This window comes from Enhydra lutris, unplaced genomic scaffold, assembly GCF_002288905.1.
Source record: "Enhydra lutris kenyoni isolate GAN:26980312 unplaced genomic scaffold, ASM228890v2 scaffoldscaffold9, whole genome shotgun sequence".
NCBI lineage: Eukaryota > Metazoa > Chordata > Mammalia > Carnivora > Mustelidae > Enhydra > Enhydra lutris.
Window position 1 is genome coordinate 38,112,187 of NW_019154093.1, and position 72,089 is coordinate 38,184,275.

General features: G+C 37.9%; 1 protein-coding gene across 1 annotated transcript; it reads left to right on the plus strand.

Annotated features, from left to right (window-relative positions):
- The first annotated feature begins 30,179 nt into the window (after positions 1-30,179).
- LOC111143199 (cystathionine gamma-lyase) lies at positions 30,180-53,621 on the plus strand. The gene is made up of 13 exons (XM_022496746.1): positions 30,180-30,238; positions 30,598-30,771; positions 33,728-33,809; positions 35,780-35,875; positions 37,656-37,765; positions 39,857-39,988; positions 43,447-43,504; positions 43,964-44,041; positions 45,655-45,807; positions 47,318-47,439; positions 48,813-48,865; positions 52,227-52,365; positions 53,028-53,621. The coding sequence occupies exons 2-13, from the start codon at positions 30,604-30,606 to the stop codon at positions 53,052-53,054; spliced, it is 1,218 nt and encodes a 405-aa protein (XP_022352454.1). The 5' UTR covers positions 30,180-30,238; positions 30,598-30,603; the 3' UTR covers positions 53,055-53,621.
- The last annotated feature ends 18,468 nt before the right edge of the window (positions 53,622-72,089 follow it).

The window sequence follows — 72,089 nt, forward strand, 5'->3', positions numbered from 1 at the left end:
TCAAACTTTCCGTATTGGCAGAAGACATGATACTCTACATAGAAAACTCAAAAGACTCCACCCAAAAACTGCTAGAACTGATACAGGCATTAAGTAAAGTCTCAGGATACAAACTCAATGTACAGAAAACTGCTGCATTTCTATACACCAATAATGAAGCAGCAGAAAGAGAAATCAAGGAACCAATCAATCCCATTTACAATTGCATCGAAAACCACAAGACAGCTAGGAATAAACCCAACCAAAGAGGGAAAAGACCTCTACTCTAAAAACTATAATACACGGGGCGCCTGGGTGGCTCAGTGGGTTGAGCTGCTGCCTTCGGCTCAGGTCATGATCTCAGGGTCCTGGGATCGAGCCCCGCATCGAGCTCTCTGCTCAGCAGGGAGCCTGCTTCCCTCTCTCTCTCTCTCTCTGCCTGCCTCTCTGTCTACTTGTGATCTCTCTCTGTCAAATAAATAAATAAAATCTTTAAAAAAAAAAAACTATAATACACTGAGGAAAGAAATTGAAGATGACACAAAGAAACAGAAAGACAGGGGCGCCTGGGTGGCTCAGTGGGTTAAAGCCTCTGCCTTCGGCTCAGGTCATGATCCCAGGGTCATGGAATTGAGCCCTGCATCAGGCTCTCTGCTCAGCAGGGAGCCTGCTTCTTCCTCTCTCTCTGCCTGCCTCTCTGCCTATTTGTGATCTCTGTCTGTCAAATAGATAAATAAACAAAATCTTAAAAAAAAAAAAAAAAAGAAACAGAAAGACATTCCATCTCATGGATGGGAAGAACATATATTTTTAAAATGTCTATACCACCCAAAGCCATCTACACATTTAATGCAATGCCTATCAAAATACCAACAGCATTTTTCACAGAGCTAGAACAAACGATCCTAAAATCTGTATGGAACCACAAAGGGCCCCTAATAGCCAAAACAACACTGAGAAAGAATAGCAAAGCTGAAGGCTTCACAATTCCAGACCTCAAGTTGTATTACCAAGCTGCAGTGATCAAAACAGTATGGTACTGGCACTAAAACAGACACATAGATCAATGGAACAGAATCCAAAACCCAGAAATGGACCCACAACTATATGGTCAACTAATCTTCAACAAAGCAGGAAAGAATAACCAATGAAAAAAGACAGTCTCTTCGACAAATGGTGTTGGGAAAACTGGACAGCAATATGCAAAAGAATCAAACTGGACCACCCTCTTCCTCCATATACAAAAAAAAATTCAAAGTGGATGAAAGACCTAACTGTGAGACCTGAAACCAACAAAATCCTACATTGGTAACAACCTCTTTGACATCAGCTGGCAACTTCTTTCTAGATGTCTCCTGAGGCAAGGAAAACAAAAGTAAAAATGGACTACTGACTTCATCAAAATAAATAGCTTTTGCACAGCAAAGGAAACAATCAACAAAACTAAAAGGCAACCTATGGACTGGGAGAATATATTTGCAAATGACGTTTCTGATAAAGGGTTGGTATTCAAAATATATAAAGAACATATAAAACTCTACACCCAAAACCCAAATAAACCAGTTAAAAAATGGGCAGAAGACACGAATAGACATTTTCTCAAAGAAGACATCCAGATGGCTAATGGACACATGAAAAGATGCTCAATATCACTCATCATCAGGAAGATACAAGTCAAAACTACAGTGAGATATCACCTCACACCAATCAGAATGGCTAAAATTAACAACACGGGAAAAAAACAACAGTATTGGCGAGGATGTGGGGAAAAAGGAACACTCTTGCACTTTCGGTAGGAATGCAAACTGGTGGAGCTGCTCTGGAAACTGCATTGAGTTTCCTCAGACAGTTAAAAATAGAACTACCCTAGGATCCAGCAACTGAACCACTAGGTATTTACCCAAAGGATACAAAAACACTGATTCAAAGGAGTACATGCACCCTGATGTTTACAGCAGCATTACCAACAATAGCCAAATTATGAAATGATCCCAAATGCCCATCAACTGAGGAATGGATAAAGAAGAGGTAGGATGTACACATATATACATGTAATGGAACATTTATATTCATATCCATAATGGAACATTACTCAGCCATGAAAAAGAATGAAATCTTGCCATTTACAAGGATGTGGACAGAGCTAGAGAGTATTATGCTAAGCAAAATGCATCAGAGAAAGACAAATGCCATATAATTTCAATTGCATGTGGAATGTAAGAAACAAAACAAATGAGCAAGCAGAAAAATAAAGAGAGAGAAAGAGGCAAACCAATAAACATATTCTTTTTTTTTTTTTTAAAGATTTTATTTATTTATTTGACAGAGAGATCACAAGCAGGCAGAGAGGCAGGCAGAGAGAGAGGAAGAAGCAGGCTCCCCTAGAGAGCAGAGAGCCCGATGCGGGGCTCGATCCCAGGACTCTGAGATCATGACCTGAGCCGAAGGCAGCGGCTTAACCCACTGAGCCACCCAGGCGCCCCCCAATAAACATATTCTTAACTATAGAGAACAAACTGTTACTAGAAGGGAGGTGGATGGGGGGATGGGTTAAATAGGTGATAGGCAATAAGGAGGGCACTTGTGATGAACTCCAGATGTTGTATGAAAGTGCTGATTCACTATATTGTATATCTGAAACTAATATTACACTCTATATTAACTAACTGGATTTAAATAAAAACTTAAAAAAATACATATTGATTATTTGCTGTGATATTTAACATTCAAAGTCTTTTCAACATAAAATAGCTGCATACATTTATTTAATAAAACCCAGTAAAAAAAATTAATAATGATTGGTCTTTGGGGTTCCCAGTAATAAATCCTATCTTATTTTCTTAGAGTACAAATTATATTCTTATGTAATATATACCTTTTTCTTAAACCATATCACCAAATAACTGTATAGGTCTCAAATGCAGCAAAGGCTAACAATCTTTGTTTTCTACATTAAGGCAGAAATTTTCTATCACTTATTTTTCTTTTTTTTTAGGCTTTTTTTTTTTTTTTTTAGAAAAGTTTTAGGTGCACCACAAAATTAAGAGGAAGATACAGAGACTTCCCGTATACCTTCTGTCTCACACACGTACAGCCTCCCCCATTTTCAACATCCTCCACCAGAGTGGTACATTTATTACAATTAATGAAGCTGCATTGATACATCATACTCACCCCAAATCCATAGTTTACATTAGGGCTCATTCTTAGTATTGTACATTTTATGGGTTTAGACAAACCTATGACATTCAACCATCATTATAGTATCATACAATTTGTTTTCATTGCCTTAAAAATCCTCTCTGCTCTACTTTACTTATAATAATCTATTTTTCTTACTAAAATACATACTGTTCATTTTTCACTTGTACTAACAAACCTCATTGCCTACATACGTTATTAACAACACATTCTTTGGTCAAAAGTATAGTCATTTGAGTGAAATATATTGCTATTAACTCATACTGCCTCTAATTTATTGTGCCTTATGGATTATATTGTGAGCAGTCCAAAGGAGGAATTGTTTCTATTACCTTAGAGATTGAGAAATTATAAGACCAACACTCATAATAGCCATTCATCAATTACATGTAACAAAACAGACATCATTCTATACCTTTTAGCTTCATCTTCCCAGTGAATCTCTGATAGTACTTCTCAAATCATCTGTGGTAAAAGGTCATCTTTCTTTTATTTGTAATCTGTTGCACACTGATACTTTTGTAAAATACAACAAAAACAAATACCTAGAAAAATGAAAATCTGATGTGTCATATGAAATTTTATTAGAGCCAAAAGACATAAAATTACTGTCAATTTTTTATAGAAGTTTCCACTGCTCACTCTTAACTTCTGACCTGTAACAAATAGTTCACTGATTGGCACCAATATGCAGGCCACACTTTTTGAGTAGCACTATTCTATATAAAATAGGGGTTATTATATCCACTTTTCTTTTTAAAACAAGCTGAGGCTTAGATAAGTAAAATAATGTTCTTAAATTCACTCAGATGATCAATAGCACAGACCAAATTTATACCCAGGATTGATTCCAAATTCTGAAGCTTTAAATAAGTATGATACACGGTTTCACTGACAGTTCTAAAATTCTGTTGTCCAATATAATATGCGCTAGCTACATATAATTATATTGTATATGTTTTATGTTATAATTATATAAAATTAACTTTACTTCCTATGTTTCTTCAGTTGCACTAGTGACATTCCAAGTACTGAAAAGCAATGTATGGCTAGAGGCTACTATATTGAACAGTACAGATAAAAGGAAGTTGTACCCTCACAGAAAGATTTACTAGACTGTACTGCTCTAGAATATCAGTAATTTCTCTCAGAGATTTTTAAAATTCCTTTTGTAAGTTAGCATTAGACACTGTGGGGTTGCCTGCTGTTACACAATGACCCTTCTCTTCAAAAAATTGCCTTTGCATCCCCAATTCACAAAACAAGGTAGTTTTTATCCTCCAAGATTCTGTCTCATCGCTCTGTCATGACTGATCGAACTAGATAAGGATACCTCATAAAAGCCAAGGCAGATACATGCGTCTGTTATCCTTAGGAGAGGGTGCACACGTATCTTAAAATGACTGACTTTGATGAAAAAAGAATATTCATAATCTACTAATTCCAATTATTTCCCAGGAGAAAAGAAAATAATAATTAAGGCTTATAAACAGGAATTTCATCTAGAGTTCCTCAGAATACCAGTCCCAGATCAAACAACTATAGTTCAGGATTAAGGCTGAGTTCTACTGATACGGTGGCTTGCAGTACACCCTGTGGATCAGGGGAAGGAAGGGATGTTACCAAGGAAGAGAAAATCGTCCCGAATTTTCTACCTGTAGCTACAGCCAACAATGGATGTGTACCAAACATTTTAGGCGCTTTACATGTGTTGTTTCATTCCAACAATCCTTTGAATTTACACCAATTTTACGAACAAGGGAATCAAGGTAGCTGAGGTTTACAGATCATGAAGGCATAGTTGAAAGCCTCAGTGGTTGTTGAAACTTTATAAAATCAGAAAAGTACTATGCAAAGCCATATAATGCTGAGTTGGAAAAAATCAATATGAACTCATAAACTTATAAAGAAATATAATTCTCCACCTCTGTGCTAAAAGTGATCAAGCGCCAATAGTAGCAGCAGCATTTTTGCCTACCACCCAAAGTCGTGTGCAATCCTAGCAGCCCAGATTTTTGTCCCTAAAGTTATTCTAGGAAAAAAAACAGTAAGATTCTGTAGAGAATATTTTAAAAATGTTTTAAAATCTATTTTTATTTGTCTATTATTATTATTAGAAATAAAGGACTTCAGCCTAATAATCAAGTATTAGGTATGAGTTCCCTTGAGCTAACAATGAAATTCCATATCCTGACCAAGAATCAATTCATCAACAACCCAAATCATATGACCTCAACTGGTAGGTTTTTGAGGGAAAGGAGTTTGTCAGTGCTGGGAGGAAGGAGGAATGTGGTAAAGTTATTGCAAACTTAGATAATATTTGGTAAACAAAGACAACACCTTATGGAATAAATTCCAGCTTTGACTCAGTGGATAGCAAACTGCCACCCCTAATTCTGATGCTAATGATCAACTGAGGGTAAGTGTCATTTTTAAAGCCACTGAATATGCCCTTCAAAGGTTCCTCTTCAGGGGATCTTTCTCCATCCCGGAGAAATAGCAACCCTATTAGTTCAAAACAATTCTTCATTCACACTGTCGTCACAGCAGTATTTTTATTCTACTGCTTTTTGGCATATTTACTATTTCCTAAAGTAGCTTCTAGACATATTGAGCTGCCTGACTAGGCTGTCCAAAGTTTCTTCTGAAGTACCAATTATTTTCTTGATAGCCTTTTGGCCATAGAATTGCATAGGTTTTGAGTGGTCTACCTCAATCCAATGCTTTATTTTTATTGCATAATATTGAAGATCGTAAGGGTTGTAGTGGCATATATGATACATAAGTTTATAGTATCAGCCCAAATATCTTGAATTAATTATCACCCCCAAATTACTCTTATCATCCCAGGTTTAGCATTTTCATCCTCATAAACATTTACATGATCTTAGCACCAGACCAGTTGTTTGGAATAAAAGGTGATATGAAAGTTATAAAAAAAATGATTTCTGCCAATAAGATGCTTAAAATCACTGAAGGAGAGATAATATATACACTAAAAAGGCAATTAACAAGATTGTTTAAGGTACCCAAATATGACAGCTAAACAATTTGTATGGTACCTTTGTGATAGTATGGAAGGGACATTAAACCTATAATTGGACAACTTAGGTTGTTTTTTTTTTAAAGATTTTATTTATTTATTTGACAGAGAGAGTGAGAGAACATAAGCAGGAGGAGCAGAGGGAGAGGGAGAAGCAAGGTCCCCACTGAGCAGGGAGCCCAAGGCAGGGCTCCATCTCAGGACCCCAGGATCAAGACCTGAGCCAAAGGCAGACACTTAACTACTGAGCCACCCTGGTGTCCCAAGGACAACTTCGGTTTAAACCTAGACTCTATCACTTGCTTTGTTACCTTTAAAGCAAGAATAGTAATACCCATCTTACAGAATTGTACAAGAATTAAATGAATAATATATATCGAAGTGCCTGACAAGTAGCAGACAACTGAATGAATGTTAATTTCTTTCTTTGCTCAAACAGTGCATAAAGATTCAAATATCTAAGCATTTGTTTCTAAGGGTTATAAACTAATTTTGCTGGATCATTATTTTGTAGTAATTAAGGTTATATTTTCAAAACCATGACTCCTAATAACTGAAGAAGGATCAACACTGATGTCACTGCAAAGTCAGAGTTGGGTTTTGATCACTCAGAATTCAAGGTTGTATCTTCTTAACTCTGTCCCATCCTTCTTTTTATTTTTTTCCCACCCTTCTTTTTAAAATAACACCTTTATTGAGATATAATTTAAATACCATACAGTTCATACATCTGAAGTGTACAATTCAATGTTTTTAGTATATTTACAGAAATGTGCTACCATTACCAAAATCAATTTTAGAATATTTCATCACCCCAAAAAGAAACCCTGTACCCATTAGCAATCACTCCTCTTTATATTCTAATCCCCTGATGAATTAGGCTAGATAACTGCAAAGGACCTCTGGAAGTCTTACTGTTCCTTCAGTTTAGTCCAAAGATCTGACACTTTTTTGAAAGTGTGGCCCTTTATTTCTAGCGTGCTTTGGAATGAGATGGAAACAGGTCAAAGGTCTTGTGTCAACTACTGATGACTGACTAAAGTGCTGGAGAAAATGAGGAAGTAAAAGGGAAGTATTGGTCTGTAGCTCTGCTTCCAGAGTGAAGAGAGGCCACCTTCTGTTGGGCAATCATGCAATATATACCTCGAAAGGAATGAGGTGAACAGCTATTCCAGTGACCAATGAAAATGACTCACATGTGATTTTCAATATGTGTAATTCCCTACTAACTTCTAGTACAAATAAGTAGGAGATAAACACTAAGGGATGAGTATAACACACAGCCTCTAGACTCTAACCAGGTCCTTCTGATTTTCTAAATATTCTTCGGTCTCCTGGTTTACACTTACATATTTTTTATGCCAAAGTTCTTATATTAGTTATATATTGTTGTGTAATCAACTGTCCCTGAACTTAGGGGTTTAAACTAAGTGGGTCAGGAATTGGGGAGCAGTTTAGCCAAGACATTCTGGATCAAGGTTTTTCATGTCATAGTAGTCAAGATATTGGCTGGGGCTGCAATCATCTGAAGGCTTGACCGGACTGGAGGATCTCTTTCCAAGATTCTGGAAAATTAGTGTTAGTTATTGGTTGTGGACCTAAGTTCCTTACCATGTGGACTTCTACCTGGAATTCCAAAGTATTCTCATAATGTGGTAGCTGGTTTCTGCCACAGTGGCAGATCCAAGAGGAAGAGCAAGTAGGAAGACTTAATACTCTTCTGACTTAGTTTCTGAAGTTATAACACATCATTCTATTCATTAGAGGAGAGTTATTAAATCTAGCCCACACTCAAGGACATGAGAATTAGGTGCTAACTCTTGAGGACAAGAGTATAAAATTTGTAGACATATTTTAAGTCATTGCTCCTGTGCTCCTTCCTCCCATTCGTTCTCTTCTGGTGTTTTCATCTAAGGTAGAAAAAAGATGGAAATATCAACTTTCCACCTATATATCAGGTTAGAATGTTTTTCTTTTTCAGCCTTTTTATTTTTCTATAATTTTTATAGATAAATCTGGTATTTATAGCAACCTTATCTGCATTAGCCAAATAATGCAAACAGCTCAAGAGCCCATTCACTGATGAACGGATAAAGATGATGTGGTATATATATTTACAGGTAGTAGGTAATCAGGTTTGGGTAAACATTAGAATTTAGAATGAGAAAACCCAAGCTTGAGTCTAGGCATGTCTATTTACATATTGGTTGTATAAATCCAAGCAAGTTTTTTAAATGCTCAGAATCTTAGTTATTGCATCTATATAATGGGATCATGATAATACCAACCTCAAAAGATAAGTGTTGGGATTGGGGCGCCTGGGTGGCTCAGTGGGTTAAAGCCTCTGCCTTCGGCTCAGGTCATGATCCCAGGGTCCTGGGATCGAGCCCCACATTGGGCTCCCTGCTCAGCGGCGAGTGCGCTTACCCCCTCTCACTCTGCCTGCCTCTCTGCCAACTTGTCATTTCTCTCTGTCAAATAAATAAATAAAATCTTAAAAAATAAGATAAGTGTTAGGATTATATAACATTGTGTAAGAGAATATTTTTAGAAATCGAAAATACTATACAAATGGATAGGCTTTAAAAACTATTATTATTGTTGTCAGTATTTTTAAAAACTATCTCTATTTCAGTAGAATACCAGCACCATCTTTTTTCCAGGTTGATAACACACATTTTTTTTTAAATGAATTAACTACTCATTTCTACCAATTAATTTAGCAAGAACAATATGTTCTGCAATGGGCTAAATTATTCCATTGAAAAATATGAAATTCCCCATTGTGTTTTCATGCTAGCAAGTTTCAAGAAAGATAAACTTATCCTTTTTTTTTCCCATTGAGGTTCATGGGTCAGAGATAGCAAGGATGAACAATTGAACTATTATTTATTTATTTATTTATTTACCTATTAGAGAGAGAGATGGAGACAGAGACAGAGACAGAGAGAGAGACTACTAAGGGGAGGGGAGGAGTGAGAAAGAAAGAGAATCCCAAGCAGACTCCATGCAGAGCTCTGAGCCTGTTGTGGAGCTCAGTGTGGGGCTCAATTCCAAGACTCTGAGATCACCACTTGAGCCAAAGCCAGGAGTCAGTCACCAAACCAACTGCACCACCCAGGCATCCTAATTATTTTAAATGAACTTGCCTTCTAACTGCAGTCCACCTTTACTGTGACTTTTTCTTTAGACTAGAAATTGATATATCTTGACAATGCAGTATTATTCAGTACTAAAGGGAAATGAGTTACGAAGCCATAAAAAGACATGACAGAAACTTAAAATGCATATTATTAGGTGAAAGAAATCAATCAGGAAAGACTACATACTGTATGAGTCCAACTATATAACATTCTGGAAAGGCAAAAGCTATGGAGATAGTAATAATATCAGTGGTTGACAGGGCGAGGGATGGATGAATATGTAAAGCACAGAGAATCTTTAGGGAAATAAAACTACTCTATGAAACTATAATGAATACATCATTATACATTTGTCCAAACCAGGAGTGTGTACAACACCAAGCATGAACCCTAATGTAAACTATGAGCTTTGGTTGATTATGATGTGTCAATGCAGGTTCTCAAATATAAAAATGGAACGTTCTGGTGAGATTGTTGATAATGGATGAGGCTATGCAGGAGTGAGGGTGGGGGTACATGAAATCTTTGTATCTTCCACTCAGTTTTGCTATAAACCTAAAACTTCTCTAAAAAACAAAGTCTATTAAAATATGTATACATATGTGGACATAATTTTATCCATAAAATATTTTTTCAGGTATGTACATTAACTCACCTAATCATTCCAAAAAACTGTATGATGTCTATACTGGAATCACGTCCATTTTTTTTTCTTTATAATTTTTTTTTAATTTCTTTTCAGTATACCAGAATTCATTGTTTATGCACCACACCCAGTGCTCCATGCAATACGTGTCCTCTGTAATACCCACCACCAGGCTCACCCAACCTCCGACCCCCTGCCCCTTCAAAACCCTCAGATTGTTTTTCAGAGTCCATAGTCTCTCATGGTTCATCTCCTCCCTTCAAATTCCCCCAACTCCCTTCTCCTCTCCATCTCCCCATGTCCTCCGTGTTTTTTCTTATGGAATCATGTCCATTTCGTAGATAAAGAAACTAAGAACAAAGAGGATAAGTAACTAAAGTTAACAGTCAGCTTAGTGGTACATCTCATGTTTGAACCTATAAATTTGACTCTAAACTGAAGCTCCTAACCATTATTTTATAATGATGGTTTATGGCTTTTTTTTGGCTTTTTATTTTTCTTCAGGCCTCTATGATTGTATCATATACACACATACATATAAAGATTTGTTGGTCAATTTTATAAGTATGGGATTATATTACATATAATTATTTTCATCTTGCTTTTCTCATTCAACAATACCTTAAAGAAATTTTCAGTCAATTGTTGCAGCTCTGATTCATTCTTTTTTGTTGTGGTCATAGTATTCCATTCTCTGGATATATCATCACCTAATTCATCATACTCCATAAACATCCTTATACATTTATCTTTATGTGCTGGTTGTTTTATTTATATGGGTTAGATTCCCAGGTATAGAACTATGGATTCAAGGGCTATATATGTATTTACATGTTTTCAGTGGATGTGGTCAAATGGTTTTCCAAAAAGGCTGTCATTATATCATCAGTAATGTGAGGGGTGCCCTTTCCCACACTTCAGGAAGATAAATAGTATAGTGGGAAGCAGGGTTCATACTGCGGGTAACTGCTGGAGTGTGAATCTTTGCTCTGCTATTTACTACCTGGGTAAGCAATGTCAACTTCTTTCAGTTCTCTGTGCCTAGATTGTCTTTTCATAAGGATAATACTAGTACCTTCATCAAAGGGTTGTACTGAGGATTACATAAGCCATTTCATATGAATCATATAGAGTAGCGTGTAAAGAATAAGTAGTCGATATTCTCAGAAGTTATCTCTTGTTATTTTTTGGCAGCTTGATAAGTGTAAAATGATATTCGTTGTCACAGTAACTCTAAATTTCCTGACCATTAGTGAATTTGCATATCTTTTCATATACTTATTCATCTTCTGGATTTGCTTTTCTGACTTGTAAATCATTATCTTATCTTTTTCCAGATTTTTTTAGAGAGAAGGATTTTTTTTTTTTGCCTTAAAAAAATAAATTTGTAAGAACTCTTTGTAGATTACATACAGATCATTAAGCCTCTGTCAGCAGTATTTCCAAACCCTTTTTTACCTCTTGGGGTAATTTTGTTATACCAACATCTTTTATTTTTAAAATCAAATGCGTTTTTTGTTTCTGAGTTTCAAGGCTAGGGGTGGAGAGCTCTCCAACTCCAACTCCAAGCCTGTCCTTGCAGTGTCCTAGATTACACTCCAGCAAAATTTACTAACTGATCCCTCGTTTTTACCGCGGCTCTAATTTTGTACTCTCACTTTTGTTCACTGCTCTTTTATTCTTATTCTCATACCGTATTGGTACAATCATGCAAGCAGTTAACTGAATGAACAACTTTATTCTCATCCCTGCACTTTTTTTATTTTTTAAGAGATTTTATTTCTTTATTTTGGAGAGAATGAGAGAGAGCACAAGCAGGGGAAGGGACAGAGGGAGCAAAGGGAGAGAATTTCAAGCAGACTCGGTGCTAAGGGAGCAGAGCCCGGTGCAGGGCTTGATCTCATGACCCTGAGATCATGACTTCATTGAAATCAAGAGTCAGCCACTGAACCAACGGAGCCACCCAGGCTCCCCTCGTCTCTGTACCTTTAAACCTGTTCTCTTTTGTCAAAAGATTTTCGTGCCACTCAGCTCCACCTCCATGATGTCTCAGTCAGATACAGTAAGACCAGATTATTTTGCCACTTTCATTCAAATATTAATAAATATTAAAGCTTCAACCATTCATCTAATATAAAACCTTCTGCTTATCCCAAGCCTATGCCTGACTCGGGCTTGGAACTGAGAAGGTAGGGAGCGGCACGGTCAGTCTTTATTATCATTCCTCTGGATCCTGCAGTTGTTTCCCTTTCACTTCCTACTTCCTGTTTCTCTTGGGTGGCAGAATAAAAGCATCAGAATCTTCAGGGATACAGAAGGGCTTATGTAACTCGTGCCATCTTTAGTTCTCTCTTGGCCGTCAAATATACTCAGTCTTGGTAGTTGTCCAAAGGCTAACTCTCTTGCAGGGATCTTTAATGACCACCCCCGACACACACATCACTAAATATTATCCCCTTATAGGTCCCTGATGTAACACTGCTCTGACTGTCACTTGTAACTTCCTAGCTGGCAGATTCTGGTGGTACACTCTGCATGTAGACTCTCATCCCTCCAGATAGGTTTCTTGGGTGGATTTCTTATTATATATAGCTCCTTTTTGTGAGGACCACATCATGCTCTGAGAAACAGTAACCTTTGCCAAGCTATTGCAGAACTGCAGCTCGCCTCAACTGAACTCTTCCCCTTTCTTTGCCCTGCCATTAAGCCCGATATCAGCCAACTATTCTCTTTTACATTTTTTTCAGGTATAAAGAGGTAATCTTTATATACCTTAAATTCCAGGAGATCCATGTTAAATCAGGAGTCCTCTGAAACCCAGGTTTTTTACTCACATACGGGGGATGGAGAAAATACCTTCCCCTTAGGGAGGAGAGGGATGATAAATACACAGCATTTTGGAATTTGTTTACCTGCATCCCGATCAATTTCTTCACCTCCTCTTGCAAGAAGACAGGTGGACAATGGGTTGTAAAACCTGTTCAATGATCTCTTATGCTGTCCTACCTAAATAGGTTTAGAACCTATTGTTTTAAATCTTTCAGACACAGAAGTAGTCAAATTTAACCCTCTGTTCCATTTACGGAAGATTTATGGTGTGTTCTGGTATCTAATAAATGAGTGTTTCCTTATTATCCTTTTTCATAATTTTCTTGGCTCTTTTCAGGCATTCATTCCTCTAAAGGTATTTCAGTCACCACCCCTCACCCTCAATCCACTACTGGGATTCTAACTGGAATTGTATTAAAACACTATGTTAATTTTATGACAATATGTTTATGTTATCGTATCTCCCCATCTAAGAATGTGGCATTTTCCCCCAATAATTTGTTTTCTTTCTGTTCTTCTCTTATTACATCTACTCCTACGCATTTTCTATTTTATGGTTATTGCTCCTATTGTGAATAGAATATCTTTTTCTACATCCTCTGTAGGTACTTATGTAGGTAATGTAGGTAATAAGGTATTGATTTTTGTGTATTTTCTTCTATTTGGCCATCTTGTTAAATTACCTTATTAATTCCAGAAGATTGTTTTTCTTTTTAGCCCGTCTTAGGTGTTTTTAGGAATACTATTAAATCGCTAGCTTTTTTCTACTGATGTCTATGTTAGTTATCTAATTTTTGTTTATTTCCTTATCTTGATTTCATGAAAACTACCAAAACAAACTTTTTTAAAAGATTTTATTTATTTATTTGACAGACAGAGATCGCAAGTAGGCAAAGAGGCAGGCAGAGAAAGAGGAGAAAGCAGGCTCCCCGCTGAGCAGAGAGCCCGATGTGGGGCTTGATTCCAGGACCCTGAGATCATGACCTGAGCTGAAGGCAGAGGCTTAAACCACTGAGCCACCCAGGTGCCCCACCAAAACAAATTTTAATAAAATGATTTTAAGGCTTTTAACCATGTAGGATAATAAGATAGATTTTAATAGGACAATCTTAAGATCATTTGAGATAATAATTGAATTTAGTTTTGGATATAATTTTTATTACATTTAAGTAGTTTCCTTGTATTAAAATTTTACTTTGAGGTTTTATTAAAAATAATGACTGAATTTTATTAAATGCATTTTTATTACAAGTTGTTATAATCATACAAATTTCTCCCTCTAATTTTTTTTTCTCCCTCTAATTTGTTGTTTTAATGGATTAGGTTGCTAGATTTCCTAATCTTAAACCACACTCATCCCTTGGTTATTTATATCTTTCTTTAGATATGTTGCTGGAGCTTATTTTCAATTAAGTGACATTGTTTTATAGCTTTATTTCTCCTTCCTTCCTTGTATTTTTCCCTCTCTCCCTTCTTTCTTTCCTTCTTTTTATATTATCATTGTCCTATGAACCAAAGAAACTTCCACCATTTGCTATGACTTCATCAGTTTAAATCCTTGCTACTCAAAGGGTGGGCTATGGACCAGTGGTATTATTATCACCGGAAGCTTGTTGGAAATTTATAGTAGCAGGCATAACATTGTATCTACTTTATTAGTAACCACATTTGACACTAACTAGATCCTCAGGGGTTTCCTATGAACATTAACATTGAAATTCTCTGAGCTGTTGGGGCACCTGGGTGGCTCACTTGGTTGAATGTGCAGTTCTTGATGGCAGCTCAGGTCATGAACTCAGGGTCCTGGGATCAAGCCCCACATTGAGCCCACCAGCTCCCTCCACTCCCAGTGGGAAGTCTGCTTAAGGTTTTCTCTCTCCCTTTGCCCCTTCCCCCTCAAATAAATAAATAAATCTTTAAAAAATTTTTAAAGATGAAATTCTCTGAGCTGCATGTAATAACTTTCCAATGGTTGAAAATTCCTCACTTTTCTCATCTCTGTTCTTTGGCCTATTCAAATTTTCCCTCTTTCTTAGGTCAATTTTGGTAATGCTTACTTTGCTAGGATATTATCCACTTCTGACTTCTCAAATATGTTGCCATAGTTACACTTAGTATCCTCTTATGATAATTTTAACCTCTCTTACATTTATGGTTAAAACTCTATCACTTAAGGTGACGTCTAGTTCCTCTAGCAGTTCTCTTTCACTGAGTATTTATCATTTTTGACCAGATTGATCTCACTCTCTTTAGTTCCCAGGCCTTGGGTGGATGCCATAGGGTGCTACACAGATTCCCCCCAGAGGACACACTCATTCTCCCAGCTGCCTTGAATACTGATGACTGATGACACACTACTGAGTCTCTCTCTAGGAATTGCCCTTAGCTGAAGAGAGCCACCTCACCCAACAATGTACCCCCTCCCTGGAGATAACCTATATCCAGTGACTGGTGCATGGGGGGCAAGTCCATTCCCTTTGCATCAAGGCAGAAAAATGCTGAGAGGCCATTCAGGCGCAGAGCACCCCATAGTTACTGCTGGAGTCTCTGTTGCAAAGGCATGGCTGTTCATCTTTTCCTTCTGACTAATTCTCTTTACTTCACCCATCACAATAGTTGTTCCCAAGAACTCTCCCTAATAAATCCCCTACACACAAATCTTAGAGTTGCAAAGACTGTTTCTAGGGGAACCTGACATACCACTCAGGGTCCCTTGAATGAATTGTATTTTTCTTTGTCAGCTTTGAGTTTTAAGTTTGGTTGTAATGGTAGCCTGAGATACTGCAAGTGGGTGAAGGCAATTCTATTTTTCTCTGCATGGACTGGTGGTAATCTGCCAGTCCCTAGTGACGCATTGCCACCTCTGTGTTTCCTTATCTCCCCATACTCTCCCAGCCACAGGATTGGAAGGTGAGGAGGACCAGACAGAGCCACTGGGGGACTGATGTTGACTCCTGTCTTGCTTCTAGCTTCCTATAGGCCCTGTGTCACCATTTGGCAAAAAAGGATGGAAATTAGGAGTAGAGGTCAAGAAACCTTATTCAGAGGATCAGATTTCCAGCATCCTACTCTTTTCATTTTTTACTTTTATTTTATTTTAAAGTAAACTCTACCAATGTGGGGCTTGAACTCACAACCCCAAGATCAAGATCTGCATGCTCTACTGATTGGGCCAGCCAGGTGCCCCTACTCTTCAAATTTTTTAAATCCTTTCAACAAAAGTAATCAAAAATTTTCAGATGTCAGATATTTCAACTAAATTATATATTTTAATTTTATTATCAAATTTTCTTATAGAAGTTCACTGAAATTCAAAAGAGAAGGGCAAAAGATGCATAGCAAGAGAGGAAGTTGAGATAAGCATTTGAGGAGGTAATTTTTAAAAATGTTTATTTTGTGTTTGTGTGTGTGTGTTTACATTTAAATTTTAGTTAAGTTAACATACCATGCAATATTGGTTTCTGGAGTATAAATTAGTGACTTGTCACTTACCTACAACACCCAGTGCTCATAACAAGTGCCCTCTTTAATACCCAACACCCATCTAGCCCATCCCCCTCCACCTCCCTTCCACCAACCCTGAGTTTGTTCTCTATCATTAAGAATTTCTTATGGCTTCTTTCCCTCTTTTCTTTTTCCCCTTCCCATATGTTCATCTGTTTTCTTTCTTAAATTCCACCTATGAGCAAGATCATATGGAATTTGTCTTTCTCTGACTTACTTATTTCACTTAGCATAATACATAATATACTTAGCATAATACACATAATCATAGCAAATGGCAAGATTTCATTCTTTTGATGGCCGAATAATATTCCATTACATATATGCATACATATGTGTATATGTGTGTGTGTGTGTGTGTGTGTGTGTGTGTGTGTGTGTGTGTGTGTACATACCAAATCTTCTTCATTCATTCAGTTATCAGTCAATAGACATTTGGGCTCTCTCCATGGTTTGGCTATTGTTGATAATGCTGTTATAAACATTAGGGTGCTTATACTCCTTCAAATCTGTACTTTTGTATCCTTTAGGAAAATACTTTGTAGTGCAACTGCTAGATTCCAAGGCAGTTCTATTTTTAACTTTTGGAGGAAACTCCAAACTGTTCTCCACAGTGGCTGTTTGCATTCCCACCAACAGTGAAATAGGGTTCCCCTTTCTCTGCATCTTCACCGACACCTGTTGTTTCTTGTGTTGTTAATTTTGAGAAGCTAATTAAAAAAAAAAAAGCATGTACTTGTTATTGTAGCTTTTGTTTTGTCATTGTTTTAGCTGCTGTCCTAGCATGTTAATTCTTACAATATCTTGACACAGATTTCTAACACATCTCACACAGAACAAAGCATAGGGCCTACATATAGTAGGTACTTGATAAATATTTTTGTTTTGATTTGGTTTTAAAAATCAGAGGGAATCAACACATGATATTTCTTTACAGCACTTTGAGTGGGCTTGTTAGCCTTTTTCTACCTCTTTGGGAGTGCATTTTCTGGCAAAAATATTATGCATGATTGTAAGAGATAACATTTGTTGAGCATTTACTATGTGCCAGTTACTGTTCTAAAAACTTTGCTTGTATTAATTCATTTAATATTCACAGCAACTAGATGTAGAAGCAGAGTATTACATGCCACATATTTCAGTTGTTAAAAATGCATACATTTTACAATTTTAAAGAGGTTTTAGTTTTTTTTATACTTTCCACTAAATGCCAACAAAAATAATCCCTATACTTGGCCTTTAAAATAGCAAGACATCCTAGTGAACAACCATGAGTAAAAGGAATTTATAGAGATAAAGAGAGAATTGTTCTTTTAGAGGCTGCAGAGTTAACAGAATACCGACAATGAAGCTAGTTTAAGCTGCCTATTCTAATAAGGCAGCAAGTTGAGAACATTCTGAAGAATACCTGTCTTTGCCTAATATAAAGATGCAATTGTGAATTTATATTTAAAACCTACCTGTTCATTTTTCTGGTACTTTAAAAATATCCTATTAAGGGGTGCCTGGGTGGCTCAGTTGGTTAATCAGCTGATTCTTGATCTCAGCTCAGGTTATGATCTCAAGGTCATGAAATCAAGCCCTGCTTCAGACTCAGCACTGGGCATGGCCCTGCTTAAGATTCTCTTTCTTTCCCTCTCCTTCTGTCCCTCCTCCTTCATTCACAGGCACCCATACACTCTCTCTCAAATAAATAAATAAATAAATAAATAAAAATATCCTTTTGATATTAAAAGGAAAATATGTTATATAATATACCTGCACTTCAAAGATTGTTACTTTATCATGTGAAATGTATCCTATATTCTCTAAAGAGTGTTGGTTATTGAATTGCTTATTTCACTTGTGAACTGGTTGTTTCCAGTAATAGTGTTCAGATGAACATCTCTGATCTCTAATAGAATGAACACTGATCCTCTTGGTTTTTTAGACAGAAGAGTTTGGAATTTATACGTTTCCTTTTGTGCATAAAGGTAAAGGAAATCTATGGCTTTGACAGGTCCTTTATTTTAAATTGATGTGTTAGAATCTTTGTTACAGCATCTATTGTGTCGAGATAAGTAATAATAGTGCTTGTGTTTTTATAACTGGAGCTATTCAGTAATATTCCTAACCTCACAGAACCATCAAGGAGTAGAACTAGAATTTTAATTAAAGCATGTTAATTCTAGATCTCAGTAACTCAACCACTATTTTATACATCCAGTCTCCTTAAGAGCAAGATTCTTACTATTCCCCCACAAACAGCCATACAGTGAGTGTAATTATTATGACCTGAAAATCTCTCTACATCCTACGAGGATCTCCAAAACTTAGCTACTCTGACGAAAAGGGTTGCTGCCTTTGTTCTCCTCTAGGAATTTGATGGATTCCTGTCTCACACTTAGGTCTTTCATCCATTTTGAATTTGTCTTTGTGTATGGTGTAAGAGAATGGTCCAGCTTAAGTCTTTTGCATGTGGCTGGTCAATTTTCCCACCACCATTTATTGAAGAAGTTGTCCTTTTTCCATTAAATATGCTTTCTTTCTTTGTTGAAGATTAGTTGACCAGAGAGTTGAGGATTCATTCCTGGGTTCTCTATTCTATTCCACTGACCTATGTTTCTATTTTTGTGCCAGTACCATGCTATCTTGATGATCACAGCTTTGTAATTAGCTTGAAGTCAGGCATTGTGATGCCGCCAGCAATGGCTTTCTTTTTCAACATTCCTCTGAATATTTGGGGTCTTTTCTGGCTGGATACAAATTTTAGGATTATTAGTTCCAGGTCTGTGAAAAATGTCAATGGTATTTTGATAGGGATTGCATTGAATGTGTAGATTCCTCTGGGTAGCTTAGATATTTTAACAATGTTTATTCTTCTAATCCATGAGCATGGGATGTTTTTCCTTCTCTTTGTGTCTTCCTTGATTTCTTTCATAGGTGTTCTGTAATTTTTAGAGTACAGATTCTATACTTCTTTGGTTAAGTATATTCCTAGCTATCATGGTTTTTGGTGCAATTGTAAAATGAGATTGATTCCTTAATTCCTCTTTCTTTAGTCTCATTGTTAATGTATAGAAATGCAACTGACTGCTTTGCATTGATTTTGTATCCTGCCACATTGCAGAATTGCTGTATGAGTTCTAGCAAAAGTCCTAGCAATTTTGGGGTGAAGTCTTTGGGTTTTCCACATAAAGTATCATGTCATCTAAAAAGAGTTTGTGAGAGTTTGACTTGTTCTTTGCCAATTTGAATGCCTTTTATTTCTTTTTATTGTCTGATTGCTGAGGCTAGGACTTGTAGTATGATGGTGAACAACAATCGTGTTCCTGACTTTAAGGAAAAAGCCCTCAGTTCTTCCCCACTGAGAATATTTGCTGTAGGCTTTTTGTAGATGGCTTCTATGGTATTGCGATATGTTTCCTCTATCCTTATACCTTGAAGAGTTTTTTTAAAAATGATGTTTTATTTTGTCAAGTGCATTTTCTGTACCGGTTGAGAGATCATATGATTCTTGTTCTTTCTTTATTAATGTTATGTATCATGTTTATTGTTTTGTGAATGTTGAACCACCCTTGCAGCCCAGGAACAAATCCTACTTGGTCGTGGTGAAGAATCCTTTTAATGTACTGTTGGATCTTATTGGCTAGTGTCTTGATGAGAATTTTGGTATCCACGTTCATTAGGGATATTGCTCTGTAATTCTCCTTTTTGATGGGGTCTTTGATTTTGGAATCAAGGTAATGCTGGCCTCATAGAACAAATTTGGAAGTTTCCCTTCCATTTCTATTTTTTGAAACAGCTTCAGTAGAGTAGGTATTATTTCCTCTTTAACTATTTGGTAGAATTCCCCTGAGAAGCCATCCAGTCCTGGACTCCTATTTTTTAGGAGGTTTTTGATTACTGCTTCAATTTCTTTGTTGGTTATGGGTTTGTTCAGATTTTGATTTCTTCCTGTTTCAGTTTTGTAGTTTATAAGTTTCTAGGAACACATCCATTTCTTCTAAATTGTCCAATTTGTTGGCATATAGTCATTCATAATGTGTTCTCAAAATTGTTTGTATTTCCTTGGTGTTGGTTGTGATCTCTCCTCTTCCATTCATGATTTTATTAATTGGGTCTTCTCTTTTCTTTTTGACAAGTCTGGCTAAGGGTTTATTGATCTTATCAATTCTTTCAAAGAACCAGCTCCTAGTTTCATTGAACTGTTCTACTGTTCTTTTGGTTTGTATTTCATTGATTTCTGCTCTAATCTTTATTATTTCTCTTCTCTTGCTTGGTTTAGGCTCTATTTGCTGTTCTTTCTTCAGCTTCTTTAGATGTTAGCTTGTGTATTTGAGATTTTTCTAATTTGGGGGGACAGGCTTGTATTGCAATGTACTTCCCTCTTAGGACTGCCTTTGCTATAGTTCAAAGGTTTTGAACAGTTGTGTTTTCATTTTCATTAGTTTCCTTGAATTTTTAAAAAATATTTTATTTATTTATTTTGACAGAGAGAGACACAGTGAGAGAGGGAACAGAAGCAGGGGGAGTGGGAGCTTCCCACCTAGCAGGGAGCCTGAAGAGGGGTTCAATCCCAAGACCCTGGGATCATGACCTGAGCCAAAGGCTGACACTAAACAACTGAGCCACTCAGGTGCTCTCCCATGAATTTTTTAAATTCCTCTTTAATTTCCAGGTTGATCCATTCATTCTTTAGTAGATGTTCTTTAACCTCCAAGTGTTTGAGTTCCTTCTAAATTTCCTCTTATGATTGAGTTCGGTTCAGCCTTGTGGTCTGAAAATATGCAGGGAGTAATCTCTGTCTCTTGGTATCAGTTGAGACCTGATTTATGACCCAGTATGTGATCCATTTTGGAGAAAGTTCCATGTGCAGTCGAGAAGAATGTGTATTCTGTTGCTTTAGGATGGAATGCTCTGTATATATATATGTGAAGCCACTGGGGTCCAATGTGTCAATCAAAGCCCTGTTTCCTTGTTGATCTTCTGCTTAGATGATCTGTCCATTGCTGTGAGTGGGGTGTTGAAGTCCCCTACTATTGTTGTATTTTTTATCTATGTATTTCTTTAATTTGGTTATTAATTGGTGGATATAATTGACTGCTCTTAAATTGGGGGTATAAATATTTATAATTGTTAGATCTTCTAGTTGGGTAGACCCTTTAAGTATGATTTAGTGTCCCTCTTCATCTCTTACTATAGTCTTTGGCTTAAAATCTAATTTGTATGATATGAGGATTGCTACCCCAACTTTCTTTTGAAGTCCATTAACATGATAAATCATCCTTCACCTCCTCACTTTCAGTCTGGAGGTGTCTTTAGGTCTAAAGTGAGACTCTGGTAGTTAGCATATTGATGGGTCTTGCTTTTTTATCCAATCTGGTACCCTGTGTCTTTTCATTGGAGCATTTAGCCCATTTACATTCAGAGCAACTCCTGAAAGATATGAATAAGTGATATTGTATTACCTATAAAGTCCATGTTTCTGTAGATTGTCTCTGTTTCTTTCTGGTTTATGTTACTCTTGGGCTCTCTTTGCTTACAAGATCCTCCTCAGTATTTCTTGCAGGGCTGGATTGGTGCTCACATATTCTTTCAGTTTCTGTCTGTCCTGGAAGTTCTTTATCTCTCCTTCCATTCTGAATGACAGCCTTGCTGGATAAAGTATTCTTGGCTGCATGTTTTTTTCATTTAGTACCCTGACTATATCATGCCAGCCCTTTCTGGCCTACACAGTCTCTATGGATAAGTCTGATGTAAGTTTAAGGTTCCTACCTCTGTAGGTTAGGAACCTCTTGTCTCAAGCTGCTTTCAGGATTTTCTTTTTGTCTCTGAAATTTCCAAGCTTCACTATTATATGTTGGGGTGTTGATCTATTTTTATTGATTTTGGGTCACCCTGTTACTGCCCTTTACAGAGCTCCTGCCCTGAGAGTTGTTGCTACAGTCATGCATGCACCTGCTCGCCCCTCCCAGGGGAAGGCAGAGGGGCTTGTGTTCCTGTCTTTTGTGTGGTCCCCACATGGAGAGCTGCCACCTGATGGAGCTGTGGTTTGTAATTATGGAAAACAGAGCTGAGAGCCCCCTCCCAGGCTCATGGGCTGTAACCACTTTCCCTGTTCCAATGCTTGGGAATTCTACCAGTTCAGGCACCCCCGATATGTCTGTGACTCTAGGGATCCAGGCACCACACTGCCCCACTTAGAATGTTGCCCCTTTTCACCACGTGAGCACCTTTCAGGCAGGGATGTCTTCCTGGAGCAGATTTCTAAGGGTTCTGATTTTGCCCCCCCAGGACTGTTTCACTGTCCAGTAGCTGGCTTAAGGAGTCTCCCTCCCCAGTACCATTTATCTTCCAATATCTTCTCACAGATTCACTTCTCTGCACCTCCTCTCTTGCAGAAAGTGATCGCTTTTCTACTTGTAAAGTTTCAGATAGTCTTTTCTTACATCTCAGGTTGAATTCATGGGTGTTCATAATGATTTGATAGTTACCTAGCTAAATTCAACAGACCAGCTCAAACAAGGTCCCCTACTCTTTCACCATCTTGTTTTCCTCACCCATATTCATTTCTTTATATGGCCATATTTGTACTTTAGAAAAATCACTCCAACAGACAGTAAAGGGTCTATAGATATATCTAAAGATTTCTTATAATTGGCTGTCTATAGTTCATTTGGGAAAAAATTTGCTTTATAACGAAGTTAGTTTCATTTAAAACAAGTAAACAACACAGTAAGTAGTGTGGCAATACTGGTGTGCTTCCACTATTTACTTTTTTAGACTTTTTGTGGACAAATATTGAGTGTTGCTATTCCCTTGATTGCTTAGTACTTATTTAGTTATTTAACAAGTATTTATTAAGCATTTTCTGTATGCCAGAAACAGAGGTAAGTACTGGTGATACTAGGATAAGATACTGCTCCCTTCCTTCCAGGAACATATAATTTAGCAAAAGACATTTAAACAAGCAATTTCAAGGTACCTGGGTAGCTCAGTCAGTTAAACATCTGCCTTTGGCTCAGGTCATGATCCCAGGATCCTGGAATAGAGCCCTGCACTGGGCTTTCTGCTCAGCAGGGAGCCTACTACTTGTCTCCCTCTGCCTGTCGCTCTGCCCACTTGTGCTCTCTCTCTCTCTCTCTGTCAAACAAATAAATAAACAAATAAATAAAATCTGAAAAATTATATATAAGCAATTTCAATTAAAAACAATAAGAACTATTATGGAACCCATTTCTGTGAGAAGGAAATTAACTCAGGATAGTAACTTCAGATAGATTTTGCCAGAAGAGGACAAGCTAGACCTGAGACATATATATGAATTCACTCATCTGGTGAGGAAGGGGGGGGAAATTCCCCGGATAACAATATGTATAAAGACCCATAATCATGAAAGGAACACTGACACATTCAAGGAACTAGATGTAGTTGGTATGGCTGGAGAGGGGTAGGGATGTGTTGGTTTGCAACCCTGTTGAAAGTTTCCCTGGTGTAATCTGAAACTAGCCCTTATACTCAGAGGACAGGGAGAGACCAGAAGAAAGAGGCAGAGCACCATAAGTGGGTAGTAGCAGTTTTAATAAGCAAAGGGAAGCTACATATGAGGCTTGTCTTGGGTGGCAGCAAGATGATTAGATCCCTGCACACACCCACCAAATCTTAGAAGTTTATAGAAGCCTTAACTGGGCTTAGTCACATATACTGTGTAGGTGTTCTCAATACCACATCACTACCTCAAGGCTATATCCTTGGAGCAACCTCTGGGAGTGGGAAAGACAGGTGGAACCCACATTCCAAGCACAGGGCAGGGGGTAAGGAACCTCCAAGTGCTGCGGTCCAACTCACAGCCCAACCAGCAGTCATATCTTTTTAATTACATTCAATGACGTATCTTGATGGGCAAGATAACCAAGGATTTGGGATGTCAGATAAAGGACTTTAAAATTTTTGTAGACAGGGCATATCATGGTCAGTTTTGCACCTTAACTTTGAACATTCTTTCTGGTAGAATGCAGGCCTTATGGATAGTCCAGATGACAGGTAACTTGAGGTAACAAGGCAACTTGAGACAAGACAAAGCACTATGATTACATATAACTGGTAATGAATAGCTGTTTGTTGAATGAATAAATTAGTGAAGAATGAATATAGCTTAATGTTGGTAGTTGGCCACACACACATATATATACAGCTCTACAGACAAAGTCCTTTCTTTTTTCTTTTTTTTTTTAATTAACACATAATGCATTGTTTGCCCCAGGGGTCCAGTTCTGTGAATTATCAGGCTTACACATTTCACAGCACTCACCATAGCACATACCCTCTCAAAGTCCTTTCTTGAGAGGAGGGACTTGAGTGCTGACATGATCAAAACTACACTTTAGACGAACGATTCTGCTTTTAATGTGTAAGGTCAGCTGAAAAGGGAACAGACTGAAGTACACAGCATCACCTGATCAAGGAAGCTACAATGGGCACAAAGAACTGAAAATATATTTAAAAGATACATTGATTATGAAAAGATTAAGAGAATTTGGGTTGTTGCTAGAGAAGGATGAAGAGGTTCAGGAATTTTTTTTTTTTTTTTTTTTTTTTAAATAGGAGAAACTTGAGCATGGTTGCATCCTAGGGAAAGGAATTGGTTGGGAGGATATATTAAAAATTTAGAACAAGGTAGAGAATAGGATCTGGAATTTTAGAGTCTTCATTCACCACCTCTGTGACTGGAGCAAGTTACATCAACTCTTTGAACTTCATTTTATTCACTTATAAAATCAAGGTAATCCCTATCTTCTGGGATTGTTCTAAGCATTAGAAACTACAGTTGATCCTTAAATGACACAGGTTTGAACTACATGGGATTACATATATGCGGCTTTTGCATCCTACAGTAATATAAATGCATTTTCTCTTCCTTATGATTTTCTTGATAACAGCTTCTTTTCTCTAGCTTACTTTATTGTAGGAATCAAATATGCAGTATATATAACATACAAAATATGTATTCATCAACTGTTTATGTTCTCAGTAAGGCTTTGGGTCAACAGTAGGCCATTAGTATTTCAGTTTGGGGGGAGTCAAAAGTTATATGCAGATTTTTAACAGCACATTTTTGATAGCATGGGGTGTGGCTATCAGCACTTCTAACTCCTGCATTATTCAAAGGTCAGCTCTAATTATGTAGAACACTTGAATAAGTAGCCATTCAACAAAAGGTAATTGTTATAACTATTACTATTGTTAAGAGTGTGAGTTTCATATAAGACAAAAGACAATAAAGGAGCAGTAAAAATTAGGGAGCAGAGGGGAAAATTAAGTGAGTTCACACCTATTTTTCTGTGAAGTTGCCAAGAAGAGAAAGAGGAAGAGAGTCCTGGGGTTGGGGTTTGAAAGAGTGGGGAACTCTCACAATAGCTTTAGTGGCCAGTCAGAAAAGAAATTGACCAGTTGTGGACATCCACGGAAATTTGTGATTGGTTTAAAGGATTAGAAGAGAGAATCTTAAAGTACGGACATTCCTTTTGCATAAAAAAAAAAAATAGTAGAAGAGATGGAATTTCTCTACCAATTTCTTGACTTATTTCTCTTATTATTTTATATCTTTTCTTAAATATTTTAAACCAGTGCAGAGAAGCTGATTTCAAATTGTTAACAGAACACCGTTAAAGCAGAAATGGGGAAAGGACCATAGGAAGAGAACATATTAAGAGGTTTATGCAGGAAAGAGTTTTCCTTTAGAAATATTTCATACTTGGATTTCTTACTGTATGATTTCTCTGTTCATTTATCATACTAATAGTGGGTATTAGGAATCTAAAGATGGCTGAATATATGGTATTTTCCAAACATTTTTGGCCACAGAACCATTTCTTTTGTATAAATATTCCTTGGGCCACAGTTTGGGGGAAGTTTGGTCTAGTATGTGTTATATATCTGTGTTTCATTTTCCTAGATACCATAATCTTCAAGATAATAAGTCATTTTCTCCCAAAGTTCTCCATATGTCCCCATTCTCCTTGTTGGAAAGACTAAATTCAGTATGGTCCTTCAGTTCTTCTATCCATGGTTCCCAAATGGAGTTGGTGGAAATACATGGGGGTATGCCACTGGCCACCAGGAAGGTTAACAGCTCTACAGTAAGCCAAATAGTCCTAAAACATGGAGAATTACTTCCTTTAAAATGTTTTCTCTATGTCAAGAGCTTTTCAATTTTTATATTACCAGTTGAAAAAGGCTTCTGCATGTCTGGATAGTACAAGTCACCTTATCTTATATCTCATATCTTATCTCTGTGGTAGTTTATGAACTGTGCAAAAAACACCTCACGACCTTTCTCCATTGGACTACCTGGACTAAGTACAGTATACCTCTGCAAAGATACTGAAATAGCAAACATATAAAACAAAGTAGCTTTCTGGCCTCAGTGCTATTCATTCAGTCTACTTGCCCCATACCCTATCTCTGGCCTGTCATGAGCTTCTAAAGACTTATTTTTTTGAGAACTGTCAAGTATTACTATTTTCCTCATTTTGCAGAGAAGGACACTGAGACTTACAGAGTTAAGTTAATTGACTGCTCAAGGTCACAGAGATAGCAGGTGCTAGGGTTGAGTTTCAAACCCAAGCATTCTGACTCCAAAACTCAGCTGCTTTACTGTTATTCAAAACTTCCCGAGTCAGTACCTCATTACATTTTCCAGTCATATTTGGCTCCTTTTATATCGTTGTGGAATGCATTCTAATGATTTCTGTTTTTTTTCCCCCTCGTCCCAAGTGCCTGAAACTCTTCTATTCTCAGACTAAGATACTTACTATATATGTTAGCATGAGCAAGTCACTTCTATTTTCTGCATCCCATCACTAAAACAAAGCAATTGTGCTAGAAACTCGTTCTCCAACATCTCTTTTGATATTAAATTTAGTAATTCCATCAACAGTGCTAAGACTTTTATTCTCAAGATATGTCACTTTCAATTATGTCATATCAAAACCAGATTGTTTCTTTTTGTTGTTATTTTTACAACTTGTTTCCACTGGCAGGTGAAAGTGTGTGGCATAAGTGTGGGGCAGGATGCCTGGGTGGCTCGGTGGGTTAAGCAGCTGCCTTTGGCTCAGGTCATTATCCTAGGGTCCTGGGATCAAGTCCTGCATCAGGCTCCTTGCTTGGCCGAGAGCCTGCTTCTCCCTCTGCCTGCTGCTCCCCTTGCTTGTGCTCTTTCTCTGAAAATAAATAAAATCTTTAAATTATTTTTTTTCAACAAGTGATATCTGGAGAGCTTTGGCCCACTGCAGTGATCTACAAACCCATAAACTAAGGACTTACACACCACTCCTTAGAACTTTTCCCTGGGCCCCAAATTCCCTTCTAATAATTTCATTGGCAAAAACCTAAGGAAGAGCAAAACTTTTTTCCTTTGAGGTAAAACAAAACGGATCTAATAATTTCCTACATGTATACTGACAATAATAACATAGTATGTGGACATCCCTCGCAGGTCCTTACTGTGCTGTTTTTGCTATGCCGTCAAAACATCATTATCCACAGCCTGCCTTTAATGAGAGTAGTTTAAGTCTTTGTATACATATGCAAGAAGTACAGTGACATTTTCATAGTTTTTAAAGAGTTTATATTATAAAACTAATAATGAACTTCTTGTTGTATAAGAGGATTAAGGAGTAAAGAAATATAAAAAATAAGAAGTCTTCCATTTCCTCTAAAACACATGCCTTGCTGAATCCCAGTCTCGAGGGGAATTAATAGTTTTTCTGTAGGTATTATGATGCCATATTGTTGTTTACAAGCTAATTTACATGAAAAATAAGCACACATCTCAAATTGTACAGCATTTACTATAAAGCGGCTATCTTTTTTTTTTTTTTTTTAGAAAGTCTTTTGCTAAATAACTTGCTAACTGCAATTTCTAAATTAGGAGTTTTGTTATTATTATTGTTGAAAAGGTAAAATATCCCCATGGTATAAAACTTGAACACAAAAGTAAATAAATATAAAAAAAGTTACCTTTCCACTACAGATTCAAGGTCTCTACTGCCAGAATGATTTCTATACCCATTAAATCATGTATCTGTCTAAAAATAATGCAACATGGTATACTCCTTTGAAAAAAGGTGAAGCATTAACATATACTTTGCTTTGCACCTTGGTTTACTGTCTCAGAAATTAGAGATCATGACATACCAGCTCATATTATTTTCTTCCTACTTCTCTGCCATACTGTAGCCATCACAGAACTATACCATAACTGACTGACCAGTTTCCTATGGATGGACAGTTAAGGCGTTTTCCATTCTTTTGGAAATTCTTTTCCATTCTTTCATTTTCCATCTCTCTCTGCTTGTCCCTTGCCCTGCTTGTGCTCTCTCTGTCAAATAAGAAAAAGTCTTAAAAAACAAAATAAAACAAAACCAACTAAACAACAACAAAAAAGAACATACTGGCTCATCTTCGCACAAATGTAGGAATACATGGGAAAGATAAACTATAAGCAAAATTGCTGAGTCATAGGAATCCTCAACATGTAATACTAAGCTGCCATCTAATAAAGTCTCAATTTATAAGAGTAGAAAAGGGTATAATTTAGAGGATTTATATTGGTGCTATCTTTTAAAGAATCCTTTATTGCAGCAACACTAAATAAAATATCCATATTTATACAACTCAGGTTTTGCTCACAAATATTAGGAGGTACTGTTTTAGACCCTCCCAGTCCCTAAACATGTCACATAAAAACATACATATGTACAGTTACATATACCTCGAGATGAATTGCAGTTGACATGTTATATTTTAAACAGAAAAAATTTAAATATATATTAATATCTATCAGTGTTTGGGAGTCTATCCATTTCTTCCCCCAGGCATACAAATTTTGCTAGGCCTCTAAAAGCTCACAGGCCCCTTGTTAGGCATGGCTTTTCTAGTGCTTAATGGCTAAGTGTCCCTGAAGCCAATTTGAAAAGCAAAAGCCACAGTCCTTAAATTTTAAGAACTGATCATTCTGTATTCTCCTCTTTCTTAACTGGTTCAATAGTTTCAGATCTTTAGCTTATACTTTGCAAGAACAGAAATATTCCTAAATTCGCTAGTCCTAGAAAATAGGCACAATAGTAAGTAGGTCAAATCTGTATTGTTTAGGGAACAAGGAGATTTTTGTTGTTTGTTTTAAAGAAGTGATCCTTGAAAGTAGGTCTCTGGGTGCAGGTGAGAGGTAAATCGATACACGGACTGCTTCCCTTTTCCTACAAAAATGTTGCTGCCAATTGTGCAACAATGAAGGCATTTTGTGTAAGGACTTGAGGCTCCAATAAGGGTTTTTTTTGTTTTTTGTTTTGTTTTGTTTTGGTTTTTGCCATACAATCTTTTTCATCACGGAGAGCTTCTCTGGGTACTTCGAAAGATAATGATGCTTGAAAAAGCTCAAATTTGAACGGCTCTTAAGCTGCCAGGGTTCTGATTAGAGATCTTCACTACAGTCGCTTCGCCATTAAGAAAAATACGACCCTCACTCAGGTTTCCATTACCGCAAGCGCTGGGTCATTCCAGATTTCAGTTTACCTTAAAAGGCAGGCCGCCGCAGTTAATGAGAATCCAAGCTGCAGGTTTGGCAGATTGTGCCACGGGCTTCCTACAAATCGCCACTTGGTTGCTTGCGTCGGTCGGCACCGCCCTCAGGACAAAGGGGGTTGGGGGCAGGGGTCAGGGACACTGGCTACAGTAAGAGGAGGCTATTTGTGTGGCCTGTTTACAAGGTTACTCGGTTTCAACACCAAGCCCGCCTTTCTCCGTGTCTCAGGCGAACCTCCGGCCTGAGGTCACCCAGACGCCGGGGTGGCCCACCGGAGCGAGCACGGCAGCCTCCCCCCCCACGGCCGGGACTCAGGAATTTCGCCTGCGGGGACCCACGCCACATGGACACCCAGACTCCCGCTTCACTCCACTGTCGCCACCGGGAAGGGCGGTCCCAGCGACGCTCCAGGCAACGCCTCCGCTTCCGGCCAATGAGGAACGGGGGCCGCGTCGGGGCCTTCGCTCATTGGGTCTCGCTGGTTCAGCCTGCGGCGAACGCAAACCAGCCGGCCGGCTACTAAAGTCGGAGCCACTGAGTCCGGGAGTACGGCTTTTGTCCGCGCTGCCGGCGGGGTGGCGTGTCTTTAGCGCCCGTACTCTTGGTTCTTGTGTCCCTTTCAGGCCCTGTCGCAACAGTTTCTAGTTTTCTCTTCCTCGCTCTTTTCTCTTTCCATCCTTCGCAGCTCAGCATGCAGGAAAAAGACGCCTCCCCGTATGGTTTCCAGCCTCGCTTCCCACATTTCGCCACGCAGGCTATCCATGTGGGCCAGGAACCGGAGCAATGGACCTCCCAGGCTGTAGTGCCCCCCATCTCACTGTCCACCACGTTCAAGCAAGAGGCTCCCGGCCAGCACTCGGTGAGCTGGGGCAGGCTGGGAAAGTGGGGGGTGGGGCCGGTTTGGGCGGGTAAAGAGAGATGGCTTATACAATAAAAGGCATGCAAGTAATTTGTAAGGTGGTTTATACATCAGGAAGGCACCCCAAACGGTTGTTTACTACACCCGTAATATTCCTTGTACTAAATCTTCGTATTCTCTGGTCCAGTGATCACATTTCTTTTGATAAGCAGAACTGGAAGGAACAGTTTGTCCAACTTGCCATATAGATTTGGAACTGAAATTCATGTAATTTTGGCAAATTTGCGGTTCAAAACTGAGGGTCCTATCTTTGTTGAATTACCTTTAGCAGCAAAAATTATAAAGACATGTAGGGAGTCCAAAAAAAAAAAAAAAAAACTCTCAGGATCTGATACCTCACCTAGAATCAAGATCATGCCCAGTGGCTGTACTGTTGTTATTAATAGTGATTTACTTGCTGTGGGCTAGATACAGACTTAACATGCATTATGTCAGATGGTATGTGTACTCTCTGGGATTCCAACCTGCTCTAGAACCCTCCTCTTAGGCATTAGACTACACTCTGCTATACTCCAATAATACTAGTAATAGTCTAACCCATTGCATCATTTAAGCAGTGTGGCTTGGTGGTTAAGAGCACAAATCACCTAGTCAGAGGGGCTAGGTTTGAATTCTGACACCACCTCCTCTGATCTGGGTGACCTTGAGCAAGTTGCTTAACCTATCCAAGCCTTAGGTTAATCCTGAGTAAATGGGGTTAATCAGTACCTACTACATAAATTGTTGATGTATATGTTAAGCTTTATGGTACATTGTCATTGCTCAGTAGTTCCGGTATTTCACAGTGTTCCCATTTACACCTTTTCCCATTTGATCCTCACAGCAACCAGGTCAGAGGGCAGGACTGGTGTTACACACTTTTTATACAAAAGGAACTGACCTTGAGTTGTAGATAAATGACTTCTAAGGTTTCGATAGAACAGTTTTTGTTAATCCCTTTTGGCAACACACTGATGGGATCTTGGAGTACTTAAAAGTTGCTAGCTTTCAAGGAAATCAGTTCAAGGAACTTTGTAGGTCCAAAGCTTTGATTATACTTCAAAAACCTCTTTAGTTTGTTGTTACATAAGTCAAGGAAGATTCTTTTAAATGTAGCCCTTTGTTTTGTGAGGTACAGCTCTAAAGGGCTGGTTTAGGAATTCTAAGGGCTTCTAAGTTACTGCATTTTGGAATCAAAATGTGTACACAGCCTGTTTTCCAAGCTTGCAGGCTGTTGCTGGTATAGGGTTTTGTGAACGTGTGACTGTCCAAGCTTTAGCTTTTGGTACAAAAGTTAACCATTTAACCAGACATTAGTAATTAAATATTTTCAGAGGAAAAAAAAACAAAACATTTTCAGAGAGCCAACAGGGGTGGTAAAATCTAAGTACCAGACACCCCTTAGTACCTTTAAAAACTCAGTGAAGAGCATTAAAGAGAATCTGAGGAGCTGAAGAGAAGCATCTGTTACTCCTATTCCATTTGGAAAGCCATTGAATGGGCAAGGGGTGGGAATTTGCCACTGAAATATGCCTCTCCCCGACCCCAGAGTTAAATCTCTGCAGTGAATAATTACGGAAACATGGGTGCCTTTCAGTGGCCGTAGCCACATGAATCCAAGCAGATTTTTTCTCTCTGGGGAGTACAGGTCACATCAAGGAGGTAATGGTGATGGAGGGATGAGGATATCCTGGAACCCTATAAAATATGTCTACTAAGTTTGTCAAAAACAAGGAAACAAAGAAACCCAACTTTAAATATACATATCTGAGTTAAATATATATATAAATATATATAAATAATGTATAATACATATTAATAATATAATAATAAATAATATATAATATATATTATTTGTTTATATATATACATACACACATATATATATGTGTGTGTGTATATATAAAATACTAGGAGCTCCCAAATCAGAACCAATGTGTAAAAAGTGGTTGTTGTGTTTTGTTATGCGCTATATGAGGCATGGGGAGAAATCTATAGCATTTTTAGTCAATGTTTAAATCCTAGGTTTGACTACTGGTTCCGATGTTCCCTATAACATTTTGCTTCACTTTCCTGACCATGAGTATTAAATAAAATGACTGACTGAATACTCCTAGTATGGTAAATGTAAAGAGAGTGAAGTTTAAAAAATTGTGTATAGCCACTTTGCCAAGAATTACTGTCTATGTTTTGTTGCTTTTGTAGAGCCAAGATCTAAACTTCGAGCATTTGTAGGATCTGTTCATAGTTTCCTGTAGGGTGTTAAACAGGACTTGTATCATTTATTTCTTAGGAAATGAAATACAGGTTAGAAGTAAGTTTACTCTGTAGGCTCTAGTGATTCCCTTTTTGTGATGTCCCCCTGGCTAAATGGGTAAAGGTGAGTCTAACATAATAATAATCCTAATAATAAAAACAACGATTTCTCTAGTAGTTAGCATGTGCCAGGCTCAAATGAGTAGAGAATTCATTATACATTGTATAATTTTATCATCATAACAATTTTATAAATTGGTTTTTTTGTATTTTATTCCATTTTATAGGTACTGAGATTGACTTTAGGAAAGGTTAAGTAACTTACCTATTTGGCATACAGCTCATAGGGGGCGCCTAATAGAATTCTAAAACAGGCTGGTGGACTTCAGTGTAAAGAGAGAATGCACTAGCAGGGGGAAGGGGCAGAGGGAGAGTAGGCACCGAACTGAGCAAAGAGCCTGATGCGGACTTGATCCCAGGACCCTGGGATCTGAGCTGAAGGCAGACATGTTAAGCTCCTATTTAATGGCAAGACATGTCATAAGTAAATAGTAGAAAATCATTATCATAGGATGAACCTCTAGTTGTTGAGGTGTCTATGTTAGGACTCTGAAAAATAAGCTTAAATCTCTTAGGATAAACTCTAACTTCTTTTCTTCAGGGTTTTGAATATAGCCGTTCTGGAAACCCCACCAGGAACTGCTTGGAAAAAGCAGTGGCAGCACTGGATGGGGCCAAGTACAGTAAGTGATTTCCATTCCAGTCTGTGAAGTCGAGAACCCATTCTTACATGTACAGACAAAATCAGAGAGGGACAGAATTTAGAATTGGAAAGGAATAAGAATTAGCTAGTTCAAAACTTTTATTTTACCAAGACTTTGAAATTTTTGTCCAAGGTCCCATAGATGATATAATATGCAAATATGTAATTCTTAGGTAAAAATAAATATGAATAGAGGGAAAATGACCAAATTTGCCATTTAGTATTCATGTAAATCCACTCTTCATCTGAAGGTGTCAGTATAAATAGATAAATATTAACAGTTTTATAACACTACTGAGAATATAAGCTTTCTGATACTCTGGTTCATTTACCTGATAATGCTTGAGAACACTACCCGGTGTTCTCAAAGAACATTTACCCGGTGTCCTTCTTAGAGATTAGGGATTAACCCCTTGAATCTTTTTTCATGAAGGGAGTGGATTACTGTTAAATCATCCTCATATTTTTTATATGAATGATACTGAATGAGGATAGAATAGTGAAGAGAAAATGTGTCTTAGGAATTTTCTCATAGCGAGAATGCTGGGGTTAGAAATGTTCATGTGGATTTTGGGGGATTTGGGGAGTTTGGTCTTTTGTTTTAGATGAGGGGAGTTCTTTTTGAACACTAAACTTCTGTAATTTAGTACTGTAGAGAGATCATCATTCCCTGCAGAAGGTGTAAAGGCTGAGTATTCATATGGCAGACATTTTTTTTCAAGTGGGCTCCAGAAAACACAATTGTTTTTAACTGGGTTTAAAGTTTAGACTTCTAGAGGCACCTGGGTGGCTCAGTTGGTTAAGCGACTACCTTTTGCTCAGGTCATGATCCTAGAGTCCCAAGATTGAGTCCCACATTGTGCTCCCTGCTCAGTGGGGAGTCTGCTTCTCCCTCTGACCCTACCCCCCTCACACTCATTCTTTCTCAAATAAATAGATAAAATCTTTTTAAAAATTAAATTAAGTTTAGCCTTCTATATAAATTTACCATTAGACTACAGATGTGCTGAGTAGAGAACTGTAATTCTGACCTCAACTTTTCTGAGAAGATTTTATAAGAATTACATTTTTCAAGTTAATTGAATTATCCCTTCTACCAGTCACAGGTGATTTTTATCATTAAGGTGATGCATTGATATTTTGTCAGGATATTTTCTTTTATAGTGTTTAATGTACACAATGCCAGATGGTTCTTTTTAAATTGTTTTCATTATTTTTATTCTGTAAGAGATTTTGAGATCATACTTGTTTAAAGGAGATTCCACACTTAAAAATTTTTAAAAACAAAATTTAAAATTTGCCAGATGCATCCCAGGTCAGATTTTGAGTTTTATTAAAATATTTGCTCAATTGGCTATCCATATAGTTAATGAGTGAATCATACCATAGCTCTGTTCCTCAGGTTTGAAATTTTGTTTAAAGTTTGTTGTTTTTAAACTGTAATTGAATTGGCAGTTGGCCTTTAATCTCAGAATTTTGTAAAGAATTATTTCTTTGGAGCACCTGGGTGGCTTAGTTGGTTAAGCGGCTGCCTTCAGTTCAGGTCATGATCCCAGAGTCCTGGGATCGAGCCCCACATCGGGCTCCCTGCTCAGCGGAGAGCCTGTTTCTTCCTCTGCCTCCGCCTGCTGCTCTGCCTACTTGTGCTTCATCTCTCTAGTGAATAAATAAAATCTTTAAAAAAAAACAAAATTTCTTTGAAGCGTTTCAGAGAAATGTTATCACCAAAGCAGAATTACATGGTTTTTCTCTTAAAGATATTTTAGTTTTGAAATAGAAAGGGGGAGTTGTCCACTGTATTTTCATCAGGGGACTTCTCATGATTCAGTAGTGATGGCTGTCCTTATGTCCAGAGAGAACAACATAAAGTAACACAAGGAAGTTCTGTTGGTGTTTTTCAACCCAGAGGTTTGACTTTTTTGGCTTACTCTAACTTGGCTTTTATTTTAGGCTTGGCCTTTGCTTCAGGGTTAGCTGCCACTGTGACTATTACCCATCTCTTAAAAGCAGGAGACCAAATTATTTGTATGGATGATGTGTATGGAGGTAGGTGACCTCTCTCATGCATGTTTGTGTCAGCTGATATTTTAAAGACAGTAAAGTGGGTCCTGAATTATATTAACAATGTTGCCAGGATTATTGATTATTTATTATCTTTTAAACGTGTGATGGACACCTCCGTGTTGGCCCAGACTTGATAAAGGAAGAGCATAAACATTTAGCGTCTATGTTCTAGAATTGGCCTGTAAGAGAGATTGTTTACTAATAATTTTATTTAAACTGCTGGAGTGAGGGTGTTGGACCTGATCAACTTTCAAATATATCCTACTCCAGAGAAGATAGTATCTAAAGAGAGAGTATTCTAGTGTTACTTAAAATTTTTGCCTGCAGTGAAAAGGAACTATAACCCAGGTCACTCTCAAAGAGATTACCTCTACCCATCCCTCTATCTTCCCAACACATTTATACGCTTTGGATTTTAGTGAACCTTTGAAAAATCTGTTGAAAGTATGGACCCCTTTCCCCCAAAAGTAGAAAAGTGTGCTTAAGACTACACCCAGTGTTTATCATTTTAATTATAGGGTCAAGGGGTAAGGGGTCTCACCCCTTGAAGTCCATCATGGATCCAAATTTAAGAACTTCCATTCTAAACAGTTTAAATGCAAGTTATTTAAAGTGGTGAGGGGGAAGGTAAAGAAGATGGGTTGCCCTTACCTTTAAGCAATACTGATTTTTATGATCAATAACAAAAAAATTTGTTAATATACGTACGTATATATATATAACAAATGCTTTCAAATAATTAAAACGTGATTTCTAGAATATTATCATTTTATCTATCTTCTATTAACAAAGAGTTAAATCTGTAAGTTCCTTGAAATAAGAGACTCCTAGTAGTCATTTTAACCTCTTAGACATTTGCAGAGTGCTTTGTATTTATCGTTGTTTCCCTATGATAGTTGAATCATAGATTGTTGAATAGAAGTAACATACCTTTAGTTACTTTTATAGTGCATTATGAAAACCTCATGACACACACAGATACAAAATCTTGAAAATTGCTGTTGATTTTTTATAATTCTTTACATTCTTTCTCAATCATATTATCTAGGGTCAGTCTACAGCATCAAAAGTTCAGTATATATCTTTGATCATGGAGTATTTTTCCTTTTCCTTTTCTTTTTTGGTTAGCTATCAATAAGAACAATTTTTCCCTTAAATTTGCCTGTGTAAAAATCAAATCCAGAACAGTGTTTATAAGAGAAATTAGTTCTAAGTTGAATGATTTCTCTTTTCACCATAAAACTGTAGTTGTTTGATTTACATTGCCTCATTTAACTATTAAAGCTTTAGAACCACATAACAAAAAGATTGAGAGATTACAAAGAATAATAACCAGTTTTTCTATTGCCAAAATATAATCAGACTAAAAATTTATTTTTAATATTTTATTGACATCAGTTCATTTATTTTAAATTTGAGTGCTAGGAAGAAATTGTTAATATAAATTACCATTGGGGAACATGCCACTTAATGTGTGAAGAGCAGAAATTGTAGGTTTTCAGAAACGTTTCTGCTTCATGTCATTTAGTGTGGATATCAGGTATATTTTATTGGACTCTTTAACTTCCAGTTTAAACTCCGAGCCTTATATTCTTTACTATACAAGATAGCCAAATGATTTAACCAAGGTAGAATTTCTGTTAGTTGTACTTTTATTGGTGATTGACACTTCCTTATGTTTTTAAAGTATTTATACCAGTAAGGAATGAACATTTCTCAGTACCATGTCCTTCCTATTTTGTCTGTTTTTTTTCTGCCTCAGGTACAAACAGGTACTTCAGGCAGGTGGCAACTGAATTTGGATTAAAGATTTCTTTTGTTGATTGCTCCAAAACCAAATTGCTAGAGGCAGCCATTACACCAGAAACCAAGGTAACTCAGTTTTCAGTTTTGTCTGTTTTGTGTGTGCTGGGTTTTTTGTTGTTGTTGTTGTTGCTTGTTTTTTTTGTTGTTGTTGTTTTTTAATCATTCTGTTCACTGGAGAACATAACTTAAATGTGAATAATACATTTTATTAGAAGCCATTGGAAACCATCAACAGGATTAAGATCGGTCTGGCTTCTCCAGAATATTCCTGCAGAATGGTTGGGTCCATGAATTCCAGAGCAGGATCCAAGTTCTAATTCTGTGTCAGTTGGTGTATGTTCACGGGCAAATTATTTAACCAAAGTCTCACTTTCTTCTGCAAGATGGGGATAATTGCACTTGCTTTATAGAAAGGTGGTTGTGTAAATTACATGAGATAAGGCGTATGAAATGCTTAGTACAGTACCCAACTCATAATAACTGGAAAAAAAATGGTTTTCAAAAGCATATGATTCTGTACTGCATTACCACGCTGGTGTTGGTTACAGAAATCATCCCAGAGATTGGGTTGCAGAAAAGGAAGCTTGCCAAGACCCCAGACTCTAAGCATACTGGTTTTTTAAGAATTCTAAGCCATACTTCAACAAAATAATAGTTACAAGTAGAGAATGGGCCACAAGCAATCTTTAGCCTCCGTCCTGGGAAGCTTGCATGCCACCGGAAGGTGTTTTGTGTCTGAGTGAATGGCATATGTGATATTCTTTCTTGGGGCCTCATTGAAATTCTGCATGGGTAAAAGAAGGACCAGTGTCTTTTATAAGTCAGCCTTCTCCAACTTTTTACTAATGATTAAAAGGTTTGAATTGTATTCAAGATGATGTTGTAGTGAATGCTAAGAAATGAAAACCTTTGCTCACACAAATAATTACTTTGAAGATTAACACAGGGTGAGCTTTGAGTGATTAAGGTTTGTTTTCAAAGGAACTTGTTTTTTATCTTGCTTAGGAGAAAAGATACTTATTAAAATAGCTGGTCTGAGTCTAAGGGAGGAAAGCAAATTGTGAGTATGTTAATTCTTGTCAACAGAACTTTATGTAGTGGCTCTTTACTGACTTGAATTAATACATTATTTTCCCCCTGAAATATCTGCCTCATCATATGAAGTAGATTTTTTAAGTCCCTGTAAAATCAACTTTATATTTATTATTTCTATTTTAATTATTTTATTATGAATATGAATAATAGATTCTTACCCAGAAATAATTTTTTATAGATAATTTTAAATTATCTATAAATTTTATAGATAATTTTAAAATAATTCATTTCTTGTAGAATATGCATTAATTACCTTATCTTTTCTACAGCAGACTCTAGAGTAGGAAGAATATTCAACTAGATATCTTGCTCATTTGTATAGTAATAAAGAAGCATTAACCCTTTAAAAAAGAAAGCTGTAGGTAATGTCATTCAATACAGTGGCATCCTGTTTAACAAACAGAATTCTGTTCTTTTCTTTGATCTTTTCAGTCACTGTCAAGCATCTACTATGTGCCTGAGTTGTGCTAGGTTTTGGGATATGATACTGTCTCTTTCTTAAATGAGCTGTGACTAGGTTTTCTGTTGTGTGTACCTTCTCTCCTGCCCACTTTAAAACCATGCTTTTCAAGTTCTGGGTACTTATTTTATAGTTTCTAATGCATCTGGCATTTTTAAGTTAATACTGAGGATATGTTTGGCATTGAAGGGATAGTTCTCTTTAATGAAAATTCTAGGCTGTTCTGTGTTATTTACCTTTGAGAAAATTCCTAGACAATGAATTATGTCTTTGAAATCCATCCTCGTTTTAATGGAATGTAATTACAATAATTAACTTGAGCACTTTTCTTCTTACACATAACATTATCTCATTTGGTCTTTATAACAACTCTATGAAATATTATCAACCCTGTTGTACAGATATAAAATTTGAGGAACATGGAGGGTATGTTATTTAACTATGATCTCTCAGAAATTAACGGGGGCTAGGATTCAGATTCAGCCTTTACAACTTCATCACCCACACTCTTCCAGTATAGTCTGCCAGATGGTTACAATATATGAAGCGTATATTGGTGCGGTATATTTTTATATACTATTGTTATCTATTGAATTTTTTAGCTTGTTTGGATTGAAACCCCCACAAACCCTAGCTTGAAGATGATTGACATTGAAGCCTGTGCACATACTGTCCATAAACATGGTGACATCATTTTGGTCGTGGATAACACTTTTATGTCAGCCTATTTCCAGGTAAATGAAAATACTTTCTTTTGGGCATGAATAATAGAATACAGATACCCATAACTCGGAAAGGAAAGACTTGTTTACATAAAATCATTTTGAAACTCACGGAATCAAACCATAGTTATTGATTAGACAAAGAATTAAAATTGGGCCTTTTCTACCATTAACTAATATTGCTTCAACCAACCCTAGGTTCATATCTGGTATGGGACTTTGTGTGTTTTAAATGTTGTCTTAATTAAAGCTTTTAAGTTCTCTCAGGATATGGAAACTCTCTAAAGAGCTGGCCTTATTATGTGATTTTTATCTGTCAGTGCTTTATAGATAGTTGGGACTTTAATGTTTATGTGCTGTTATTAATCAGTTATGTTATTTTTTTATATATATGATGTGACTGAAAAACATACATACTTAATGCATATATTATGTTTATTTTAAAATATATTGATATATAATATTAAATTATTAAAATAGATAACGAAATCTTAGGCTATATAATTTAATATATATATTTGAATGTATTACATGATGTATGTAATGTACATGTTATATAATTAAACCTTGCTAACCTTCCAGAGAAAAGGAAAATAAAAGCTATCCTGCATGACATCTCAGTGTATGTCACACGTATTATTTCTCCACTTTCCTCCTCTCTAGTTTCACTTCCCTCAGTGCCCAGCTCTCTCTATCTTTACCTTGTTTGTATTAGGAATTTCTACTCCCTGTTTCACATTGTAGCTATAAGTACCAAGTCCTTTATACTGCTCCTTTTAAACTATCTCTTTTCCTACCTACCCCACCCCACATCTCTTCCCACCTCAAACCCTCCCATTCATCCTCCATTCCTTTTCTTTTTTCTCTTTTTTCCAGATGCTTCTTTCCATTTTGTTCTTTTTGGTAGACCATCTGAGGATCTGTCTATAATTGATTAGTTGTCTGCCCTTTCCCCACATGTTCTCTCTCTCTTTCCTCCAAGGAGCCCTGTTTCCTCTCCTTGTTAGGAGCTTACCTTCTCCTCCCGGTATCCTTCCTGCTTCTACCTTTTGATCGTTCTTATCACACTTCCTGTACTTTACCTTTATTCTGCAGAATTCCTGAAAGCCCAGCTCATCTTCTGCTACTCTTAAATTAGGCAGATGTTTATAGCTCAGTTGTTTATATTCCCCCCTCCTTTGTTTTGGGTCCCTGCAGTTGGCACAGGCTGCTACCTTAGTTTGTATAAATCTGTTCTTCACCTTCTTCCATTTTATTGAGAAGGCACTACCGCCTTTATTTTGTTTTCCTCAGATACATTTCCTGGCTATGTTGCATTCAGACAGCTTCATGGGCCACCTACCTTTGGCTCATGATATATCTCTGGGTGCTTCTTGTATCTGCTGAAGCAGTCTGTTTCCAAGTGAAAATCTCCTGGCATCATCTATTTTTTCCAGCTGATTTTCTCTCTTAGATTAGTTATCCCAACTCCTTATCCCATATACCACTTACATTAAAGACCAGTTAACACAGATTAGGGCTAGTCTAGCTGAGTCACAGTGAGTCCTGTATATTCCCAAAGAGATTGCATGAATTGTTTTAGCCCGGGCCTGTCCAGATTACTCATCAGGCCCGGCCCTCCCTCCTCCCCGTCCCACCCGGTTACTGTCACTAAAATAGGTCCAATTTTTCTACCTTTCTGAAGCCCACATCACATTTCCGCATGCCAGGGACTGCAGTTTGCTTCCTTTCAATCTGGATTCATTCCAGTTGAGTTAATCAGAATCATGTTGTCCCAAAGTGGCCACACGTGTTAGTTCCATACAGTAGATCTTCTGAAAAGGTCCTCTAATTATTTTACCATCATAAAAACTGGATACGTTCTCTTTCTTCCCTGCCTTTTATCTTCTGGGTCTTCTATAAATGTCACAAAAGGCAGAATGGACATAGTATCATGAAATTTCAGAGTTTGAGAGTGGAACCTCTGTATTTCCATAATTTAGATGTGAGTGCTAGTTCTACCAGCTTTTTAATCTGAATGATGTTTTTGTTTTTCTTTCCTTCCTTCCTTCCTTCCTTTCTTTTTTCTTTCCTCTTTTTTTTTTTTTTTTTAGAGAGGGCAAGCTGGGGGAGGGGTTACAGAGGGAGAGAGAGAATCTTAAGCAGACTCCGTGCCTAGTGCAGGGCCCAACATGGGGCTCGATATCACCATCCTGAGATCATGACCTGAGCCGAATCAAGAGTCAGATTCTTAACCAACCACTGTTTTGTTTTTCTTCCTCCCTTTACTTCATCTGTACAATGAGAATCTTAAAGTACTGATTTTCTTGAGTTAGATAAAATATTCTGTATAGTGCTTCACTGGGATATATATAAAGTATTTAACATGGTTCTCAGCACGTAATTATATCAACAGATGTTAGTTGTTCGTTTTCATTTTTTGTTTTCTTTTGACCACAGAGTTTACAGAATGTTAGCATTGGAAGAGACCATTCTCTAGTTTGACTCCATCACTTTGGAGATGCGCAGACACTTGTGTAGAGAGTGCTATGAGTAATACCTGATTTAAAACATCCTATTTTTGAAACACCCCAAATGGAAAGTCCTATAGTCCCTTATCTTAACACCTTCCAAAGACTAAATGACTGGTGAGGTTAAAACACACGCACGCACACACGCACACACACTTTCTTTTAAAGAAAATATAAATAACCTCCCGGCTGGCTGTCAGTAGAGCTTGTGACTCTTGATATGATTTCAAGCCCCGTGATGGGCGTAGAGCTTGCTTTAAAAAAAAAAAAAAAAGAAGAAGAAAATATAAATAGAAAGATGTTGATAATATATTTTTTGGTGAATAAGTTGATTATAGCTCTAATTCTCACTATAAACAAAAACATTTTAAGACTAAAGGATTGATTTGCAGGAAAATTGGGTGAGAGAAAATAGTCCAAAAAAATTTCTAAGTCACTTTACACTTGGCAAAACTAGTATAATAAGAGTAATTAAGAGTCTAGATCATGGCACATCTAATGAATAATCACAACATACATTATCAGGTTTTAATGATCAAAAATCCAAGCGTGTTATATACTCACTTGACATAATAATTGCTAAGTGTTTATGTCTGCTACTTGATGTGTTTACCGAGTCATAAAACGCCAGCAACTGCATTATAAAATTTAGTAATATCCTTAGGACCAGCCAGCAACTGCTCTAATGAAAAAAGCTCAGGAGACCTGTTGACCTGAGTTTACCTGCTATTTCCAGAAAATTTGTGCTATTGGACTGAATACTGGGTCCAGTGCTTTCTATTTTTATTTGGTAGGTAAGGGAAGGGGAAACATACCAGTTGAGATCCTGGAAAATTTTAAGATGCATGTATTTTTGAAAAGTTAGAATAAGAATGAAATTTACAATAGCAAATAGACATGTAATAAAGCATATTTTCAAGTGATTTACCATTTAAAATGAAAATCTTTTGTTCCTTTCAGCGGCCTTTGGCTCTGGGAGCTGATATTTGTATGTATTCAGCAACAAAATACATGAATGGTAAGACATACATAATCTATACTTTGAGTATTCCTTTCCATGGATAGATGAAAATACCACAGAGCTTGATATTTTGATCCTTTTTCTTCTATTAACATTTTCTCTGTGACTCATGTAGAAAGCAAAATATTTATACTTTGGTTAAATATGGGATTTCATTTATATCAGGCAAAACTATGCTCATGACTTATGATCAGAGGATTAAAATTTACTAAAAAAAGTTCAAGAGTTTTATTCTACTGACAGCTTAAAAAGAAACATTTAATTTTTATATGATTTTTATTTCATTGTTAGTTATAGCTTTTGGTACTATCAAATTAAATACTGTTTATTTAAACTTATTTTATAGGACTTTTTCCCAGAGAGTTTTTTTCAAGTGAAAGTTACACTTTAGAAATTTTTAGAATGAAGAATAAACATACATTGTTTTTAACTTTAAATGTTTTTGCTTTGTTTTAGGCCACAGTGATGTTGTCATGGGCTTAGTGTCTCTTAATTCTGAGACCCTCCATAATAGGCTCCGTTTCTTACAAAATTGTAAGTATTAAAAAGTCCAGAATTCCCCTTAACCTATCAGAGGGCCTACATTTGATATTTGTAGTTCTACTAGATGTCATGAAGTGATAACATTCTACTAAATTAGGAAGAAATGAGAAATGGAGGAGAAAGATTCTGGTTTTTATTTTATTTTATTTTTTTATTTCTTATTTATTTTTTTAAGATTTTATTTTTTCATTTGAGAGACTGTGAGAGAGAGAATGAGAGCTGAGAAGGTCAGAGGGAGAAGCAGACTCCCCATGGAGCTGGGAGCCCAATGCGGGACTCGATTCCAGGACTCTGAGATCATGACCTGAGCCGAAGGCAGTCGCCCAACCAATTGAGCCACCCAGGCGCCCAAGAATTTTTTTTTTTTTAAGATTTTATTTATTTGAGAGAGAGAGAGAGTGAGAGAATGAGAGGGGAGAAGGTCAGAGGGAGAAGCAGACGCCCCATGGAGCTGGGAGCCTGATGTGGGACTCGATTCCGGGACTCCAGGATCATGACCTGAGCTGAGGCAGTTGCTTAACCAACTATGCCACCCAGGCAGCCTAAGATTCTGGTTTTTAAAGGAAAGTAGAAAAATTAGGATATAAAAATATAGTTAGAACATAACAGGGCTTTGCAACATGACTCAAGGGATGAGTGTTGTTAATTTTCAAATCCATGTTAATTTTGACCATAATTGGATAAAGCCCATGTGATTTTTTTTAGTTTTTGGACTTACTAGATTTTTTTTCTTTAGATAAAACATTTGGAATGATGGCTTTCTTATGCTCTACCTTTTATATCTGGAATGGTGGTTAACTTTAAATAGCACTTAATATTAATATTAATATTATTAATATTAACATTTTTCAACAGATGTCTAAACACCATTTCCTGTTTAGATGGTTTAGTTATCTCAAGTATGGGCAAGGATTTATTTGAAGATACTTAGTTTAACCATTATGATTTGACAGATAAGATATAAACGTAATTAGGAATAAAGTAAATAAGTATTAAATAAATAAAGGAAATAAGCATTAAAATTTAAAAAAAAAAGAAGAAGATGGCACTGAGGAGGAAAACCAAAACTTACTATTTGATAAATTCCTTTCATTTATAAAACATTAAGGTGAGGTATACATCATGGAGGCAAAGTAATTCCTAGGCTGCTTTAGACAGAAGCTAAATAGAATGTTGTAGAATGTTGGTAGAACTTTTAGTAACAGTAGGAGCTGAATGCCTTTTTTTTCTACGTGTTCAAAGAAATGCAAGGTTCAACTGTGTGTAGTATGTCACTGAATGGAAATCATAGAAAGGACTATGTTCATGTTGGAGACGTTCGTACTATGTTCATGTTTAGTTTACAGGATCTTCTTATCCCCTCATTTTAAAGACCATTTCTAAAAAAAAATAAAAATAAAAAAATAATTAAAAAAAAAAGACCATTTCTTTGAGCACTTCATTCTCATGCTTCTGATTTGCTATATAATTCCCCCCCGCCCCGAAACTCAAACACTGGCCTTTGTAGCTCGTTGCTCAGAGTCACTATAATGAAAAGGCAGTGAGAGAATCTCCTGGGTCTCTCCCCACCTTTCAGACTAACCCAGCATATGTTCATTTTTCAGCTCTTGGAGCAGTTCCTTCCCCTGTTGACTGTTACCTCTGCAATCGAGGTCTGAAGACTCTCCAGGTCCGAATGGAGAAGCATTTCGAAAATGGAATGGCAGTTGCTCAGTTTCTGGAATCTAATCCTCGGGTAGAAAAGGTTATTTATCCTGGTACGTTGATATAATTTCTTTTTCTTTCTTTTTTTTTTTAATTTGAGAGAGAGCATGAACAAGTTGGGAGGAGAGGCAAAGGAAGGGAGGAAAGAGAATCTCCAGCAGACTTCTCGCTGAGCCCAGAGCCAACACAGAGCTCAGTCTCACAACCCTGAGATCATGACCTGAGCTGAAATCAGGAGTCACATGCTCAGCCAACTGAGCCACCTGGGTACCCCAATGTTGATATGATTTCTAAGTACATATGCTTACACTAGGATTTTATGGGTTATCCTAAGTATCTTATGTATGACACCTGTTGTAAGGTAGCTGCTTCTATGTATTTCTTTGTTGTTCATGTATTATTGGACACTGCTGTGTGTCAGGCTCTGTGGTGGGTCTGGTGGTGCAGAAGATAGATGTGGTCTGTGTCCTTGTGTTGCCTATAATCTAGTGACTGCTTGGATGTTAGAAAATTGATTTTATGCATTAGACCTTCCTGCCATGGTCTTTAGCTTGAAGGCTTGTGTTTACCTGTTCCACGATTGCAACATTGTACTTTCTAGTTGATTTGCTTATAGTCTTTTCAGGCTGCCATTCTGCATTAGCTCTTTAATCTGTTTTAGGTTGGGACTTGATACTAATCAGATACTAATCAAATTGAGACTTGATACTTACACACCAAAATTCCCCTGAAGGTCTCTTAATTCCTTTTCAAATTTTTTCACCTCTGCCAACTCATGTGCCCTTGGTAGACTTACGTATTACTCTTCGAATTTATTTGGCCAGTCTATTAAATTGTGGTGTGGTCTTAAATAAATGGTTACTTTGAACCCTTTGAGGTTTTAGTCATGTGATCTAGGGTGGACAGGAGAATTAAGTTTGATTCCTGTCCTTAAGGACCTTAGATAAGCCAAGACAGAACTACATATGAGATTAAATGCCATATGTGTCTGTTGACTGTATGTATTTTGAATTGAGTGAGGGAGAAAAGTTTTGGGCTGTGCCTTGAAGAATGGGAAGCATTTGTTTAGAAGGACAAGGACAAGCATTCTGATTCATTCAGTAAACGTTTATGACTTGCCCACAATGGAGCAAGCTTTGAACTACGACCTGGGATCCGATTATTAACAAAAGAAATGGATTTCTCCACATGGAGCTAGTCTGGTGGATTAGACAGATGTTAAACAAGAAATTACAGAGTAATATAATTAATAGAGGGGCAGTCAGCGGGTAGAATGTTCCAGGTTAAAGGGACAGCTTGCACAAAGGTCCTGAGATGACAAAGTGCAGTACTGCTAGTTGATGTAGCTCGAGCATGGAGCGGATGGAAAAGATGGGTCAGAAGGAAGCTAGAGACCCAGAAACAGGGGCTAGAACGCATCATGAGTCATGAGATGTGGACAAGGTGTAAAGCTCATCATTATTAGGCTTATTTGCAGTTTGCTTTAGGCACATGGAATTTTTTTGTTATGAAATTACATGTTTGATTCTAAAATAAGACTTTTATTATGCCTCATGATCACAGGGCTACCCTCTCATCCTCAGCATGAGCTGGCAAAGCGTCAGTGCACAGGCTGCCCGGGGATGATTACCTTTTATATTAAGGGCACTCTTCAGCACGCTCAGACGTTTCTCAAGAACCTCAAGGTATGCTTTCAAAAGAGGTTTTTAAATCGGCCAGGTAGATTACAGTAGTTCATGAGCTCTCCTTTCCACCCAGCTCAGGTTCATGTCTTTGTATCTGTAGGTCCTACCCTCAGACCTCTTTATCATGAAATGCTTTAGGTTGGAAAATGACTTCGGTGCGGTAGCAGACATCTGAGTATGTTTGTTTACTGAACTCTCCTTCGACCATCAGGCTGAGAGAGATCAACTGTCCTGATGCATTGGTTTTCAGATTTATCAATAATGGAACCCCTTTTCCAAATGCAGTATTATGTGAAACTTCAAAGTAATGTGTGGCTAGCGCACTGCACAAAGGCTGCTCTGAAATCCAGCCTAGGAATGGCTTTCCAAACCCTGTGCCCTCCAGGCTGCATCTGCCTGGGGTGAAGGAAGGGAGGCCTTTGTTTGGATTTTCACACTGGCTGGAGGCTCTCAGGGTTCCCGGAAGAGAGGCCTTTATTAACTCCATACACTGGGCTTGCAGAGCTCATGCAACAGACTGAGGGTTTTTTGTTTGTTTGTTTGTTTTTTAAGATTTTGTTTATTTATTTGACAGAGAGAGACAGCAAGAGAGGGAACGCAAGCAGGGGGAGTGGGAGAGGGAGAAGCAGGCTTCCCGCTGAGCAGGGTGCCCAATGCCACACTGAATCCCAAGACCCAGGGATTGTGACCTGAGCTGAAGGCAACCACTTAACTGACTAAGCCACCCAGGCACCCGACAGAAAGTTTTAAATTACTGAGGTCTAACGCATAGGCTGCTGCCAGATTACTCAGCATCTACTGGTATCTCAAAGTTGTACTGAAAGCAGAAAGATAGTGTATATTTAATTAAATATAGGTGTGAGAGTAATTTTAAAGTATTTGTAAAATTATGATACTATAACACTAAATACAAAAATGGGTTTTTTTTCCTACTCCAGGAGGAAGTTAAATGGATGTATTAATTTAGTAAGTGATAGATTTTAACAATTAAGTGTATATAACTTGGTAGACTTGTAGAGATTTTTATTTAAAGGGTAACCGCAAAACTAGGTCTCAAATGTAATAATTCTGAGGTTTTAGGTTTCATGTTAATTATTACTTAAGTAGAGGGCCAAATCAGGAAGGTATGAGAGATTCGTCTTCCTCAACTTGTCATGTTTTAAAAGTTTGCACACCATATGTCTAATTGGCGACATCGGTATTACAGATTTTATTTTCATTTTTTCTCTGGGTTTCTTGCCCAAATTGTACTTTTTTTCATTATCACCATTTCTAACCCCGTGTCCAGCGCCATTTTGTGAAAAACATTTAGTTTTGTATATTTTTGTTTTTACTTTAATGAAAGATCTAAATGAATGTTTTCTTTACCATAGTTATTTACTCTGGCAGAGAGCTTGGGAGGATACGAAAGTCTTGCTGAGCTTCCGTGAGTATATTTCTGTTTTTCTCAGCGTTGTAACTTTGATGTCTGCTTTAATAGTTGTTTGGAGGGGAATATGGTAAAATCAGGAGTAATTCAAGACATTTGACAGTAAGAATAGCATCCTGCTATTGAATCAGAATGGACTCTTAACCCAGTAGAATGGAGACCCTCATAAAATCTTGGTGAGTTGTATGTGTCCTCCTCAATTTTGCTTTCTTCCGTTCTGCCTGAAGGCAGTTCCAGCAGAGTTGTATTTTAGGATCTCTGACCTCTGACCTGGGACTACTTGTTCTATCCCACTCCACCCTGGAAGGGAGATTGGAAACTTTTATTAGAAGGGCGGATTTCAAGACTTGTTGGAAATGGGGACTGTGTCTCTGATGAGACACATGCCCTTGACGGTCAGAGGAGGATCCTACTAGATGCCACCAGATCCATTTATTTTCTGTTCTCTGGATACACCTTGAATGGCTTCATGTTATCCGCAAGATGGACCCAAAAGCTAACTTGGTATTCCCGATCCAATCAGTTCATCTAATTGTATCAAAGCACCAGAGGATGTTAGAACATGTAGCCCGAGATCAAGTGGTCCAACAGCTTATTTTCTAGATAAAAACTCAGAAAGTTTTGCTGATTACTCAGATGTCACATAGAAATGTGTCAGCAACTTAACTCTTGAGGTTTCTCATAGAAACAACGAGAGGAGGTAAAAGCAGCCTGGATCTGGATTTGAGACCTGCTAGGTCAGTTACTCACCTGAGCTACAGTTTTTTCATCCACAGAATGGGATTAATAATTAAAATAACAATTACCATTTATGGATTACCTGTCCCACCAAACATTCCAGAGCTGTATCCTGATTTTATAGGATGTTACTCTGCCCATGTATTGTAAATATCGCACTAGTAATTAACATCATTACCTAATAATTGTCAAGAGTACTTGACAATTTCTCAATTTCTGTGTTTTACTTTTCATAAACATTTCTGGAATAGCTATGTTCTGGAAGCAGTATGTTGAGGGCTGTCAGGGATTACCAAAATGTAGGCACATTTGCTGTTCTCTCATAGTAGTTTGCAGCTTCTTGGGAGAGTCAGACAATTTCACATAAAATTAAAAAAAAGAATGTATGATACCCAAAGACTTACTCAGATGATTAAGATAACACACATAGGTTTTGTGCGTCTTTCAGAAGACGCCTGCTAGTAAGTCTGGCTGCACAAGAGGGCACACTCAGCATATGAAATTGGGTTGTTTTTCATAGTCGTGAAGTGTGTATTACTTTAAGGTGCTCTTAAAAATCGACACCTCCTGATTTCTTCGGGGATTTGGTTTAAAGTTGTTTGGCCCTCAGATGTACCAGCCAGCGAGGCCATCACCCCAATGCCTGCCAGTGGACGAGTGAATTTAGGTCAGGGCTTGTCTCTTCTGTTACCCTCATTCTGTGACTTCCAACTGCTGCAACGAGAACAGAATAGCAATAGGGGATGGAAGAAGCAGAGCCAGTGTGCGCTGGGCTAGTCTTCCAGCCCGACAATGCACATTAACTCTGCAACCTCAGAAAAGTTACATGTTCTCTCCATCTGTTCCATGGTTGTAAAATGTGGATAACACTACTCAGCTCTTAGGCTTGTTATGGGAACACGGGGAAAAAAATATCCCTAAGCCAATGCCTTGATTCATACTAAGGGCCCAATAAATGTTAATTACTATTAGGAATTATTATGTTTTATTAGGCATCTATTACATTCCAGGTACTTGCTAAGGCTTTATATATATTCCTTCCATTAATGACTGTGATAAACTTTTGGGATGGGAGTTATATCCAGCTTCTATTCATTAAAAAAAAATGAATTAATTAACAAATGCCTTAATTCATTTACTGTATACATTCACTGTACACGAGTACAGTACCTGCCTCATGGTGAGCCTATAATAAGTGATAGCTATTATTATGATTTTAGGTCAAGAAATTCATTATGAGGACAGGTAACTTTTACAAGCCCACATAGCTGGTGTGTGAAGGAGAGGATTCATGTGCAGGTCTATTGCTCTCAGAACCTAAGTTCTTATTTCAATGAGTACACTCTCTTTTGAGGAATTAAAAGTCTGAAAAGACAGAACATTTTTTACTTTATTTTATATATTTTTTAAAGGAGAGGGAGCACAAGTGAGATAAGGAACAGAGGGAGAAGCAGACTTGAGTGGGGTGAGGGGCAGAGAGGGAGGGAGAAGCACACTATCCACTGAGCAGGGAGCCTGATGCGGGGCTGCATCCCCAGCACTCTGGGACCGTGACCTGAGCCAAAGGCAGACACCTAACTGACTGAGCCACCCAGGTGCCCAAGGCAGAACGTTTTAAGGAGGATGTTGGCATGTACAACTTTAGTGGAGTGATCAAAGAAGATACTCATTTATGTTGACCACATTTGAGATTTTCTCTCCATGGATCTGAAGAGAGATAAGGCAAAACAGCTCAGGCATTGATTTTGCGGGTGGTGTGCCCGGAAAGGATGAGTGTTGGTGGCAGTGTAAGTGCGTAGGGCTCAATAAGACTACAGGCCTCTCCTCTATGGTGCCTTAGCCTCCGCCCACAGAGTCTTCTGCCTCCTCTCAGCTCTGGCATTCCTTGCTGTCCGTTTCTTGTTTGGCATGTGCAGTAGACTATTCTCTTCTGTGAATGGTCATAGTCTTTGCCTTCTGCTTTGTTATGTAGGATCAAGAAAAATATCTCGTTTTTCTTGGTTTCCCAGTTCTTACTATGGTGCCTGACCCCCAGTAGGTGTTTTACCTTTATACATGTTAATGATGATGATGAGTTGCTAGTTAGTTCTGAAAATCCTTCCAGGCCTCTACATTCACGGGTTATGTGCTGGAATTCCTAATGCTCACTGGTTGCCACTGGTGGTGTTCCTGGGTTGTCTTTCTCCGATCCGCCTCACAGGGTGCCATTCTGAATTAATCCATTGATCAGGAAGGAATTAGTTTCTGTCTGGCTCTTGGTCCAACAGGCCTTTTATGCAAGTCCAGCTGGTTGGTCGTGGAGCCTATGACTGCTGGCCAAGGCTTCATTCAGGCAGATGTTAAAATCCACAGCTGGAGGCTATCTTTTTCCCTTCTACCTGGGAGTGCTCCTTTGGTGTTTGGATTGAGTATATTGATGGTATAGAAAGGATAAAAGATCTTAGTTTTCACTTATAATAATGACCAGAAAAGATAAATTTTCACAATTCCTTATTTTTTTGCCTGTGAAAAATTATAGGCATATGAAGAATTTGATATTTAGAATAGAAGAATCTGAAGATAATTGTAATTTGAGACCGATACATTACCGTAATACTGATTTGCTCATTCTTTCTTTCAGGGCAATCATGACCCATGCATCAGTGCCTAAAAGTGACCGAGATGTCCTTGGAATTAGTGACACACTGATTCGACTCTCTGTGGGCTTAGAGGATAAAAAAGACCTACTCGATGATCTAGATCAAGCTTTGAAAGCAGCAGTAAGTTTAATTATTTTAGTGTGTTTTGGGGCTTAATCTGGGTGGTGGTGGTCATTTTTTTTTTTTTTTAAGATGTATTTATTTATTTGAGAAAGAAAGAAAGTGAGGAGGGAAGGGGCAGGGGGAGATGGAGAGAGAGAATCTCAAACAGACTCCTGTGGAGCACAGAGCCTGATGTGGGGCTGGATCCCATGACCCTGAGATCATGACCTGAGCCTATATCAAAAGTCAGACACTCAGGATGCCTGGGTTGGTTAAGCGTCTGCCTTCGGCTCGGGTCATAATCCCAAGGTCCTGGTATTGAGTCCTGTGTTGGGCTTTCTCCTTGGTGAGGAGCCTGCTTCTTCCTCTGCCTGCCACTACCCCCGCTTGTGCTTTCTCTCTAACAAATAAATAAAATCTTAAAAAAAAAAAAAAAAAAAGTCAGACACAACCGACTGAGCCACCCCAGCGTCCGGTGGTCACTGTTTTATAGAGTGACCTCACTGTGAATTCTGAAGGTTTCCTCTTCTTTCCTATAATAGACAGGGTATATAAATGTGTAGGGAACTCAGCTGAAGGGCAGATTTAAAAAATGGTAGTATTCAGAAGAGAGTCCTTGGAAGAAGTGAAGTCTCTACCTATAGTTTTAATGACGTATCTTTCTTGTGATTTTAATACAGCACCCTCCGAATGCAGGTGGAAACTAGCATTCTTGAACTGCTAGTGGAAGTTGCTTCCTGAGAAGACCAACTCTGTGTAATTGAATGGACCATAAATGAGCCTTTGCAGAATTTTCAAGTGAAAATGTAAAGGGACCTCATTACCTGTCAGAGCTATAACCTTCCAGGGATAATCCTTATTAAAAAGTTTCCTCTTTCCCTTATTATAATTGACAGGTCAATTCTGTTAATATGTTTTTGTTGATTTTTGTTTTCATTTGCCTCTGAAGGAGGTGGGATTTGTGCTGCTTTTTGGGATTGTGATCTTTTTTCATAGGTTAAGATTTATATTGATCATGTTTACAATATAATGATAATTCATTTTTTATGTTTTTCTGAAGAATTTAAATTATTAAATGAATGTTCTTAAATCAAGTGTGATTTTTGCATATTGTTGAACACAGCCCTCAAAGCAATGGTTTACACGTAATTATCATAAGCCAAAAATCAAATACTTGAAAAGTCTACTGTGAAATTCTGCTGATATAAGGTTGTACTTACTATTAAAAAATAAATAAATAAATCTAATTACCAAATATATCCCATTGTGATATTCCTGTATTATGTGGCATTAACTCATATCCCTGGGCCCTTTTAACCCTCAACTCTGGGAGGTCTTGGCTGTTTGCAGTAATTTTTATAAATTAAGTTGTATAACTATCATGTCCAAATCTTAAGTGTTTGCAGATGAGAGATTCTATCACGGGATGTCAAAAGCCACTTTTATAGAGAGACATACCACTTTCTATATTTTTACCTGTAATAGTAAACTTAGTGATCCTAAAGAGAAATGCTTAAAACAGAAGCTCACAGTCAGCAAATTGTTAATAAGCCATAAGTCAAATGAATGTCTAAAGTTGTTTTTGTATTAAAGGATTTTAGTCATTTGTTTGCTATTGCCATTTGTTTCACCTTAAAAAAGGGAATTATTGAACTTGATTAATAATGCAGGATAGGAGGCGAACACATAGGCTATGTATTATATATTGTTCACATTTTGAATTACATGACAGAGTCTGGAAATTCTGGCTCTGTGTTTTGAGGCTATATCTTAGTGCCTTGGAGATAACAGACCAAATCAGAGAAGCAAGAACTGTTTATTCTAAGCTTACAAGGGAGTCAGCCACTGTCACTTGTGTGTTGACAGAGATTCAAAGGGAAGCAGAGCATGAAGAATTGTAGAAATTTTAATATCTGTTGATGTGGATGAGAAACTAAAATTTCCATATTTAAAACTGTCTGAGGACCTTTAAATGGATAACATTAAATCACTGTCAGAAATGTAAAAAAAGGCGCCTGGGTGGCTCAGTGGGTTAAAGCCTCTGTCTTCGGCTCAGGTCATGATCCCAGGGTCCTGGGATCGAGCGCCACATTGGGCTCTCTGCTCAGAAGGGAGCTTGCTTCCCTTCCTCTCTCTCTGCCTGCCTCTCTGCCTACTTGTGATCTCTGTCACATAAATAAATAAAATCTTTAAAAAAAAAATGTAAAAAAAAAAAAATTAAGGCTGACAGAGGAGTGGACAAGCTTTGTACTGTAAAAGAGGGAAGGTTTGGGGCACCTGGGCAGCTCAGTTGGTTTAGCGTCTGCCTTTGGCTCAGGTATGATCCCGTCATGATCCCAGAGTCTGGGATTGAGCCCCACTTCAGGCTCTCTGCTCATCAGGGAGTCTGCTTTTCCCACTGCCCCTTCCCTCTGCTCCTTCTCTCTCTCTCTCTCAAAAATAAATGAATAACATGTTAAAAACAAATAAATAAATAAGGGAAGGTTTCAGGCATGCCGTGATTGGAGGCTGCGAGCATGGGGAAGCTGTAGGCAGCCTCATTTGAGGTAGGACGCTCACTGCAATTGGTTAGGAAGGCATATTTGGCTTTGTAAGTTTGGTCCTCTGTTGACAATAAACAATTAGAGGAGCTGTCAATTATTAATCAAGTGCTGGCCATTTGGGGCGGGTTTTTTCAGAAGTTAATGTTTAGTTTCTTGAATTGTGATTGGAGATAGCCATCGGGTTTCCTGTAGGTCGGACAGCAGGCAGGCTTGCTCCGCTGTTTGTTGTTTGTAGATAAAGAGTTTGGTTTTCCGGGCAGGTTGGCTGCAGATGGTAGGTCAAAATTCTACTTTTATGTAGGTTCTATCCACTGTCCATTTATCCTTCAGTCTCTCAGAGCTTCCAATGAACAGTAACTATCCTTGTATTAGAAAGGGTTCTCTAGAGGAACAGAACAGAAAGAGACACTGTGTATGTGTATGTGTGTGTGCAGAGAGAGAGAGAGAAAAAGATTAATTTTAAGTAATTGGCTGACAAAACTGTGGGGCTGACGTGCCTGAAATAGATGGGGCAGGCTAGAGACCCCAGAGTTGTTGCTGTCTTGAGTTCAAAATCTGCAGGACAGGACCGCAACCTGGAATCTCAGACGGTGTTTCTGTGTCATAGGCCTAAAGCAGAATTGCTTTGCCTTCAGCCGAGTGGATGAAGGCCACCCACATTATGGAGCCTGGTCTCCTTCACTCAAAGTCTACTGACTTAAAGCTAATCACGTCTAAAAATCCTCTTCCCAGTAACATCTGAACTGGTATTTGACCAAACAGCTGGGTACTATAAACCTAGCCAAGCTGGCACATAAAATTAACCATCATAACCATGTTTTGGGCACTGTTTCTTACTGCCTGAGGGAGCACCATCCTGTTTATTAGGGTTTATGCAATTTATCCACAACTTTTGGTTATCTGCAAACGCATCTCTCTCCATTAACATAGTTTACACTGAGACAATGATTTAGTGTTTAAACAATGCACACTCACCTTCCACCCCCTTCATACTACATCTGGCTTTGTAGAAGGGAAATAATGAACCACGTTCTGGCTGGGTTAAGTGAAGTCAGGCTTCCAGAACACTAATATTCACTGAAATGCTTTATAGATCATTTTATTCCAAATTCCATTTTACCCTCATGTTTACTACATTCCCTGTTGAAATTCAGAGTGAAATTAGTATCTGATACCAAAGCCAGTGGGTACTGCCTTAAGTAGTCACATAGCATCGCGTTTATTATATTCAGCTGTATAACATTTCAGAGAAAACATTACAGACATGGGAAAGTATAGCAAGCTCATTCATTTCTTTTGCTCGTGGTTCAATTTAGTCATGTATTTGTATCTGAGAGCTTATTCATAGCTGACTTCTGGCTGCTTTCTATCACACAATAAAAGAAATGGCAACTATTCATCTGCTCAGTGCTCTTGTATGTTTTCTTAGTGAATTCTGTCATTGGTAAGGTTGGTGAGGTGGTCCATTATTTTGGAATTTTGTGCCAAAGACTACTAGTTCTGAGATGTGATGGGTAAAAAGAATGTAACAATGAAATCTGGAATATTTTTTTTTTTTTAATTAAGATCTTTTTTAACAACAGAGTAGCCTTAACTGACCTGAATTCCATGGAGAAGCCAAGAAACACCTGGGAACCACAAATTTATTTTCACAAAGATGGAAATCTAATACTCTGTAATTTTGTAAAGTGAAAATAGTACAATCACCTAATTACTCAGGTGGACCTAAGAAAATCTCAGGGCAAAGGAAAGAAAGCTTGTAATGCATTTCAGAGAAACACCAAGAGAACAAATGCGTCATAAAAAAACCGTAAGGGCAATGGTAAAAAAAAAAAAAAAAAAAAAAAAAAGAACATGATTAAACCAAAAATTAAGTAATGTTATTCAAAATAAGGAAACCTCTCTTAGAAGTTATCCAAAGATTAAAAAAAAAAAAAAGAATTTCCATCTCCACAGTAATAGAAACCCTGATACCATTTGCTTCATGATGCAAATGCAAACTTAGAAAAAAATGAGTGTAATGAAAAATATAATTGCTTTGGGGTAGAAATTAAAGATTACTTGAAGATAGGATTGCTGTATATCTTTTTTTTTTTAATATCCACCTTTGATTCAGTGTTGACTTATTGCTCACAAAACCAATTTAAATTTGTTCCAGTGAGAATTGTCAGAAACTGCAGACATTCCCAATCTTTTGAGTAAAATGCCTCTGACCGAACACATAGAGCCTTGTGCTAGGGATTAGAGACTTCTTACTTCACTACTATTTTTATTATACTTTATATCTCAATGTCTTCAGTTAGAAAAAAGTTCAGGCCTGACTTTTCTGTCTGTTTTTGTTTTCATTTATCAGCTCACTTGGCTCACTTGTTCTCGTACCTACCTGTTAAGTTAGAAGGTGCGAGTAGAGTCCATTTTTTACAGAGAGAGAAAGGAAGATTCAGAGTGGTTTTGTGACTGATCCTTATTACACAGCAGAGTCAGGCTATGGTTCTGGTTTTCTGAACTCATTTCATTGTTATACTGCAACATTTTAGTCCAGTATAGAGAATTCTTAAGCCAATTAGCAAACCACTCTCTTGCAATTACAGGAGTTGTTATTATGTGATCAAATTCTCCTAAGGAAAACCCTCCATTCCAGTGAGGAAAGGGAATAGGGTAGCAACTCTCTAAGATGGACATGTATTTTATTCGCACAGCTAATTTTATTTTGAATAAGAGTGTCCAGAAGAGTCTAGCTTTGCCCTACTTCTCAAGGATGGTCTCTGAAATAAATGCCCTACAGAAATGGGGACCAGGGGACTTACCTTTTATAGTCCTGTATTGTTCAGTCATTAGGTTATGGACTGGGGATGGAGAGGGACGGGGAAGGCGGTCCTGTGGAAGAGGGTTTGGGTAACCTTGCTAGTTAAGTGGCTCCAGCCAGCACAGGTCAATTCTCTGGAGAAGTGTGGGTGGGTGCTCTGTATGGTGAAGGATATCCAGTGGGTACTAGAGTATCCACTGCAAGATTAAATTATGCCTTGTCCACGTATAACTGATAACCTCCCAGCCAGTCTAAGAAAGTTACTGTGGCTATAATGTGATTATTGGAATATGATGAAATTTTTCCCCTTCTCCCTTTCTTCCATAATATATATTTTTTTTCTTTTTTGGAAAAAATGATTTTGTTTTCTAGAGTTTAGGGAGTTACAGTGATAGGGTCAAGGGCAGGCTGCCTCAACCTGGGGCACTTTGGCATGATTATTTTTTTAGTTAAAAAGGAGTCAAAACCTAAGGGCTTCAGGAAAAGCTTTTTACCACCCCCCTGCCCCTTATCTACCTGAAAAGAATTTAGATAGAGGACCCGCTCCAGTAGGAGACTTAATCACCATAGATAACTACAGTATACTATAAACTAGGAGTAATAGACAGGGAAGAATCTAGCAAGGCCTGTTTGATTAAAGTCCTCTATATCCCGTTGTTTCCTTTGTGGTCCAGCAAACATTTATGTACCAAACATTTACTCTTTTTCATCTTCCTGTGAATTGAATTTTTTCCCTTTAAAGTCCCATACTTGGGCACCTGGGAGGCTCAGTCGGTTAAATGTCTGGCTTCTGCTCCAGCCATGATCCCAGGGTCCTGATGTCAAGTCCCAGGTCAGAGGCCCAGGTCAGGCTCCCTGCTCAGCAGGAAACCAGCTTACCCTCTCCCTCAGCGGCTGCCCCCTGCTTGTGCTCATTCTCTCTCTGTGTCAAATAAATAAATAAAGTCGCAGACCCTACCCCTTTTTCTTAGTTTGAAAGACATATACATGGCATTTTGCAAAACTTTTTGGAATTCCCATGTCTGTGTAAATACCCTGTAAGTACAAAATTAAATTTGATTTTCTCCTGTTAGTCTGTCTTATGTCAATTCAATCTTAGTCCGGCTAGAAGGACCTTCAACAGGATAGGAAACTCTTGCTCCCTGACTCCAGAAAAGCAGTTATTTATTTACTTGTTTGTTTGTTTGTGTATAAAGATTTTTACTTATTTATTTGAGAGAGTGAGAGCAAGCAAGAGTAAGAGAACATGAGCAGGGAGGAGGGCAGAGGGAGAGGGAGAAGCAGACTCCCTGCTGAGCAGGGAGCCCAATGTGGGGCTCCATCCCAGGACCTGAACCGAAGATCATGACTTGAACCGAAGGCAGACATGTAGCCAACTGAGCCACCCAGGTGCCCCAGAAAAGCAGGTTTTAAAAAATAGGCTTCCATTATAGAAAGGTGGAAATCAGACTGTTCAAAACCCAACTCACATGTATTTACCAGCTACTTGACCTTGTTTTGAGCGACTTATTTAAATACTCTAAGCATCAGTGTCCGTCCGTGTAAGCAAAATGGGGATAATAACAATGTTTGCTTCATGGAGTTGTTAAGAGAAGTAAATGCCATAATAAATGTAAAGGACATGCAGTAGGTGCTCAGTCATCATTAGCTGTGCCTCTGGCTTAGGGATAACCCTTGTAAAATGTCTGTGTGTATGCCTTCAAGTTCTTTCTCTAATTATATAGACAGTGTTTTGAATATTGGAGTCATGGCATATAAAACCTGTGGGTTCAACTCCTGTCGCAGTTCAGAGTTAGAGCACTATTGTTATTAACTAACAGACCGGTTATTCTGGTAAGTGGGTGGAAGGGAAGAGGTTTTCATTTTAGCCACAAGCTGCTTCCACCAACTGGTATGCGGGAATTCTTTTGTTTGGTTATTTGGTTTTTATTTAATTGAATATTGCAGAAAGAAAGGTCAGAAGATCTGGCTGGGCCATATGTGGTAACTAATACAAATGATAATGGAGTATTTTGAAAATATGAAGTAAGAGTGTAAGTTTAATCATCACCAAATAGCCAGAATGTTAATTGTAACATGGCAAAAAGGTTTGAAGTTGTTCTTGTTGGTTTTTTTTTTTTAAGATTTTATTTATTTATTTGACAGAGAGAGATCACAAGTAGGCAGAGAGGCAGGCAGAGAGAGGAGGAAGCAGGCTCCCCGCTGAGCAGAAAGCCTGATGCGGGGCTCCATCCCAGGACCCTGAGATCACAACCTGAGCCGAAGGCAGAGGCTTTAACCCACTGAGCCATCCAGGTGCCCCAGAAGTTGTTCTTGTTTTAAAGGAGCCAAGAAAAAGTTTACTGGTAAAAATTTTCCATGTTGGATGAGTTTACAGCATGGAAGATTTAAAAAATATTTAGTACCATGTTCCATGCTCCGGATTGGAAGAACAAATATTGTGAAAATGTCTATGCTACCTAAATCAATCTACACATTTAATGTAATGCCTATCAAAATCCCATCCATTTTTTTTTCAAAGAAATGGAACCAATAATCCTAAAATTTATATGGAACCAGAAAAGACCTCGAATAGCCAAAGGAATATTGAAAAAGAAAGCCAAAGTTGGTGGCATCACAATTCCGGACTTCAAGCTCTATTACAAAGCTGTCATCATCAAGACAGTATGGTACTGGCACAAAAACAGACACACAGATCAATGGAACAGAATAGAGAGCCCAGAAATAGACCCTCAACTCTATGGTCAACTCATCTTCGACAAAGCAGGAAAGAATGTCCAATGGAAAAAAGACAGTCTCTTCAACAAATGGTGTTGGGAAAATTGGACAGCCGCATGCAGAAGAATGAAACTGGACCATCTCCTTACACCACACACAAAAATAGAATCCACATGGATGAAGGACCTCAATGTGAGACAGGAATCCATCAAAATCCTTGAGGAGAACACAGGCAGCAACATCGTCGACCTCAGCCACAGCAACTTCTTGCTAGGAACATCGCCAAAGGCAAGGGAAGCAAGGGCAAAAATGAACTATTGGGATTTCATCAAGATCAAAAGCTTTTGCACAGCAAAGGAAACAGTTAACAAAACCAAAAGACAACTGACAGAATGGGAGAAGATATTTGCAAATGACATATCAGATAAAGGGCTAGTATCCAAAATCTATAAAGAGCTTAGCAAACTCAACACTCAAAGAACAGATAATCCAATCAAGAAATGGGCAGAAGACATGAACAGACATTTCTGCAAAGAAGACATCCAAATGGCCAACAGACACATGAAAAAGTGCTCCACATCACTCGGCATCAAGGAAATACAAATCAAAACCACAATGAGATACCACCTCACACCAGTCAGAATGGCTAAAAATAACAAGTCAGGAAATGACAGATGCTGGCGAGGATGTGGAGAAAGGGGAACCCTCCTACACTGTTGGTGGGAATGCAAGCTGGTGCAACCGCTCTAGAAAACAACATGGAGTTTCCTCAAAAAGTTGAAAATAGAGCTACCCTATGACCCAGCAATTGCACTACTGGGTATTTACCCTAAAGATACAACGTAGTGATCCCAAGGGGCACATGCACCCAACTGTTTGTAGCAGCAATGTCCACAATAGCCAAACTATGGGAAGAACCTAGATGCCCATCAACAGATGAATGGATAAAGAAGATGTGGTATATATATGCAATGGAATACTATGCAGCTATCAAAAGAAATGAAATCTTGTCATTTGCGACGACATGGATGGAACTAGAGGGTATTATGCGTAGTGAAATAAATCAATCGGAGAAAGACAACTATCATATGATCTCCCTGATATGAGGAACTGGAGATGCAATGTGGGGGTTTGGGGGGTAGGAAAAGAATAAATAAAACAAGATGGGATCAGGAGGGAGTCAGACCATAAGAGAAAATCTCACAAAACAAACTGAGGGTTACTGGGGGGAGAGGGGTCGGGAGAGGGTGGTAGGGTTATGGACATTGGGGAGGGTATGTGCTATGATGAGTGCTGTGAAATATGTAAGCCTGGCGATTCACAGACCTATATCCCTGGAGCTAAAAATACATTATATGTTTATTTAAAAAAAAAAAAAAAAGAAAGAAATACAAAATTCCTTGGGGCACCTGGGTGGCTTAGTGGGTTAAGCCTCTGCCTTCGGCTCAGGTCGTGATCTCAGGGTCCTGGGATTGAGCCTCTCATCGGGCTCTCTGCTCAGTGGGAAGCCTGAATCCCCCTCTCTCTCTGCCTGCCTCTCTGCTTACTTGTGATCTCTCTCTCTGTCAAATAAATAAATTAAATCTTTAAAAAATATATATTTAGTACCAGATATCCTCTTCTGGTGTTGGTTCTTAAAAATCCAATAGCTTTTGTAAAAGGAAGAATAACCAAAATTTTATAAGGGTAATTTTATTAAGCTGTTAGAGAGGCCAGCTCTTGTTTTTGACTGCCTGGCATCCATTCACCCTTCTTTTTCTTTCCTTCTGTTTTCGTTTGTTTGTTTGTTTTTCATTAAGCCACTTCCTCTTTCATTTCCTTGTTACTGATGCTCTGAACAGAAAGAATCCCATCTGATATTGAAATGAAGGAAACATTTGCTTACAATAGATAATGGGAATCTTACTTATCCTCATATTTTTATTTTTACAAATTGTACATAATAATATGTTTACAGGTTTGATATTCTATTATTCAGGGTTTCCCAGAGAAACAGAACCAATAAGATGTGTCTGTGTATGTGTGTGTGTGGGTATTGCCAGACTGGAAACACAGGGAAAGCCAATGTTGCTGTTCGAGTCTCAAGACCATGTGCTAAGGAATTCTTTCTTTTTGGAAAAGGTCAGTCTTTTGTTTTCTTCAGGCCTTCAGCTGATTGGATGAGGCCCACCTGTGTCATGGAGACCAATCCACTTCGCTCGAAGTACACCAATTTCAATGTTAATCTTGTCTAAAATATCCTCACAGAAACATCCAGAATAATGTTTGATCAAATATGCAGGCAGTGTGGCCCAGCCAAATTAACCCATAAAATTAGCCATCACAGATACCTAGTAATAATGGCCAATTTTTATTTTGTTCTTTCTATGTGCCGGATACTTGGCTAAACGTTTTACAAGCATCATTTCAATGAATGCTCATACAATTATTTGAGCAGATGCTACTAACTACCTTCTTTTTATAAATGAGGAACTAACACTAAAGGAAACAAACCTTTAAAGAAACATGCCTAGGCCATCTAGTGGATGGTAGAGCCAGGACATGAATCTGGTTTGTATGATTCTAAAGCCATATTGCCACTTCAAGGTTACCAATTTGTCTGCCATAATTTTGGCATTTTTAATAGAATGCTCTGGCAGCATGAGGGAAAGAGTCTGGGATTGGTAATCAGGAGTCATAATTTCTTTTTATTTTTTTCATTCAGTGTTTTTGAGTTATAACTGCTGGGAATATGTTATATTTAGGAGATACTGTGTTCAATAAGACAAAGTCCAAGTTCTTCAAAATTTAGTGGGAGTTCTAGGAAGTAGATACTGTGCTAAATTGTGCATGGTGAGCGATGACACTATAGAGTATGGATACCTAATAAGTCTTGGAGGGCCAAGGAAGGCATCTGGAAGAAAAGGGGTCCAAGGTGAATCTTGAAAGCAGAGTAGGTATTAGCCAGATGAACAGGTTTGGAAGAACATTCTAGAGCATAGCTAGAACACAGTTTCTCGCTGATTAAAACTAGGGATAAGCCAAAACATCTCCAAGATCCCTTTCATATTAGTTTTCTATTGCTACCATCACAAATCACCACAGAATTAGCAGCTTGAACAACGCAAATTTGTTATCTTACAGCTTGGAAGTTCAGATGTCTCACACAGGTCTCAGTGCACTGAAATCAAGGTTTGCTGTTTTTTTTTTTTTAAGATTTTATTTATTTATTTGACAGACAGAGATCACAAGTAGGCAGAGAGGCAGGCAGAGAGAGAGAGATGGGGGAAGCAGGCTCCCTGCTCTGCGGGGAGGGAGCCTGATGTGGGGCTCGATTCCAGGACCCGGAGATCATAACCTGAGCCAAAGGCAGAGGCATAACCCACTGAGCCACCCAGATGCCCCTGAAATCAAGGTTTTTTGTTTTGTTTTGTTTTAGAGACAGAATGAGAGAGAAAGCATGAGCAGGAGAGAAGGGCAGAGGCAGGCTCCCTGCTGAGCAGGGACTCAATCCCAGGACCCTTGGATCATGATCTGAGCCGAAGGTAGATGCTTAACTGACTGAGCCACCCCAGGTGCCCCTAAAATCAAGGTATTATTAGCCAGGCTGTGTTCCTCTCTGGAGGCTCCAGGGGAGAATCCATTTCCATGTTCAGTTCCTTTTAGTAGTAGAACTAAGATCCTGTTTTCTTGCTGTCTGCCATCTACGGTTGCTCCCACCTTCCACATTCCTTGGCTCACTGTTCCCTTCTTCCATCTTCAAAGCCAGCAACAGTGGTTTGAGTGCTCCTCTTGCTTTGAATCTCTCCTCCTTTTTCCGTCTCATTTCTGTGACTCAGTTGGGGAAGATTTTCCACTTTTAAAAGCTGATATGATTGGATTAAGTTCACTTGGATAACCCGAGGTGATATCACTTCAGTTTATTCTGGAAAGGTTTACAATCTGCTTGTGTGCTCTCTAGTCTGGTTTCTGGTCTTCAGATTGCAGAATGAAGGGGATTATGTTTTCTGTTGCTTATCCCTCACCGAAGCTGGCTGATCTACAACACTGCTTCCTTCCTACTCCCAGGTCATAATACAAGGTAGACTGAGACTTTAAGAGCTTCCTCAGTTTTTAGTGGATTCCTCCTCCTCAGACCTACAATAACCAGGACCTACCCTCTATATTGAGCTGAATCTAACGTGGTGATAGGAAGGAGCAGTATCATTTAGACAAATGCCCCCATTTTGGTGAAGGATAACCAATCTGAAATGATAAGCTTGATTCTTTCACTTGGATGCCAGAAGCCAGATTTCCTAAATTCATGGAAGAAGCAGGTACATGTGGAGAGGGGAAATTAGGACCCTCAGATCTAGAGGCCCCTCGACTGCCCTACTCACCAATCTGCTGGAAAATGTATTATCAGAAGTAGAGAAGGGGAAAATTGTGCTAAGCACAGTTTTGATATAATCATTAGGAAATACAATTTTTTTAAAAGATTTTTTATTTATTTATTTGACAGAGAGAGATCACAAGTAGGCAGAGAGGCAGGCAGAGAGAGAGGAGGAAGCAGGCTCCCTGCTGAGCAGAGAGCCCCGATGCGGGGCTCGATCCCAGGACCTGAGATCATGACCTGAGCCGAAGGCAGAGGCTTTAACCCACTGAGCCACCCAGGCGCCCCAGGAAATACAATTTTAATGTATAAAACTTATATTTTAACTTGTAAGATCACATATTTTACAATACTGTGAAATACACTTCAATATTATACCTCATGTACTATCTCTAGGATACATCATACTTTTTTTCAAATACAAAATTGGGCTATAAATATGGACTCTGAAGCCATACAGCCTGAATTTGAATCCTAGTTTTGCTTTTCATGGGGCTTTCAGCAAATTATTTATTCTCTTCTTGGTTTCTTCATCTCTAAAATAGGGATGACATTGACACCTACTTTTCTGGAATATTTGAATCACAGCTGATAGCATACTTGTCAAGTGCTTGGCACAGTGTCTGACGTACAAGAAGAGGTCGTTGTTAAAGGAGCACTGTTATTACCTCCAAGATGCTGAAAAGGAACTTGGAAGTGGTCATATGGACAAGTAGCACCGTGCGGATCCAAGATTAGAGCTCATTTCGAATCTCCACATAGCCTGTGTACTTTTGGATGTCGGGTGATTTTTTTTTTCCTCCCTGTCTTAGGGAAAATCTTTAAGAGAGAAGTATTATCTTGTGTCTCCAAGTCCCAAATCAGTTATAACCAAATTTGACTACATTTTTGCTTTGCTATTACAAAAACAAACAAACAAACAAACAAACAAAAAACCACTTCAAAATCCCACTCTCTTCTAGCTGTTCACTTTTTCAAACTGTCAATGTTTTAAAAGTTGCTAGATATTGTGATAATGTGTTTTCTTTGTTCTTTGTTTTCAAAAAGACTTACTGAATCAATAATCCTTGGTGAATCTTTAAGGACATCTGGTCTGGTGCAAGAGTTTTATTAATAGCATCAGAAACAGCAAACTACAATTGGCTCACGAGGGGTTAAGGGCACTCCCTAACCAAAAGTACCCAACTTCAGACAGAGCAACCCACTGATGAGATTCATTTCACTGAAGTTTGCAGCAAATATGTTCCACAAGATTATATTGTCAATAAACTTGTTTCTACAGAAACATATCCTCACTTGTCAAGAGAGATTATTTTACGAGCCTCCTTTTATTTATTTATTTTTCCTTCTCCCTTCTTTTAATCATTCTCTCAGATAATTGATTTCAGCAGATAATATTTTATATATATATAAAGATATATGCATATATATATGGAGAAACAAATAACCTATAAAACCACAGTATTCAGGAGGTCTACCAAGTTGATTGACATAAAACAATTGTTGCAAATAGTGACCCCCTTTATATACATTCTCAAAATAAAAATATCTGAGATGATGATTTGTAACTGCAAAAGATATAAATGTTACATACTCTTCATTTTACCTTAATTCTTGCTTTTGTTTCCTCAAGCCCAAGTTTTATCAATCCTGTGGGTATTTTTGTTTTATTTTCTATCCAGCAGTAGTTCCACTTGCCCTAAATGTCTCTTAGCCCTCGAGTTAGCTCCGGCTTGTTACCATGGCTGCAGCAGGATTCTAAATGCCAGTGGAAATGTGCAGTGCCTCTTGAGACCATGGCCTCAAATTGGCACAGTGTTGCTTCCACCTCATCCTATCAGCCAAACCAAGTCACAAGGCTAACATAGATTCAAGGAATGGGGAAGAGACTTTGCCTCTTTATGGGGAAAGCTGAGAGTCTCATTGCAAGGGATATGGATACAGGGAGGAGGTAAGTGATTGGGGACTTTTTGCAGTTAATATATCACAATCATGAAGGGAGTTGTCTACCGTATCCCCTGAGCCATCTATATATTCCTCTATAACCGACCAGGTGCCACTTCTGGCCATGACAGACTTCTTAGGACACATTGATGAGGGATGGTGAACTCATCTTTCTTTTTTAAAAAAAGATTTTATTTATGTGAGAGAGAGAGAGAGAATGAAAGAGAGAGTGGGAGGGGGAGGGGTAGAGGCAGAAGCAGGCTCCTTGCTGAGTGGGCAGCCCAACCTGGGACTTGATCCCAGGACCCTGGGATCATGATCTGATCTGAAGGCAGCCACTTAGTGGCTGAATGACCCACGTGTCCCTGAACAAATCTTCCTAAAAGAGCTAGGCCTGACAGGGAATTCCCCAAAAGAGATTAATGTATAGCATATCTGTAATTTTAATTCTTTTTATTAAAAAATACTTACCTTTATTAGGAATCATCAGAAATAATGCTAGTACCAGTCTTCCTACATTGACTCATCAATGGAGAAAAATCATATTGTGAAAACAAGACCACTAAGTATGCATCTTCTATAAGCTAATAAATAGCAACTCCATTTGACATAAAAAGATATTACTTAAATAATTAAACTAACAAAAGTATAACTTCGACACCTCTACTTTCAAATGATGCTCTGGTTACTTTCAGGTAGAACTCATAGCTCTCATTTTTATTTGTTTTTAATCCTGGAAAAACTTTATCCAACATATTTCAGAGCTTTTTTGTTGTGACTGCTGGCCATCTCTTATTTCCAGTATCTCACCTAGTGTTTTCCAACCCATTATCTTCTAAGGTCTAGAGAAATAAATATAGATTTGCTAATTTCTCTGTCTGACAAACTCTGATTTGTTCACCAACATCATCTAAAATGTTATGATTCCTGAGAACATATGCATAGGAAAAAAGCCAGGGGAGTGAGTGAATTTTGTGTGAAATGCAGTTGACAAAACAAAAGGGGTTCACGAAACATAAAATAGTGACTTTATGAGCTAGTGAGTTTTGGCATCTACGATGATTTTTATTGAATGTTTTTGTTGTTGAAGATGAGCTTCCTTCCCTCAGAGCACAATTTCTTTCTTGTTGAAATGACTCTTGGTAAAGAGATCATCTGGTGTTTATGACGTGAATGTCTGCTGCCATTTCAGGGAAAGTCACATTGTGCTTTAATAATCCTTCCTTTTGCTGGAGAATCAAAATCAATGTGGAAGAAAATCTGTGAGATGGTTTATGGGGAAGGCAAATTATTAGTGCTGCTGACAAGAGGACTGATATAAGAAGGTCATAGATAAATGATTTTAAGCCATTTAAAAAAATTATATTTTGTGTGCCTCCTTTATTCTGAAAGAACTTCCTTAAAACTTTCTTAGAGAAGAAAAAAGGAAAACCACCTAGCCTGACTTGTATATTGTTGTCCTCAAGATCATATATAGTTCTTCTTTTTTTTTTAAGATTTTATTTATTTATTTGACAGAGAGAGAGATCACAAGTAGGCAGAGAGTCAGGCAGAGAGAGACGGGGAAGCAGGCTCTCTGCTCAGCAGGGATGCTGAGGCGGATGCGGGACTCGATCCCAGGACCCCGAAATCACAACCTGAGCCAAAGGCAGTGGCTTAATCCACTGAGCCACCCAGGCGCCCCCATATATAGTTCTTCTGAACAAACTTTGTAATTTTGTCTCCTTTCTTTTTATATCCCAGAGTCTATTTGGGGTGAATGATAGTGAGAAACAAAAGACCACTTGGTCTGGGGGTTTATTTAAAAAGTCTTAAATTAAATAATTAAAAAATACTTTTTAATAATTGTCTCAAAATAAAACAGAGATGTCTCAAAATAAAACAGAGACACATATATAAGACTGAATATTTAAACTATGCTATATTTTTGTAACTATATCTAGTTATGTATATGTAGATATCTATCTGTATATTTGATAACCTTATATTTTTTTCATTTCTTTATTTTTATTACACTGAGAGCCTCAAAATTGGAATCTCTCTCTCTCTCTCTTTTTAAAAAAGATCTTGTTTATTTGCCAGAGAAGAGAGACAGCAAGAGAGGGATCACAAGTAGGGGGAATGGGAGAGGGAGAAGCAGGTGTCCTGTTGAGCCACAGAGCCTGATGTGGGGCTTGATCCCAGGACCCTGGGATCATGACCTGAGCCGAAAGCAGACACTTAACAACTGAGCCAGCCAGGCGGGCCTCTGTCTCTGTCTCTATCCCTCTCTCTCTCTCTTTTTTTTAAAGTAAACTCTACCCCCAAAATGGGGCTTGAACTTATGACCCTGAGAAAGAGTTGTATGCTGTACTCACTGAGCCAGCCAGGTGCCTCAAATTTGGAATATCTCTTGACCTATGATAAGTATTGCTTTTCTTTGAATCTCAGTTTCTGCTTCTTATTTTTATTACTATCTGTTTCAAAATTTAATCTGTCCTTTAAAAGCCTGTTAAATCATACTTCCATAAAGCAATCTCTGGTCTTTTTAACTGGAAATAATCTCTCTCCTCTGTGATCTCATATTTCTGACATACACATCTTATGTCTTTATAGTAGGCTTCATGTGAGCAAGGCTTCATCTTATTCTTCTATTATGTACTTAGAAAATAAAAAAATTGATCGTTTTTGAATATAGGTCAGTGATTGTTTTATTAATATGAATCATCTTTTATTATTTTTTATTTTTCTATTTTCTTCTTCTCTCACTTTCTTTTCTCTGTCTCACGGCTAGTTGGAACTAAATTAGGGCAAAATGCTTTACATGCTGTGAAGCCAGCATTTCTGAGCTCAGAGTAGTTTTCAAAGTAGAACATAGGATTTGTTAAGAGCAAATCAGCCTTTGCAAAATTGGATTATGTATTCTATCTATTTTCAAAGATTTCCATTACTACACCCTCTCTAATATCAGTCTAATTTTGTGGGAAAGCTCAAGAGGTCTCTGCTTAACTAGAAAATCATTCTTCTGGACATACTCTGGGCTACTTGAAACGTGGTTAGTGACATCCTTGGTTCAGTGGCTAAAAACCATTCCCTGGGGGCGCCTGGGTGGCTCAGTGGGTTAAAGCCTCTGCCTTTGGCTCAGGTCATGATCTCAGGGTCCTGGGATCGAGCCCCGCATCGGGCTCTCTGCTCAGCAGGGAGCCTGCTTCCTCCTCTCTCTCTGCCTGCCTCTCTGCCTCCTTGTGATTCCTGTCTGTCAAATAAATAAATAAATCCTTAAAAAAATAAAAAAATAAAAAAAAACCCATTCCTTGGAGCTCTCAAAGGTCATTAAGCATATGTTCAATTACACTCTAGATTGAATTTGGCAATATCACTGCCAGATGGTTTCATTACGATTATGTTTCCATTTTTATTTCTTTAACCCTACTCATCTTTATGGGGTTCTGTCTTCAATAAACAATTATGCCTCTAGGAAATCTTTGTATCACAGAATATATTGATCCTGAGTTGAGTTTCTCAAGATAGTAATTTTAGCACATAAGCCAGCTCTTTGTTGTATAGGTGACATTTCCTCAGGCTCTTTAAAGACCCAAGAAGGTGATCTTGTGTGTTGGGTGAATGTGTTATCCGCTAGAAGGGATAGCAGTTTCCCTTTGGACAAGCAAATTCATTTGCCTTGCATAACCCTGGAAAAGCTCTGTTGGAATATCAGAAAATTCATAATGTAGGCATAAGTGGTATTGAAGGGGCCCCACAATAAGGGATTATTTAAAAGTCTGTAAACAAGAACCAGTTAGATTGACCTTGTCTTCTCCCCCATTCTGGCTAATAAAGTTTCTAATCCTCTTCATTCCTACAGGAGACTAGAAATTTAGTCTTTAGAGAATGTGAAACCAAGGTGTTTACAAAAATAGGCTGTGGGATGCATTTAACTCTAGGGGCCAGCCTGATAGTTAAGGAGCACTAGACATCAAGACAAATCAAGAGAAAAAAGGAAATCACTGGAGGAAGCAGAGATGATACAGAGAGCAGAAGAAAACATTAAAGGAACTAAAGTCATTATCCTCAGACAGGTAATAAAAGCATGACATCTATTATTCAAGAATAGGATATAATAAAAAAGGTACAAACAGAATATGGAAGAATTCCAAGAAATTAAAACTAAGATACCTGAATTAAAAACAAATTAAAAAGAAAAGTCAGGAGACAAAGTTAAGAGAATCCCTAGAAAAGTAAAAAGACAGATAGATAATAGGAGGGAAAGGATAAGAAAATGAGAAAGTAAAGATAACCTTATTTCTGAATGTTTAACATCCTACTAACATAAGTCCCAAAAGAAGAGAATAAACAGAAATGAGGAAATTTTCAATGAGATATATTGGAAAATTTCCCAGAGTTGAAATACCTGTGACTCCAGATTGGAAAATCTCACTTAATTTCTAGCACAAGAAATAATGATGAACTTTTATCGATGCTACTCATGATGGCATTTCAATACCAGAAGAGAAAATGCTTCAAAAGTAATACTTTGATCAAAAATTAGAATTGGTTAAAACAATCTGTTGGGGGAAAGGTTCTGTGCATAGTTGTCTCTTGCTGATTTCAAATCAGTTCCACTCAAAAAAAAATGGTGGTAGAAATTTAGCAATTACTCCTAGAATATTGATGTAAAGGTGCATTGGATAATTAAAAACAAAACATAAAATCCTAGAAAAGTCAATTCATAGTGGGTAAGAGCCTCCACACACTTTTCATGTCTTTTAGCAAAATGTACTAAAATGATCAAAATCTCTATGTAGAAGATTGCCTTCTAGAACCATTTGGGATCCTAAAATCTTTTCGTATTTTATCATTTGTTCTTTAAAGAATATCTTATGTTGAAGAAATGTCTACTGCCTTTGAATAAGATGTTGTAAATTATATTTTGTTTCACAGACAGTAATTGATTGAGGGATCAAGTGGTTTGTTACACAACAGTACCACTGAGGGGCTAAAAATTAAGGTTGCACAAGTCAGTATTTTGTTCATTTTATTAGTTTATTCTGTCTTACATAGCATTAGGATTGATTTGCTCATATAAGAGCTGCCCCCCATGCTGGGATTCTGTTTTAGTGATCCAAGAATTAAGGCCATCTTTTAATCTCGAGTTGTACTAACTTGGGCTCTTGGATCACTGTGAGTAGCTTACCAACACCAAAGACTTAGCTCTTCAGGAAGCCTTTAACTGAAAATATTCCCCTTCCTCCTTCGTTGGCTGAATCAGGATCTTGTTTCCGGTACTAGAAATGAAGTGCCATCCAGTGACCACGTCCAGATGGCCCGAGGTCTGAAGGGGACTGTGGATCTATGAAAAGACTGTGTGTTGCTCTTCAAATTGGAGAATTGCTCTTGGCAG

Bases quoted from the DNA above. Each gene is read 5' to 3' on its own strand.
- LOC111143199 (XM_022496746.1), top strand. From the start codon at position 30,604: ATGCAGGAAAAAGACGCCTCCCCGTATGGTTTCCAGCCTCGCTTCCCA. The intron at 33,810-35,779 runs GTAAGTGATTTC...CTTTTATTTTAG, and splicing joins ACTGGATGGGGCCAAGTACA to GCTTGGCCTTTGCTTCAGGG. The intron at 47,440-48,812 runs GTATGCTTTCAA...TCTTTACCATAG, and splicing joins CGTTTCTCAAGAACCTCAAG to TTATTTACTCTGGCAGAGAG.